This window comes from Euprymna scolopes, chromosome 46 (assembly GCF_053919585.1).
Source record: "Euprymna scolopes isolate OS-2025 chromosome 46, ASM5391958v1, whole genome shotgun sequence".
Classification (NCBI taxonomy): Eukaryota; Metazoa; Mollusca; class Cephalopoda; order Sepiida; family Sepiolidae; genus Euprymna; species Euprymna scolopes.
Window position 1 is genome coordinate 98,304,755 of NC_136527.1, and position 72,089 is coordinate 98,376,843.

At 33.0% G+C, this 72,089-nt stretch overlaps 1 protein-coding gene across 1 annotated transcript; it reads right to left on the reverse strand.

Moving 5' to 3' along the window:
* Positions 1–34,080: 34,080 nt before the first annotated feature.
* On the reverse strand, positions 34,081–59,877 carry LOC145270659 (peroxisomal sarcosine oxidase-like). Its single transcript, XM_080126290.1, has 8 exons — positions 59,611–59,877; positions 55,446–55,594; positions 48,854–49,064; positions 44,582–44,764; positions 43,803–43,943; positions 41,451–41,600; positions 40,022–40,097; positions 34,081–34,456 (listed from the first exon to the last, which is right to left on the reverse strand). Exons 1-8 carry the CDS (start codon positions 59,710–59,712, stop codon positions 34,332–34,334), a joined length of 1,137 nt encoding a protein of 378 aa, XP_079982416.1. The 5' UTR covers positions 59,713–59,877; the 3' UTR covers positions 34,081–34,331.
* Between the last annotated feature and the right edge of the window lie 12,212 nt (positions 59,878–72,089).

The following is a 72,089-nucleotide window of genomic DNA, read 5'->3' on the forward strand; positions in this document are numbered from 1 at the left end:
AAAAACTATACACAATACTACTAAAAACCCGCCGAATATATGTCCACCTATGTCACGGTAACATATATTGATCGAGTTTGTACAGTATTTTATCTGGGTTTTTATTTATAACACCTTTTCCCAAACTTACGGCTGAATAAACATGTTATATTGAATAAAAACACGAAAAATATATCCAGTTGGGTAGAAAAGTAACTTATCTTGCCTTTGATAACATTTATTTGTTATATATTTGTTTTTATTACAACTTTTTCGAATCTATGTGTACAGTAATACAACACCAAAACATTAAATGTTAAATGAAAATAAGATCAATAAAAAATAAATAAATATAAAATACATCAAATCAAATAAAATAAACGATCAATGTGTAGTATCTGTTAACGAAAATATTTTTTTATATACACGTTGACTTGCCTTGGTCTATAGAATCTAACTCTCATTCAGGTATGCTGAAAACGAATATCGCAAGGAAAATTAGCAGAGACAAATAGTTTTGGAGCTAGTTTTATTAATGCGTGTATTTTGAAATGTAAATCACGGCGACCATGTTTGAACAGTTTGAACAGGCGGCGTATGAAAGGGGCCAACTCTCAGTTTGTTCAGGTATGCTGAAAACGAATATCGCAGCAGAACTTAAAACACTTGTTCAAGTACGTAGAAGAGTAACTTATCTTGCCTTTGGTAACATTTATATATTATATATTTGTTTTGTATATCAACTTTTACGCTTGGTTGTCTTAACTCCGAAGGATTAACCTTAGAATTTCCACAGGTCTCATTAGTTAAAACGAATTATTTCGCGGTCCAAATTGGCGTGAAATAAACAAATCTGACTGACACAGGGTTTGCCATTTCCGGTTGTCGCCGCCGACAACGCTCTTATATTTACAATCGAAAGCGTCGCCAAGTCCGTTCGTCGCTGTGTCTGTGTGTGTACCTATTTACTATGCCTCCCCACGGGACAGAGTTAGACACCAGGGTCGTTTTTTTAACGTGGAGAAAAGGTACAAAAATAAAAACTGTCTCAGTCGTGAAGGATTTCTCCTCCACCGAAAGAGAACAAGAAATAGAAGTGCAGCATCTGAAGAACAGATGGTATTTATTTGCTCCCCCACCACCGAGCAAATTAGGCACAAGGCCGATTTTTAATGTGAGGACTGAGGGGGAAATGGGGAACAACTCCCCGGGGAGTAGGGGAGCGGGATGGTGACAATTGGTATGAAGGGTTACCCCTACATTGACCAAGGTCTTATATGTGGGGTCAGCCCCATATACGGTCTTTGCTGGCAGTATCTGCCGGAACAGATGGTATTTATTTGCTCCCCCACCAAGCAAATTAGGCACAAGGCCGATTTTTAATGTGAGGAGTGAAGGGAGGGGGAAGGGAAAAAGGGGACCAGCTCCCGAGAGGTGGGAAATGGGAGCTGGTTAATGGTCAGGCATGTGGGGTTGCCCCCACATCTGGTCTTTGCTAGTCATAGCTAGTCATAGCCTGCAGTATCTGCCGGAACATCTTGTCACGAGGGCCGGCAAAGTCGTAAAATTCAATACATAAAATCAACAGCTTTCATTTCTATGTATCGTCATTCGCGTATCGGTGCGAAGTCGAGTGTCGGCGTTCTTGTCTCATTGAAGGGGAAGTAAGTTTTTTAACACAGTTGCGTTGGAAATGCATTTCTGCACGTGCATGGCTGGACGATAAGAATAACATTACAAATAAAAACAATAATTATTATCTTCAAGTCTCTTCTTAAAGGGGCTTTTCGGCTGGCTACGAAGTTACAACTAGCTAATCGACACTCGACACTGTCAATGAGTTATGCGAAACAGACGGACTGTTCCGCTGTATCACAGTTATTAAGTGTGGTTAGACTGAAACTCATTAAAGCCAGTAATCTAAGTTTCAACTTGCTAATAGACATTCGGCACTTTCAATGAGTTATGCGATCACCGCCACTTGTCCAAAAACGGACTGTTCCGCTGTATCACAGTTATTAAGGGTGGTTAGAGTGTAACTCATCAGAGCCAGTAACCTAACTTACAACTAGCTAGTTGACATTCGACACTGTCATTGAGTTATGCGATACACTGCTAATTGTCCAGAGACGGACTGTTCTACTGTATCACAGTTGTAAAGGGTGGTTAGACTAAAACTCATAAGAGCCAGTAATCTAATTTACAACTAGCTTATCGACAGTAGACATTTTCACTGAGTTTACGTGTGTGTGTGTGTGTGTGTGTGTGTGTGTGTGTGTGTGTGTGTGTGTGCTTCGTTAACATTCGGACTGTCATTTTAAAATCGTTCGGGTATGCTGAAAACGAATATCGCAAGGAAAATTAGCACAGACACGTAGTTTTCGATTTATTAATGCGTGTATTTTGAAATGTAAATCACTGGCGACCATGTTTGAACAGGCGGCATATGAAAGGGACCAACCTTCAGTTTGTTGAGGTATGCTGAAAACGAATATCGCAAGGAAAATTAGCAGAGACAAATAGTTTTGGAGCTAGTTTTATTAATGCGTGTATTTTGAAATGTAAATCACGGCGACCATGTTTGAACAGGCAGCATATGAAAGGGGCCAACCCTCAGTTTGTTCAGGTATGCTGAAAACGAATATCGCAAGGAAAATTAGCACAGACAGACGAATAGTTTTCGAGATAGTAATGCGTGTATTTTGAAATGTAAATCACTGGCGACCATGTTTGAACAGGCGGCATATGAAAGCGGCCAACCATCAAGTTGTTCAGGTATGCTGAAAACGAATATCGCAAGGAAAATTAGCAGAGAATGACCGACTACTAGTTTTGGAGCTTGTTTTATTAATGCGTGTATTTTGAAATGTAAATCACTGGCGACCATGTGTGAACAGTTTTAACAGGCGGCATATGAAAGGGGCCAATCCTCAGTTTGTTCAGGTATGCTGAAAACGAATATCGCAAGGAAAACCAGCACAGACTGACTATAGACTCACCATCAAAGTATTGAAATATTGTTTATTTTATAAAGGAATCACTACTTATCAAGCCCCAGAGGCCACTCGAGGATAAGGGTTAAAGTGTGTACATACAGTAGTCAATGGACAATATCATAGTAATCGTTAGAAGTGTAAATTTGGTAAATTGGATTATTTAAGAGGAACGGCTCATCAAGAACTTGTTTACATTGGACTTGAAGACGACGAAATAAAAATATAAAGTTGAAAGAACTAGCAAAAAATATCATTTTAACGATGCATTTCAAATCGTAAACTGCCTGTTTACATTTTTTTTTACATTTTTCGAAGATAATAAAAAGTGTAAAAAAAAGCAAACATTTAGAATCCTAAAAAGATCTCCCGGGAGCATTTTTGCAACATGAAAAATATACAAACCAAAATAAAGAGAGGAGGCAACCCTGCTCAAAAATATGGCTTATTACATCGCCTAAAAAAAGAAGAAGAATCGGTGGCTCCGTGGGGAAGTAAATTGTATTCTTTTTTCTAACTTAGTTTTAAAAAGTTTTTATTGCTAACATTTATTTTCATGAACTCTAACCACACCTCACAACCCTAATCCGGCCGGTCGGGGAAAAACGTTTTTATTTTTTTAAATTTTCGTGAATACGACAACACACATACGCACGCATGTACACACATACACACACACACACGCACGCACACATAAGCATATCGCTTGTAACCAAGCTAAAGAAGAGAGAGAGAGTGGGGGAAGGAGAGAAAGGATCGTACGTGCCGGGGTCAAACAGAAGTTAAATGAAATCGATTATAAATCGCTCGACAAAGTTGTGTCAGAACTTTTTATTCTATGAAACTTAAGATTAATAAAACGAAATAATCGTGACCCGTGGAAATTTCATGGCGAATATTTCGCATTCAAGAGAACAAAACGAAAAAGTAGTGAACAAATAAATATATAAGAAAATGAATGTTACCAAAGGCAAGGTAAGTTAATCTTCTACCTAGATCACATTTTTGTTGTTTTAACTTATTTTAAAACGTTTATTTAACACAAACAAAAGTAGCGCACGGTTTTAAGTTAGAACAATAAAGAAGTGTCTAACATTTTACAGACATCTTGTGAGACTCGATAATCGCTCCAAACTCGAAAATTAAGCAAAATACTGGTAGGAACACATCCAATAAATGTCAGCAAACGTTCGAACATGTTTTCTTTTTCACATTAGCGAAACACTTATCAGAGAAAAAGCGAAAATGAGAAGCAAACACAAATGAAGAAGTCGGTTTTTATCGTTGAGCACAAAAACAACAAAAAAAAGAGTATCTAATCTAATAGGCCCCGTGCGTGCTATAGGTCAATCTCCAACGTCTGTCCCATCGCCTCCTCGGTGTTGCATCCCTGTTTACAAGTACTTTAATGGGATGTGCTCTGATGAACCAATAGCACTTATACCAGTGCCCGGAAAACTTGTCCAGAGAAAACTCGTCTCCGGAAAAACCGTACCCGGAAAACTCGAACCGTCAGTTTTTTCAGGTATGCTGAAAACGAATATCGCAAGGAAAATTAGCAGAGAAAAATAGTCTTGGAGCTAGTTTTATTAATGCGTGTATTTTGAAATGTAAATCACTGGCGACCATATATATATATATATATATATATATTATATTTTTAACTTTTTATAACTTTTTAAATTACCGGGTGCTAACCCCTCTCTCTCTCTCTCTCTCTCTCTCTCTCTCTCTCTCTCTCTCTCTCTCTCTCTCTCTCTCAACGACGCACACACCCACATACACACACACTTGCATAAACACACACACACACACGCCCACGTTCACTCTTCAAACTAAACAAATTTAACTCAGCACACACACACACACATACACACACTCGCATAAAGACACCAACACACACAAACACAAAGTATTACTCTGTGTGTGCGTGCGTGCGTGCGTGCGCGCATATCACGCCACATTCACTCTTCAACTAAACAAGTTTAAATCAACCAATGAAAAGGCAGCTAGGTAACACAAACTCCATAAAAGGTAAAAAGGTTGCGACATCGACTGCGAACTGTTCGGTTTTTCCCGGAAAAGTTAACGGTTTTCACGGCGATGGTGAAATATAAAAAGAGGCCTAAAACGGGCTGTAAATTCAGTTTGGACCCTGGCAGCGAGATGAGTTCCGGAAGAATAGATGACCAGCCAGTCGACCCAGCTAAGCCGCCGCCCTGCCGCTCCTCTGTCTACTTCTCTGATGTCAAAAAAAAAAGGTATTTCTTGTCGTTTCAAAGTAGATGACGCATTTATTTCAGTTGTGTAAACTGCACAAGTGTTCAAATGAACGTTGTTAGTATGAGCACAGTTCATAAACACGTCGAATTTCTTTTCAAATTTCGACACTTGTGTAGTTTACACGATTTTAACGTTTAACGTCTTTTTATATTTTATTATACTGTTAGAAAGCCAGCCAACAAATATTACCGTGACAATTGTGCAGTTTATAGACCATGCTGTTCTTGGTTAAAATATTTAAATTTAAATCTAAATTAACGTCTTTTTTTTTTAATTTGTTAGATGAAAGCATACATATAATATTATTTAAGGGTGGTCAATAAACTATAGAATTACCGTGACAATTGTGCAATTTATAAACCGTGCTGTTCTGGGAAAAAAATATTAAAATTTAATCTTAATTAACGTCTTTTTTTTTTAATTTGTTAGATGAAAGCATACATATAATATTATTTAAGGGCGGTCGATAAACTATAGAATTACCGTGACAATTGTGCAATTTATAAACCGTGCTGTTCTGGGAAAAAATATTAAAATTTAAATCTAAATTAACGTCTTTTTTTTTAAATTTGTTAGGTGAAAGCATACATATAATATTATTTAAGGGTGGTCGATAAACTATAGAATTACCGTGACAATTGTGCAGTTTATAATCCGTGCTGTTCTGGGGAAAAAATATTAAAATTTAAATCTAAATTAACGCCTTTTTTTTAAATTTGTTAGATGAAAGCATGTATATAATATTATTTAAGGGCGGTCCATAAACTGTAGAATTACCGTGACAATTGTGCAGTTTATAAACCGTTCTTTTATTGGATAAAATACTGGATGTGTATTTTCCCCCCTAAAGTCCAACCCTATCCTCACCGTGGTAGGGGGGTGTAACGTTGTAGTTTAATAGCTACACGGCTAAATGGGCTCTGGCAAAAAAAAAAAAAAATCCAGAAAATGTCGGCATTAGTTTGTTGCGTCCGTCATCTGGTCGTCTTTTTATACGCTTGCATGTGGCGAGCAAAAAGGCGTGATGGGGGCAGGCTGAAAGGAGAACAATACCCGAAAGATGTAAACCGAACGAAAGAGAAAAATGGGCCTCCCTGCAAGGCCCCGTGTTCTCCCCAGCCTGCTCCCAGTTTCCCCGACTTTGCATGCAACTGGTTTTGAGCTTTTGGAAAGCTCTTTTCTCAGTGTCGGGGTGTTGACTCCACTTCCAAGTTAACAAATAGCTGCAAGTCTGGGTACGGTCCGATTGGTTCCGAAGCTCTTCCGCTGTGAGGTGCGCTTTCGAATCTCCCGAAGGGGGCTACCCTCTAAGCAGGCGACACGTGCTCGTGTTACTATATAATGCAGGCTTGCCTCGACTCGACTAAGGACGACTAGAGTTCGACTAGATTGTGTGCTCACAAGCCGCTTTAAGGCCGCTTTTATTATTCCTACTGTCTAGGAACTCCGAAACGGTATGGTAGTGCAATTATATATGACCGTCCTCCAATACGAAATGGTAGTGCAATTATATATGACGGTCCTCCGACATGACAGTAGGAATGCCAGTTTTGTGAGCGATCATCGCCGTCTTATGAACACAAACTATTGGTATCTTTACGAATCCTGTTGGGTAGAGAGAACACCTCTGTTTTCTGCTCCGCCTGTTATTCTGAGTAGAAACCGCTTTTTAGGAGATGTTCGCAGCAAAGCTTGTTTTTATATAGTGCCCCTCCTTTCGGGAGTTCATCACCTCGCTGCCCAGACACGAGCTTTCCCCGGTGGAACCTCTCTTTTTTTCTTTTTTTATTTATTTTACTTTCCAGTTTCATGGCGAACGAACAGTCACGAGCAAGTGGTCTGCACCAACAGGAAGATGAGTATAGTATCACCCTTTCTTCTTTCTATTTCGATTTCAGTCTTTGTGATTTGATAATTTAATTTAACTGTTTCCATTGTTCCAGCTTTCACACAGCAGTAGATTATAAACACTATAAACATCATCTCTTTTTTATAGATTGGAACAAGCAATGAAACCTAGCAGCATCACCGTTCCTGTCTGCCACATGTCTTGTGCAGTTTGAATCAAGTATTTCTTTCTTTGCGTTCAAGCACATCTGGGTACACTTAAACTGCGTATGATGTATGTCTATCTGTTTCTTCCTACATTAGCATCTTGAAGTCTTCGCAGCAATCATTGTCATAGAAGTAGAGTAAGTATTCTTTTTCTTTCCTTCTGTGTGTATATTTCTGTAATTTCAGGTACTCCCCTTGATCATGGTGGAATTCTACTATAAGCTATTGTGAGAATTATGTGGATTGGAAAAAACAACTGAATCCAGCAGCATCACCTATCCTAGCTGCCACATGTTTCCTGTAGTTACAGAAGTCCTCAAGTAAGTGTTTCTTTCTTTGTGTACATGCACATCTGGGTAAAATCAAATTCTAAACTATTAGCTTTATTTAAATGAATGCAGTTCTGCTTGTATTTCTTCTCATCAGCTAACTTATGCAACTACAAAAAAAAAAAAATAAAAAATAAAGTAGTACATTTGATCATAACCAGAAAGTTGAATATATCATTTAAAAAAAATCCATTAGTTATGTTGTCTCTCTTTATTATATAAATCAAAAAAAAGTTTTTAAATTATTAAAAGAAAAAAAATCCTCACATTAAAAAATATATATATGTAACAAAGAACACAAACAAACATGAAATTGCCATGAGTTTCAGCAAGAAGCAGAACAGAGAAAAAGTGGAGATAACACCTGGGAAGTAACAGGTAAGAATTTTCCTTATTTCTTATCTCAACTAGCACATAGATTTTTTTCAAATATACATTACAAAAAATTACCCAAGTAAAACAATTGATGGAAAAACTAAGCATTAAAATTCAATTAAGCATAAAAAAGATAACTTCTAATAATTATGTCATCTATATACAAATTGTCTCCCTTTAATATGTGTATGTATATATATATACATATATATATATATAATCAAGGGAGACAATTTGTATATAGACGACAATTATTAGAAGTTATTTTTTTATTGAAATATATGTATATATATATATATATTTATATATATAATATATATATTCAAGGGAGACAATTTTTATATAGATCATAATTATTTGAAGTTATTTAATTCAAATATATATATATATATATATATATATATTTATTTCAATTAAAAAAATAACTTCTAATAACTGTCTTCTATATTCAAATTGTCTCCCTTGAATATATATATATATATATATATATATATATATATATATATATATATATTCGAGGGAGACAATTTGTATAAAGATCACATAATCATTAGAACTTATTCTTTTTAATTCACATAAATATATATATATATATATATATATATATATATAATATATATATATATATATATATATATATATATATATATATATATATATATATATTCAAGGCAGACAATTTGTATAAAGATCAGATAATTATTAGGAGTTATGTTTTAATTGATATAAATATGCATATATATATATATATATATGAAAATAATGGAAATAGAAGTTATGTTTTAATTGATATATATATGAATATATATATATATATGAATATATATATATTAATATATATATATATATATATATATATATATATATATATATGAATATATATATATATATGAAAATATATATATATATATATATATATATATATTATACTAGCATGAGTTCCTGCCGTAGCCCCGGTGTTTAGCGGTGTATGCTGCCCCCCTCCCCAACCAAAAAAAAAAGCAGAAAAACGGTTAATTTTAAAAAATTTGACCCCTATTATGAACCTTTACAATTTATTGTTTTGGGCTCCAATGGAGATATTAAGTTAGATCCATGTCCAAGGAAACTATATGTAAAATTTCAAGTGTTTAGACCCATAATTGTCGGAGGAAATTAGTAGGGTTCTCAAAGGCCAAATCATTGAACTTTGACCCCTTAATTGCAAAATTTCTGTTCAAATACCAATCACATAGATTTTCTAAAATCTCAGTACCCTTTGTATCAAAATTTGGAATATGTAGACTAAAATTGACAGAGAAATGTACACACAGACAGACATATTCAATTCTATAGATAGATAGATAGATAAATAATGAGAGACAGAAAGATAAATATATACAATGATTAATGAATTAGTAGAGATAGTTGTTAAATTTTTGGAAATATGTATGGCAATTTGATGATAAGACTAAGAGCTAACTGTTAATATTTAAAATATATACACAGAAATTCAAATGATAGGACTTATATGTAGAGTGCTCAATACATCAGTAGAGCAAGGTAATAACTTAAAAAAAAATGTAAACGTCGATTTAGATAACCACAATTTTTTTGGTATTCTTGTGTGAATATGACATAATGTAATATAAATTTTAATAATTTTATTCTAACTGTTATGATTCTCAATGATAAATCTAAAATGTCAATATATATATATATAAATATTTATATATATATATTTCAATAAAAAAACACTTCTAATAATTATGTGATCTATAAAACAATTGTCTCCCTTGTACATATATATATAGATTATATATATATATAATATATATATTATATATATTTATATATATATATACATATATTTACTTAAAAAAAATAACTTCTAATAATTATGTGATCTATATATAAATTGTCTCCCTTGAATATATATATATATATATATATATATATATATATATATATATATATATATATATTTCAATTAAAAAAATCACTTCTAACAATTATGTGATCTATATACAAATTGTCTCCCATTTTTTTTAGCACTATTTAAAGTGTAATTAATAAGTAGAAATCTAAATAAAATATCTTTATTGCTCTATGTCTAATTGAGCACTCTTATATAACTCTAGTTAAATCTTAATGTTTAGTTTTCCTGTAATAAAATAAACGTTTTATAATATCAGCTCTGTCTAGTTTTGAACACTATTTGAAGTGTATTAATTAAGTTCAAATCTAAATAAAATGTCTTTATTGCTCTATGTCTAATTGAGAACTCTTATATGACTAGTTGAATCTTAATGTTTATTTATCCTGTAATAAAATAACATACATATAAAAATTGAATATATATAAATATATATATATATATATATCAATTAAAAAAATAACTCCTAATAATTATGTTACATATATACAAATTGTCTCCCTTGAATATATATATATATATATATATATATATATATATATATATATATATATATATTATATATATATTTATTTCAATAAAAAAAACTTTTAATAATTAGGTAATCTATGTATTACTTGTCTCCCTTGAATATATATATATTATATATATATATATATATAAATATATATTTTATATATATATATATATATGTATTTATATATATATATATTTCAATAAAACAATAACTTCTAATAATTATGTGATCTATATAACAATTGTCTCCCTTGAACATATATATACAGATTATATATATAAAATATACATATATTATATATATATATATATATTTATATATATACATATATATATATATATATATATATTCATTTAGAAAAAAAATAACTTCTAATAATTATGTGATCTATATATAAATTGTCTCCTTTGAATATATATATATATATATATATATATATTTATGTATTTATTTCAATAAAAAAGTAAGTTCTAATAATTATGTGATCTATATACAAATTGGCTCCCTTGAATATATATATATATTTCAATTAAAAAAATAACTTCTAATAATTATATATAAAAATTGAATAAATATATATATATATATATATATATATGTATATATATATTTCAATTAAAAAAATAACTTCTATACATTATGTGATATATATACAAATTGTCTCCCTTGAATATATATATATATATATATATATATATATATATATATATATATAATATAAATTTCTTTCATTAAAAACAAACTTCTAATAATTATGTTATCTATGTATTAATTGTCTCCCTTTAATATATAAATATACATATTATATATATATATATATATATATATATATTTATATATATATATATTTCAATAAAAAAAATAACTTTTATAATTAAGTTATCTATATAACAATTGTCTCCCTTAAATATATATATATATATATATATATATATATATATATATATATATATATATATATATATATATATATTTCAATAAAAAAATAAGTTCTAATAATTATGTGATCTATATACTAATTGTCTCATTGAATATATATATATATATATATATATATATATATATATATATATATTTATATAGATTTCGATAAAAAATTACTTCTAATAATTATGTGATGTATATACAAATTGTCTCCCTTTTTTAGCACTACTTTAAGTGCAATTATAAAGTACAAATCTAAATAAAATGTCTTCATTTCTCTATGACTAATTGAGCACTCTTATATTACTCTAGTTAAATCTTAATGTTTATTTATCCTGGGATAAAATAAATGTTTTATAATATCAGCTCTGTCTAGTTTTTAGCACTATTTAAAGGGTATTTATTAAGTACAAACCTAAATAAAATGTCTTTATTGCTATCTGTCTCATTGAGAACTCTTATATAACCAGTTGAATCTTAATGTTTATTTATCTTGAAATAAAATATAATACATATAAAAATTGAATGACTACATATATATATATTTCAATTAAAAAAAAACTTCTAATAATTATGTGATATATATACAAATTGTCTCCCTTGAATATATATATATATTATATATATATATATATTTTTATTTCAATAAAAAAAAATTCTAATAATTAGGTTATCTATGTATTAATTGTCTCCCTTGTATATATAAATATATATATTATATATATAAATATATATTTATATATATATATATATATATATATATATATATATATATATATACATATATATATATTTCAATAAAAAAAAACTTATAATTATTTGATCTATATAACAATTGTTCCCCTTGAACATATATATATATTATATATATAAAATATATATATATATATATATGTATTTATGTAAAAAAAAATAACTTCTAATAATTATGTGATCTATCTATAAATTGTCTCCCTTTTTTTAGCACTAAAGTGTAATTATTAAGTACAAATCTAAATAAAATGTCTTTATTGCTCTATGTCTAATTGAGCACTCTTATATAACTCTAGTTAAATCTTAATGTTTACTTATCCTGTAATAACATAAACGGTTTATAATATCATCTCTGTCTAGTTTTGAACACTATTTAAAGTGTATTTATTAAGTACAAATCTAAATAAAATGTCTTTATTGCTCTATGTCTCAGTGAGCACTCTTATATGACTCTATATCTTAATGATTATTTATCCTAGAATGAAATATACGTTTTATAATATCAGCTCTCTCTAGTTTTTAGCAATATTTAAAGGGTATTTATTAAGTACAAACCTAAATAAAATGTCTTTATTGCTCTATGTCTCATTGAGCACACTTATATAACTAGTTGAATCTTAATGTTTATTTATCCTGTAATAAAATAAAATACATATAAATATTGAATGAATATATATATATATTTCAATTAAAAAAATAACTTCTAATAATTATGTGATATATATACAAACGACCCCCTTGAATATATATATATATTTATTTCAATACAAAAGACTTCTAATAATTAGGTGATCTATGTATTAATTGTCTCCCTTGATTATATATATATTATATCTATATATAAATATATATTTTATATATATATTTAGTTATATATATATTTCAATAAAACAATAACTTCTAATAATTATGTGATCTATATAACAATTGTCTCCCTTGAACATATATATATAGACTATATATATATATAAAATATATATAGATTATATATATATATAAAATATATATATATTATATATATATGTATAAATATATTTATATATATATATATTTATTAAAAAAATTCCTTCTAATAATTATGTGATCTATATATAAATTGTCTCCCTTGAATATATATATATATATATATATATATATATATATATATATTTCAATAAAAAAAATAAGTTATAATAATTATGTGATCTATATATCAATTGTCTCCCTTGAATATATATATATATATGTATTTCAACAGAAAATTACATCCAATAATTATGTGATCTCTATACAAATTGTCTCCCTTTTTTAGCACTATTTAAAGTGTAATTATAAAGTAGAAATCTAAATAAAATGTCTTTATTGCTCTATGTCTAATTGAGCACTCTTATATAACTCTAGTTAAATCTTAATGTTTACTTATCCTGTAATAAAATAAACGTTTTATAATATCAGCTCTGTCTAGTTTTGATTACTATTTTAAAGTGGATTTATTAAGTACAAATCTAAATAAAATGTCTTTATTGCTCTATGTCTAATCGAGCACTCTTATATAACTCTAGTTAAATCTTAATGTTTATTTTTTCTGTAATAAAATAAACATTTTATAATATCAGCTCTGTCTAGTTTTGAACACTATTTAAAGGGTATTTATTAGTACAAACCTAAATAAAATGTCTTTATTGCTCTATGTCTCATTGAGCACTCTTATATAACTAGTTTAATCTTTATGTTTATTAATCCTGTAATCAAATAAAATACATATAAAAATTGAATGAATATATATATATATATATTTCAATTAAAAAAATAACTTCTAATAATTATGTTATATATATACAAATTGTCTCCCTTGAACATATATATATATATATATATATATATATATATATATATATATATATATATATATTTATGTTTCAATAAAAAAAACTTCTAAGAATTAGGTGATCTATGTATTAATTGTGTCCCTTGAATATATATATATATTGTATATATATATATATATATATATATATTTTATATATATATATTTCAATAACTAAAATACCTTCTAATAATTATGTGATCTATATATAAATTGTCTCCCTTGAATATATATATATATATATTTCAATTAAAAAAATAACTTCTAATATTTATGTGATCTATATACAAATTGTCTCCTTGAATATATATATATATATATATATATATATATATATATATATATATATATATATATATTTCAATTAAAAAAATTACTTCTAATAATTATGTCATCTATATAAAAATTGTCTCCCTTTCTTTAGCACTATTTAAAGTGTAATTATTAAGTACAACTATAAATAAAATGTCTTTATTGCTCTATGTCTAATTGAGCACTCTTATATACTTCTAGTTAAATCTTAATGTTTACTTACCCTGTAATAACATAAACGTTTTATAATATCAGCTCTGTCTAGTTTTGCACACTATTTAAAGTGTATTTATTAAGTACAAATCTAAATAAAATGTCTTTATTGCTCTATGTCCCATTGAGAACTTTTATATAACTAGTTGAATCTTAATGTTTATTTATCCTGTAATAAAATAAAATACGTATAAAAATTGAATGACTTATATATTTCAATAAAAAAAGTCACTTCTAATAATTATGTGATATATATACAAATTGTCTCCATTAAACATATATATATATATATTATATATAATATATATATATATATTTATTTCAATAAAAAAAACTTCTAATAATTAGGTGATCTATGTATTAATTGTCTCCCTTGAATATATAAATACATCCATTATATATATAAATATATATTTATATATATATATATACATATATATATATTTCAATAAAAAAATAACTTATAATTATGTGATCTATATAACAATTGTCTCCCTTGAACATATATATATAGATTATATATATATATATATATATATATATATATATATATATATATATATATATATATTGATATATATATATATATATGTATTTATTTAAAAAAAATAACTTCTAATAATTATGTGATCTATCTATAAATTGTCTCCCTTTTTTTAGCACTAAAGTGTAATTATTAAGTACAAATCTAAATAAAATGTCTTTATTGCTCTATGTCTAATTGAGCACTCTTATATAACTCTAGTTAAATCTTAATGTTTACTTATCCTGTAATAACATAAACGGTTTATAAACTCAGCTCTGTCTAGTTTTGAACACTATTTAAAGTGTATTTATTAAGTACAAATCTAAATAAAATGTCTTTATTGCTCTATGTCTAATCGAGCACTCTTATATCACTCTAGTTAAATCTTAATGTTTATTTATCCTGGAATGAAATGAACGTTTTATAATATCAGCTCTGTCTTGTTTTTAGCACTATTTAAAGGGTATTTATTAAGTACAAACCTAAATAAAATGTCTTTATTGCTCTATGTCTCATTGAGCACACTTATATAACTAGTTGAATCTTTATGTTTATTTATCCTGTAATAAAATAAAATACATATAAAAATTGAATGAATATATATATATATTTAAATTAAAAAAATAACTTCTAATAATTATGTGATATATATACAAACGACCCCCTTGAATATATATATATATTTAATTCAATGAAAAAAACTTCTAATAATAAGGTGATCTATGTATTAATTGTCTCCCTTGATTATATATATATATTATATCTATATATATAAATATATATTTTATATATATATATTTAGTTATATATATATATATATATATATATATATATATATATTTCAATAAAACAATAACTTCTAATACTTATGTGATCTATATAACTATTGTCTCCCTTGAACATATATATATATAGACTATATATATATATAAAATATATATAGATTATATATATATATATTATATATATACATATATATATATATATATATATATATATATTTATATATATATATTTAAAAAAAAAATAACTTCTAATAATTATGTGATCTATATATAAATTGTCTCCCTTGAATATATATATATTATATTTATTTCAATAAAAAAAATAAGTTATAATAATTATGTGATCTATATATAAATTGTCTCCCTTGAATATATATATATTATATTTATTTCAATAAAAAAAATAAGTTATAATAATTATGTGATCTATATATCAATTGTCTCCCTTGAATATATATATATATATATATATATATATATATATATATATATATATATATATATGTATTTCAATAGAAAATTACATCCAATAATTATGTGATGTCTATACAAATTGTCTCCCATTTTTTAGCACTATTTAAAGTGTAATTATAAAGTACAAATCTAAATAAAATGTCTTCATTGCTCTATGTCTAATTGAGCACTCTTATATAACTCTAGTTAAATCTTTATGATTACTTATCCTGTCATAAAATAAACGTTTTATAATATCAGCTCTGTCTAGTTTTGAATATTATTTAAAGGGTATTTATTAAGTACAAACCTAAATAAAATGTCTTTATTGCTCTATGTCTCATTGAGCACTCTTATATAACTAGTTGAATCTTAATGTTTATTTATCCTGTAATAAAAAAAATACATATAAAAATTGAATATATATATATATATATAAATATATATAAAAATATATCAATTAAAAAAATAACTTCTAATAATTATGTGATATATGTACAAATTGTCTCCCTTGAACATATATATATATATTATATATATATATTTATTTCAATAAAAAAATAACTTCTAATAATTATGTGATCTATATATAAATTGTCTCCCTTAAATATATATTTATATATATATATATACATATATATATATTTCAATAAAAAAAATATGTTCTAATAATTATGTGATCTGTATACTAATTGTCTCATTGAATATATACATATATATATATATATATATATTTCAATAAAAAATTACTTCTAATAATTATGTGATGTATATACAAATTGTCTCCCTTTGTTTAGCACTATTTAAAGTGTACTTATTAAATAAAAATCTAAATAAAATGTCCTTATTGCTCTATGTCTTATTGAGCACTCTTATATAAATCTAGTTAAATCTTAATGTTTATTTATCCTGTAATAAAATAAACGTTTTATAATATCAGCTCTGTCTAGTTTTGAGCACTATTTTAAAGGGTTATTATTAAGTCAAAATGTAAATAACATGACTTTATTGCTCTATGTCTCATTGATGGAATTGAAATAATATATATATATATATATATATATATATATATATATAGATATATATATATTTACTTCAATTAAAACAGACTTCCATTAATTGTGTGATATATATATAAATTGTCTCCCTTGTATATATATATATATATATATTTCCTTAAAAAAATCACTTCTGATTATTATGTCATCTATATACAAATTGTCTCCCGTGAATATATATATATATATATATATATATATATATATATTTATTTCAATAAAAAAAAAACTTCTAATAATTATGTGATCTATATACAAATTGTCTCCCTTGAATATATATACAAAATAACTTCTAATCATTATGTGATGTATATATAAATTGTCTCCCTTGAATATATATAGATATAGATTAAATATATATATATATATGTATTTCAATTAAAAAAATAACTTCTAATTATGTCATCTATATACAAATTGTCTCCCTTGAATATATATATATATATATATATGTATTTCAAGTAAAAAAATAACTTCTAATAATTATGTGATCTATATATGTACCAATGATGCTTGCATGTGCTCCATAGTTTTATATAGCTGTGTAGTAAGTTTAAAAATTGCTTTGTTTAATTATACAAGACGATTTTACTTTAAGAGTGCTCAATGCATTTAAAGAGCTTTGTAGTAAGAGTTGGAAACATTTTTGCAATTATTTTAGACAAATCTACTTCCAGAGTGCTCAATATATTAGTAGAGCTAAATAAAACATTTGAGAAACAGATATGGCATTTCAACTGCATAAATTTATTTTGACAGAGTACAATACATTAGTAGAGCTAAATATACACTTTCAAAAACATGTATGGCAATTCAGCTACACAAATATACTTAAGAGTGCTCAATAGATTAGTAGACGAAAGCATAAAATTCAGAAAACATGAGGAGCTCTGCAGTATGTTTTGAAAACCTAAATGTCAATATGTAAGTATAGATATACTGTAAGTTTTTAATATATATATATATATATATATATATGTATATATATATATATATATATATATATATATATATGACAAGTATTTGAAACAAATTTCCTATTTGAGTGCCTAATATATTTGAGAGCTCTATGGTAACTTTATAAAACATATTTCAAAATTATGTTAGATAAATTGTCTTTGAGAGTGCTCATTTAATTAAGTAGAGTTCTGCATTAGTTTTGGGGTATGGTTCTCACTTTATTAGGGCAATAACTTGGACACATTATACTATGGACAAATCCATTGAGGACAATCAAAGGTAACCTGTTTTTTTCGACTCTGCTGAATAAGACTCATCCGTCTTGGTTCACTCTTGGGACATTAAAACAAAAAAGGTGAAGAATTAAAAAAAGAATGCAAAAATGTAAATGTCTTTGCAACTCATTCATTTTCACTTTCATAACACAAAAACATCTGTAAAAACTTGATAAAAGAATGCACAAACAATAAAATACAAATTTGCTGTCTTGGAATCTGAAATCAGTAGAAACATCCCCTACTGAAATTCCTGCACACCTCAAAAAAAAAAAAAAAAAAAAAAGATTCCTTCCCAATGCAATACTTTTCAAGCAATTACAGTGTCAGACTTGGTACTGCAATGACTCTGTAAACTGAAAAAATATACATAAAAAAAATGTTAAGCAAAATTGATTCATGTTAACACCTCTCCCAACACCACAGATTAACTACAAAAATACTTGATAAAACAAGACACAATTACAAATGTGTATGAAAAAAATAAAAATAAAAAAAATAAAAAAAATCAACCAAGCAATTGCTCATGATTTTCTGGTGTTTGATGGAATGTGAGTAGGCATACAGCCTGGATAATTTTCCAAGGTAAGTGATGATATTCATCATTATTGTCTTTTTGGATTAGTTCAGATATATCTCATAACTATAATTGTTTTATGTATATATTTATATGTCTAGATGTTATGTCTGCTATTTGCATGTTCCCTATAGAAAAAAAGCTACATAAAATCTACAAGTGTATTCTGATGTAAAATTAACTAGTAAATACAATGCTTGTGTTCCTGATATACCAACTATTTCTTATTAGCATATAAGTTGAATCATGAAATGTATCTCCCTTGCCTGTCTCTCTTTATACCTCTGTATTTATCTAGATCTGTCTATCTCTCTTTTCTTATTCTATATCCCTATTCCTCGCCTTGCTATCCACTATGTGTGAACTTATAAATTTCAACATGTCTAGATTGATAAGCTTCTCATTTACCGGTACCTAACTCCCGTTTTGAATACACGCTGAGATGCCTTGGTCTAAAAGATTGCACTCTATCAATACCTACATCCCCTCTTGTTTGGACTTAGAAATTTTTCAATTGAATACACTCTGAGATGCTTTGGTCTATAAGATTGTCACCTATCTATACCTACATCCCCTCTTGTTTGGACTTAGAATTTTTTCAATTGAATACACTCTGAGATGCTTTGGTCTACAAGATTGTCACCTATCTATACCTACATCCCCTGTTGTTTGGACTTAGAAATTTTTCAATTGAATACACACTGAGATGCCTTGGTCTATAAGATTGTCACCTATCTATACCTACATCCCCTCTTGTTTGGACTTAGAAATTTTTCAATTGAATACACTCTGAGATGCTTTGGTCTATAAGGTTGTCACCTATCTATACCTACATCCCCTCTTGTTTGGACTTAGAAATTTTTCACTTGAATACACACTGAGATGCCTTGGTCTATAAGATTGTCACCTATCTATACCTACATCCCCTCTTGTTTGGACTTAGAAATTTTTCAATTGAATACACGCTGAGATGCCTTGGTCTATAAGATTGTCACCTATCTATACCTACATCCCCTCTTGTTTGGACTTAGAAATTTTTCAATTAAATACACGCTGAGATGCCTTGGTCTACAAGATTGCCACCTATCTATACCTACATCCCCTCTTGTTTGGACTTAGAAATTTTTCAATTGAATACACTCTGAGATGCCTTGGTCTATAAGATTGTCACCTATCTATACCTACATCCCCTCTTGTTTGGACTTAGAAATTTTTCACTTGAATACACGCTGAGATGCCTTGGTCTACAAGATTGTCACCTATCTATACCTACATCCCCTGTTCTTTGGACTTAGAAATTTTTCACTTGAATACACGCTGAGATGCCTTGGTCTACAAGATTTTCACCTATCTATACCTACATCCCCTGTTGTTTGGACTTAGAAATTTTTCACTTGAATACACACTGAGATGCCTTGGTCTATAAGATTGCCACCTATCTATACCTACATCCCCTCTTGTTTGGACTTAGAAATTTTTCAATTGAATACACTCTGAGATGCTTTGGTCTATAAGATTGTCACCTATCTATACCTACATCCCCTCTTGTTTGGACTTAGAAATTTTTCACTTGAATACACGCTGAGATGCCTTGGTCTATAAGATTGTCACCTATCTATACCTACATCCCCTCTTGTTTGGACTTAGAAATTTTTCACTTGAATACACGCTGAGATGCCTTGGTCTATAAGATTGCACTCTATCAATACCTACATCCCCTCTTGTTTGGACTTAGAAATTTTTCAATTGAATACACGCTGAGATGCCTTGGTCTATAAGATTGTCACCTATCTATACCTACATCCCCTCTTGTTTGGACTTAGAAATTTTTCACTTGAATACACGCTGAGATGCCTTGGTCTATAAGATTGTCACCTATCTATACCTACATCCCCTCTTGTTTGGACTTAGAATTTTTTCAATTGAATACACTCTGAGATGCTTTGGTCTATAAGATTGTCACCTATCTATACCTACATCCCCTCTTGTTTGGACTTAGAATTTTTTCAATTGAATACACTCTGAGATGCTTTGGTCTATAAGATTGTCACCTATCTATACTTACATCCCCTCTTGTTTGGACTTAGAAATTTTTCACTTGAATACACGCTGAGATGCCTTGGTCTATAAGATTGTCACCTATCTATACCTACATCCCCTCTTGTTTGGACTTGGAAATTTTTCAATTGAATACACGCTGAGATGCCTTGGTCTATAAGATTGTCACCTATCTATACCTACATCCCCTCTTGTTTGGACTTGGAAATTTTTCAATTGAATACACTCTGAGATGCTTTGGTCTACAAGATTGTCACCTATCTATACCTACATCCCCTCTTGTTTGGACTTAGAAATTTTTCAATTGAATACACGCTGAGATGCTTTGGTCTATAAGATTGTCACCTATCTATACCTACATCCCCTCTTGTTTGGACTTAGAATTTTTTCAATTGAATACACTCTGAGATGCTTTGGTCTACAAGATTGTCACCTATCTATACCTACATCCCCTCTTGTTTGGACTTAGAATTTTTTCAATTGAATACACTCTGAGATGCTTTGGTCTATAAGATTGCCACCTATCTATACCTACATCCCCTCTTGTTTGGACTTAGAACTTTTTCAATTGAATACACTCTGAGATTCTTTGGTCTATAAGATTGTCACCTATCTATACCTACATCCCCTCTTGTTTGGACTTAGAAATTTTTCACTTGAATACACGCTGAGATGCCTTGGTCTTCAAGATTGCCACCTTTCTATACCTACATCCCCTCTTGTTTGGACTTAGAAATTTTTCACTTGAATACACGCTGAGATGCCTTGGTCTACAAGATTGTCACCTATCTATACCTACATCCCCTGTTCTTTGGACTTAGAAATTTTTCACTTGAATACACGCTGAGATGCCTTGGTCTATAAGATTGCCACCTATCTATACCTACATCCCCTCTTGTTTGGACTTAGAAATTTTTCAATTGAATACACTCTGAGATGCTTTGGTCTATAAGATTGTCACCTATCTATACCTACATCCCCTCTTGTTTGGACTTAGAATTTTTTCAATTGAATACACGCTGAGATGCCTTGGTCTATAAGATTGTCACCTATCTATACCTACATCCCCCCTTGTTTGGACTTAGAATTTTTTCAATTGAATACACGCTGAGATGCCTTGGTCTATAAGAATGTCACCTGTCTATACCTACATCCCCTCTTGTTTGGACTTACAATTTTTTCAATTGAATACACGCTGAGATGCCTTGGTCTATAAGATTGTCACCTATCTATACCTACATCCCCTCTTGTTTGGACTTAGAAATTTTTCAATTGAATACACTCTGAGATGCTTTGGTCTATAAGATTGTCACCTATCTATACCTACATCCCCTCTTGTTTGGACTTAGAATTTTTTCAATTGAATACACTCTGAGATGCTTTGGTCTACAAGATTGTCACCTATCTATACCTACATCCCCTCTTGTTTGGACTTAGAAATTTTTCAATTGAATACACTCTGAGATGCTTTGGTCTATAAGATTGTCACCTATCTATACCTACATCCCCTCTTGTTTGGACTTAGAAATTTTTCAATTGAATACACGCTGAGATGCCTTGGTCTATAAGATTGTCACCTATCTATACCTACATCCCCTCTTGTTTTGACTTAGAATTTTTTCAATTGAATACACTCTGAGATGCTTTGGTCTACAAGATTGTCACCTATCTATACCTACATCCCCTCTTGTTTGGACTTAGAATTTTTTCAATTGAATACACTCTGAGATGCTTTGGTCTACAAGATTGTCACCTATCTATACCTACATCCCCTCTTGTTTGGACTTAGAATTTTTTCAATTGAATACACGCTGAGATGCCTTGGTCTATAAGATTGTCACCTATCTATACCTACATCCCCTCTTGTTTGGACTTAGAAATTTTTCAATTGAATACACGCTGAGATGCCTTGGTCTATAAGATTGTCACCTATCTATACCTACATCCCCTCTTGTTTGGACTTAGAAATTTTTCAATTGAATACACGCTGAGATGCCTTGGTCTATAAGATTGTCACCTATCTATACCTACATCCCCTCTTTTTTGGACTTAGAAATTTTTCAATTGAATACACTCTGAGATGCTTTGGTCTATAAGATTGTCACCTATCTATACCTACATCCCCTCTTGTTTGGACTTAGAAATTTTTCAATTGAATACACTCTGAGATGCTTTGGTCTACAAGATTGTCACCTATCTATACCTACATCCCCTCTTGTTTGGACTTAGAATTTTTTCAATTGAATACACTCTGAGATGCTTTGGTCTACAAGATTGTCACCTATCTATACCTACATCCCCTCTTGTTTGGACTTAGAAATTTTTCAATTGAATACACGCTGAGATGCCTTGGTCTATAAGATTGCACTCTATCAATACCTACATCCCCTCTTGTTTGGACTTAGAAATTTTTCAATTGAATACACTCTGAGATGCTTTGGTCTATAAGATTGTCACCTATCTATACCTACATCCCCTCTTGTTTGGACTTAGAATTTTTTCAATTGAATACACGCTGAGATGCTTTGGTCTACAAGATTGTCACCTATCTATACCTACATCCCCTGTTGTTTGGACTTAGAAATTTTTCAATTGAATACACGCTGAGATGCCTTGGTCTATAAGATTGTCACCTATCTATACCTACATCCCCTCTTGTTTGGACTTAGAAATTTTTCAATTGAATACACTCTTAGATGCTTTGGTCTATAAGATTGTCACCTATCTATACCTACATCCCCTCTTGTTTGGACTTAGAAATTTTTCACTTGAATACACGCTGAGATGCCTTGGTCTACAAGATTGTCACCTATCTATACCTACATCCCCTCTTGTTTGGACTTAGAAATTTTTCACTTGAATACACACTGAGATGCCTTGGTCTATAAGATTGTCACCTATCTATACCTACATCCCCTCTTGTTTGGACTTAGAAATTTTTCACTTGAATACACGCTGAGATGCCTTGGTCTACAAGATTGCAACCTATCTATACCTACATCCCCTCTTGTTTGGACTTAGAAATTTTTCACTTGAATACACGCTGAGATGCCTTGGTCTACAAGATTGTCACCTATCTATACCTACATCCCCTCTTGTTTGGACTTGGAAATTTTTCAATTGAATACACGCTGAGATGCCTTGGTCTACAAGATTGCCACCTATCTATACCTACATCCCCTGTTGTTTGGACTTAGAAATTTTTCAATTGAATACACTCTGAGATGCCTTGGTCTATAAGATTGTCACCTATCTATACCTACATCCCCTCTTGTTTGGACTTAGAAATTTTTCAATTGAATACACTCTGAGATGCTTTGGTCTATAAGATTGCCACCTATCTATACCTACATCCCCTCTTGTTTGGACTTAGAAATTTTTCACTTGAATACACGCTGAGATGCCTTGGTCTACAAGATTGTCACCTATCTATACCTACATCCCCTGTTCTTTGGACTTAGAAATTTTTCACTTGAATACACGCTGAGATGCCTTGGTCTATAAGATTGCCACCTATCTATACCTACATCCCCTCTTGTTTGGACTTAGAAATTTTTCAATTGAATACACTCTGAGATGCTTTGGTCTATAAGATTGTCACCTATCTATACCTACATCCCCTCTTGTTTGGACTTAGAAATTTTTCACTTGAATACACGCTGAGATGCCTTGGTCTATAAGATTGTCACCTATCTATACCTACAACCCCTCTTGTTTGGACTTAGAAATTCTTCACTTGAATACACGCTGAGATGCCTTGGTCTATAAGATTGCACTCTATCAATACCTACATCCCCTCTTGTTTGGACTTAGAAATTTTTCACTTGAATGCACGCTGAGATGCCTTGGTCTATAAGATTGTCACCTATCTATACCTACATCCCCTCTTGTTTGGACTTAGAAATTTTTCAATTGAATACACGCTGAGATGCCTTGGTCTATAAGATTGTCACCTATCTATACCTACATCCCCTCTTGTTTGGACTTAGAAATTTTTCACTTGAATACACGCTGAGATGCCTTGGTCTATATGATTGTCACCTATCTATACCTACATCCCCTCTTGTTTGGACTTAGAAATTTTTCAATTGAATACACGCTGAGATGCCTTGGTCTACAAGATTGTCACCTATCTATACCTACATCCCCTGTTGTTTGGACTTAGAAATTTTTCACTTGAATACACACTGAGATGCCTTGGTCTATAAGATTGCCACCTATCTATACCTACATCCCCTCTTGTTTGGACTTAGAAATTTTTCAATTGAATACACTCTGAGATGCTTTGGTCTATAAGATTGTCACCTATCTATACCTACATCCCCTCTTGTTTGGACTTAGAAATTTTTCACTTGAATACACGCTGAGATGCCTTGGTCTATAAGATTGTCACCTATCTATACCTACATCCCCTCTTGTTTGGACTTAGAAATTTTTCACTTGAATACACGCTGAGATGCCTTGGTCTATAAGATTGCACTCTATCAATACCTACATCCCCTCTTGTTTGGACTTAGAAATTTTTCAATTGAATACACGCTGAGATGCCTTGGTCTATAAGATTGTCACCTATCTATACCTACATCCCCTCTTGTTTGGACTTAGAAATTTTTCACTTGAATACACGCTGAGATGCCTTGGTCTATAAGATTGTCACCTATCTATACCTACATCCCCTCTTGTTTGGACTTAGAATTTTTTCAATTGAATACACTCTGAGATGCTTTGGTCTATAAGATTGTCACCTATCTATACCTACATCCCCTCTTGTTTGGACTTAGAAATTTTTCAATTGAATACAATCTGAGATGCTTTGGTCTATAAGATTGTCACCTATCTATACTTACATCCCCTCTTGTTTGGACTTAGAAATTTTTCACTTGAATACACGCTGAGATGCCTTGGTCTATAAGATTGTCACCTATCTATACCTACATCCCCTCTTGTTTGGACTTAGAATTTTTTCAATTGAATACACTCTGAGATGCTTTGGTCTATAAGATTGTCACCTATCTATACCTACATCCCCTCTTGTTTGGACTTGGAAATTTTTCAATTGAATACACTCTGAGATGCCTTGGTCTATAAGATTGTCACCTATCTATACCTACATCCCCTCTTGTTTGGACTTAGAATTTTTTCAATTGAATACACTCTGAGATGCTTTGGTCTATAAGATTGTCACCTATCTATACTTACATCCCCTCTTGTTTGGACTTAGAAATTTTTCACTTGAATACACGCTGAGATGCCTTGGTCTATAAGATTGTCACCTATCTATACCTACATCCCCTCTTGTTTGGACTTGGAAATTTTTCAATTGAATACACGCTGAGATGCCTTGGTCTATAAGATTGTCACCTATCTATACCTACATCCCCTCTTGTTTGGACTTGGAAATTTTTCAATTGAATACACTCTGAGATGCTTTGGTCTACAAGATTGTCACCTATCTATACCTACATCCCCTCTTGTTTGGACTTAGAAATTTTTCAATTGAATACACGCTGAGATGCTTTGGTCTATAAGATTGTCACCTATCTATACCTACATCCCCTCTTGTTTGGACTTAGAATTTTTTCAATTGAATACACTCTGAGATGCTTTGGTCTACAAGATTGTCACCTATCTATACCTACATCCCCTCTTGTTTGGACTTAGAATTTTTTCAATTGAATACACTCTGAGATGCTTTGGTCTATAAGATTGCCACCTATCTATACCTACATCCCCTCTTGTTTGGACTTAGAACTTTTTCAATTGAATACACTCTGAGATTCTTTGGTCTATAAGATTGTCACCTATCTATACCTACATCCCCTCTTGTTTGGACTTAGAAATTTTTCACTTGAATACACGCTGAGATGCCTTGGTCTACAAGATTGCCACCTTTCTATACCTACATCCCCTCTTGTTTGGACTTAGAAATTTTTCACTTGAATACACGCTGAGATGCCTTGGTCTACAAGATTGTCACCTATCTATACCTACATCCCCTGTTCTTTGGACTTAGAAATTTTTCACTTGAATACACGCTGAGATGCCTTGGTCTATAAGATTGCCACCTATCTATACCTACATCCCCTCTTGTTTGGACTTAGAAATTTTTCAATTGAATACACTCTGAGATGCTTTGGTCTATAAGATTGTCACCTATCTATACCTACATCCCCTCTTGTTTGGACTTAGAATTTTTTCAATTGAATACACGCTGAGATGCCTTGGTCTATAAGATTGTCACCTATCTATACCTACATCCCCCCTTGTTTGGACTTAGAATTTTTTCAATTGAATACACGCTGAGATGCCTTGGTCTATAAGAATGTCACCTGTCTATACCTACATCCCCTCTTGTTTGGACTTACAATTTTTTCAATTGAATACACGCTGAGATGCCTTGGTCTATAAGATTGTCACCTATCTATACCTACATCCCCTCTTGTTTGGACTTAGAAATTTTTCAATTGAATACACTCTGAGATGCTTTGGTCTATAAGATTGTCACCTATCTATACCTACATCCCCTCTTGTTTGGACTTAGAATTTTTTCAATTGAATACACTCTGAGATGCTTTGGTCTACAAGATTGTCACCTATCTATACCTACATCCCCTCTTGTTTGGACTTAGAAATTTTTCAATTGAATACACTCTGAGATGCTTTGGTCTATAAGATTGTCACCTATCTATACCTACATCCCCTCTTGTTTGGACTTAGAAATTTTTCAATTGAATACACGCTGAGATGCCTTGGTCTATAAGATTGTCACCTATCTATACCTACATCCCCTCTTGTTTTGACTTAGAATTTTTTCAATTGAATACACTCTGAGATGCTTTGGTCTACAAGATTGTCACCTATCTATACCTACATCCCCTCTTGTTTGGACTTAGAATTTTTTCAATTGAATACACTCTGAGATGCTTTGGTCTACAAGATTGTCACCTATCTATACCTACATCCCCTCTTGTTTGGACTTAGAATTTTTTCAATTGAATACACGCTGAGATGCCTTGGTCTATAAGATTGTCACCTATCTATACCTACATCCCCTCTTGTTTGGACTTAGAAATTTTTCAATTGAATACACGCTGAGATGCCTTGGTCTATAAGATTGTCACCTATCTATACCTACATCCCCTCTTGTTTGGACTTAGAAATTTTTCAATTGAATACACTCTGAGATGCTTTGGTCTACAAGATTGTCACCTATCTATACCTACATCCCCTCTTGTTTGGACTTAGAATTTTTTCAATTGAATACACTCTGAGATGCTTTGGTCTACAAGATTGTCACCTATCTATACCTACATCCCCTCTTGTTTGGACTTAGAAATTTTTCAATTGAATACACGCTGAGATGCCTTGGTCTATAAGATTGCACTCTATCAATACCTACATCCCCTCTTGTTTGGACTTAGAAATTTTTCAATTGAATACACTCTGAGATGCTTTGGTCTATAAGATTGTCACCTATCTATACCTACATCCCCTCTTGTTTGGACTTAGAATTTTTTCAATTGAATACACGCTGAGATGCTTTGGTCTACAAGATTGTCACCTATCTATACCTACATCCCCTGTTGTTTGGACTTAGAAATTTTTCAATTGAATACACGCTGAGATGCCTTGGTCTATAAGATTGTCACCTATCTATACCTACATCCCCTCTTGTTTGGACTTAGAAATTTTTCAATTGAATACACTCTTAGATGCTTTGGTCTATAAGATTGTCACCTATCTATACCTACATCCCCTCTTGTTTGGACTTAGAAATTTTTCACTTGAATACACGCTGAGATGCCTTGGTCTACAAGATTGTCACCTATCTATACCTACATCCCCTCTTGTTTGGACTTAGAAATTTTTCACTTGAATACACACTGAGATGCCTTGGTCTATAAGATTGTCACCTATCTATACCTACATCCCCTCTTGTTTGGACTTAGAAATTTTTCACTTGAATACACGCTGAGATGCCTTGGTCTACAAGATTGCAACCTATCTATACCTACATCCCCTCTTGTTTGGACTTAGAAATTTTTCACTTGAATACACGCTGAGATGCCTTGGTCTACAAGATTGTCACCTATCTATACCTACATCCCCTCTTGTTTGGACTTGGAAATTTTTCAATTGAATACACGCTGAGATGCCTTGGTCTACAAGATTGCCACCTATCTATACCTACATCCCCTGTTGTTTGGACTTAGAAATTTTTCAATTGAATACACTCTGAGATGCCTTGGTCTATAAGATTGCCACCTATCTATACCTACATCCCCTCTTGTTTGGACTTAGAAATTTTTCAATTGAATACACTCTGAGATGCCTTGGTCTATAAGATTGTCACCTATCTATACCTACATCCCCTCTTGTTTGGACTTAGAAATTTTTCAATTGAATACACTCTGAGATGCTTTGGTCTATAAGATTGCCACCTATCTATACCTACATCCCCTCTTGTTTGGACTTAGAAATTTTTCACTTGAATACACGCTGAGATGCCTTGGTCTACAAGATTGCAACCTATCTATACCTACATCCCCTCTTGTTTGGACTTAGAAATTTTTCACTTGAATACACGCTGAGATGCCTTGGTCTACAAGATTGTCACCTATCTATACCTACATCCCCTCTTGTTTGGACTTGGAAATTTTTCAATTGAATACACGCTGAGATGCCTTGGTCTACAAGATTGCCACCTATCTATACCTACATCCCCTGTTGTTTGGACTTAGAAATTTTTCAATTGAATACACTCTGAGATACCTTGGTCTATAAGATTGCCACCTATCTATACCTACATCCCCTGTTGTTTGGACTTAGAAATTTTTCAATTGAATACACTCTGAGATGCCTTGGTCTATAAGATTGTCACCTATCTATACCTACATCCCCTCTTGTTTGGACTTAGAAATTTTTCAATTGAATACACTCTGAGATGCTTTGGTCTATAAGATTGCCACCTATCTATACCTACATCCCCTCTTGTTTGGACTTAGAAATTTTTCACTTGAATACACGCTGAGATGCCTTGGTCTACAAGATTGTCACCTATCTATACCTACATCCCCTGTTCTTTGGACTTAGAAATTTTTCACTTGAATACACGCTGAGATGCCTTGGTCTATAAGATTGCCACCTATCTATACCTACATCCCCTCTTGTTTGGACTTAGAAATTTTTCAATTGAATACACTCTGAGATGCTTTGGTCTATAAGATTGTCACCTATCTATACCTACATCCCCTCTTGTTTGGACTTAGAAATTTTTCACTTGAATACACGCTGAGATGCCTTGGTCTATAAGATTGTCACCTATCTATACCTACAACCCCTCTTGTTTGGACTTAGAAATTCTTCACTTGAATACACGCTGAGATGCCTTGGTCTATAAGATTGCACTCTATCAATACCTACATCCCCTCTTGTTTGGACTTAGAAATTTTTCAATTGAATACACGCTGAGATGCCTTGGTCTATAAGATTGTCACCTATCTATACCTACATCCCCTCTTGTTTGGACTTAGAAATTTTTCACTTGAATGCACGCTGAGATGCCTTGGTCTATAAGATTGTCACCTATCTATACCTACATCCCCTCTTGTTTGGACTTAGAAATTTTTCAATTGAATACACGCTGAGATGCCTTGGTCTATAAGATTGTCACCTATCTATACCTACATCCCCTCTTGTTTGGACTTAGAAATTTTTCACTTGAATACACGCTGAGATGCCTTGGTCTATATGATTGTCACCTATCTATACCTACATCCCCTCTTGTTTGGACTTAGAAATTTTTCAATTGAATACACGCTGAGATGCCTTGGTCTATAAGATTGTCACCTATCTATACCTACATCCCCTCTTGTTTGGACTTAGAAATTCTTCACTTGAATACACGCTGAGATGCCTTGGTCTATAAGATTGTCACTTATATATACCTACATCCCCTGTTGTTTGGACTTAGAAATTTTTCACTTGAATACACGCTGAGATGCCTTGGTCTATAAGATTGTCACCTATCTATACCTACATCCCCTCTTGTTTGGACTTAGAAATTTTTCACTTGAATACACGCTGAGATGCCTTGGTCTATAAGATTGTCACCTATCTATACCTACATCCCCTGTTGTTTGGACTTAGAAATTTTTCAATTAAATACACGCTGAGATGCCTTGGTCTATAAGATTGTCACCTATCTATACCTACATCCCCTCTTGTTTGGACTTAGAAATTTTTCAATTAAATACACGCTGAGATGCCTTGGTCTATAAGATTGTCACCTATCTATACCTACATCCCCTGTTGTTTGGACTTAGAAATTTTTCACTTGAATACACGCTGAGATGCCTTGGTCTATAAGATTGTCACTTATATATACCTACAGCCCCTGTTGTTTGGACTTAGAAATTTTTCACTTGAATACACGCTGAGATGCCTTGGTCTATAAGATTGTCACCTATCTATACCTACATCCCCTCTTGTTTGGACTTAGAAATTTTTCACTTGAATACACGCTGAGATGCCTTGGTCTATAAGATTGTCACTTATATATACCTACAGCCCCTGTTGTTTGGACTTAGAAATATTTCACTTGAATACACGCTGAGATGCCTTGGTCTATAAGATTGTCACCTATCTATACCTACATCCCCTCTTGTATGGACTTAGAAATTTTTCAATTAAATACACGCTGAGATGCCTTGGTCTATAAGATTGTCACCTATCTATACCTACATCCCCTCTTGTTTGGACTTAGAAATTTTTCACTTGAATACACGCTGAGATGCCTTGGTCTATAAGATTGTCACTTATATATACCTACAGCCCCTGTTGTTTGGACTTAGAAATTTTTCACTTGAATACACGCTGAGATGCCTTGGTCTATAAGATTGTCACCTATCTATACCTACATCCCCTCTTGTTTGGACTTAGAAATTTTTCACAATGAACCGAATATAATATTTTAGACAAACGTTTTTTTTTATATTCACGCCCCCCCCATTTGTGTAAGTGTCACACATTTTCAAGTTTCTCTTAAAAAGTAAATAATTAATTTATGTTTAATAGTTTTATATATCACAAATTGAAGAGAAAAGGTCAATAAATAACATATTCAAATTTAAAACAAAAAATCCCTTTTTTTAGAAATTTACCTGTAAAGTCCGAAGTTTAAAACCTTTTTTTAAAAAAAAAAAAAAACACATTGTTTTTTTTTTGTTTTTTTTTTTTAATGAAACCTTGGTCCTTGCTCCTTTAATTGAAAGAAAAATTAGGGCTTGAATTACATTTTTCGAGGCGTTATAAGCTTGGAAAGACAGGGGGTCGAATAATTCACGCCTCTCATTTTGAAATGTCTATTAAAAAGTAAATAATTAATTTATAAATTATTAATCTTATAAGCTTGGAAAGATGGGGTGGAATTATTCACTATTTTCACGAAATTTCTGACACTGCCCACAGACAGACCGTTCCGTTGTATCACAGTTCTTAAGTGTTGCTAGACTAAAACTCATCAGGGCCAGTATACTTCTTCAGTGGTCCTAAACAAGGAAGGGAGATAATTCCAAACAGTCAGAGTTGTCTTCCTTCAAGAATCTACGAAATTTTTGTTTTTACTTATTTTAAAGCGTTTATTTACTTCAGAACAAAACTAGTGTTGAGACTTAAGTTATAACAAGACCGAAATGACTGTCATGAGACCGACGTCTCGGTGTATATGAGAAGAAAGCACCACCAACCTCTATACGTAGTTAATTTTCATGTCGAAAATAGTAATATATCCAAAAATGACGAAAATTCAGCAAGTAGAAAGTTGATTTATAAAGTAGAATTATAATGAATCAATGTAAATTAATATTCTATTCACAAAGAAATCAGTCTTAATTAAGTTTATATATATATATATATATGTGTGTGTGTGTGTGTGTGTGTGTGTGTGTGTGTGTGTGTACGGCGCACGTGCTCTGTAAATCGATTACAGCTCGTTACATTTCAAACATCGCAGACCCACACGTTGTTTGGTACCATCGCAAACGAACAAAAAAAAATAAAATAAAATGAAATAAATAAAAATCCGACCCAGCAATTTTTTAAGTGCAAATTAGTGATAGGATAATTCCTATATTTTCCCGATTCCAGTGCAATTACTGATTCCGATTATTTATAAATCTCTAAAGACTAGCATGTTAAATGTGCAGATATTTTCTTAAACGTAATGAAAAAACATGATATGGGAATAAACTATAGTTTAAAATCAATAAATATTGATTATTTTATCAGTATTACCAGCAGCGGAAGATATCAAATAAAAACATAATTAAAAGAATCGTTTTGGCATCAGAAAAGTGGCACATATTATTAATCGTCCCAACACTAACGCAAATGAAATGCATTATTCGTGGTTTTGTCCAACACATTTCATTATCTTTCAAAAGTCTTTTCGTACACATATGTACTTAGCAAAGCTGTGCCACATTAGATGTGCTTTTTCAAAGTCTCTGTCTCTGCCACCTGACGCTGACCCTGTCGTTTTGAAATTCAGAGGGAACTCTTTCTCTCTCTCTCTCTTTCTCTCTCTCTCTTTCTCTCTCTCTCTCTCTGTCTCTCTCTCTCTTTCTCACACACACACACACACGTGCCGAGACAAAACTTTGTTTTATATAATAGTATCCTCTCTTTCATAAGTAAAACAAAACAAAAACAAAAAAACATACACTCAATAGAGTTGGTATGTATGGAAAATATAAACGACATTTTGGTTGCAACACTCACGCACAAATGTAATTAAAACCAACAAAACATGCAATGAAAAGAAATGAATTCGAATTACATTTTCTTTCAAAAAAACAACGAACGATAATACAATAAAATGGCTACTCAGAATCAAATATTGATTTTTTTAAGACGAATGTTTTAATTTGAGAAAAGATGCGGGAATAAAAATGATGTATGGAATATACTGTCGCTTCTTTATTAATATTAATCGATGTGGTTCCTCATATGCAAATTATTCAATCACTTGTTTTTTGTTTTTTTTTTGTTTTTTTTTTAAATATTTATTTCATGTTTCCAGGCGACACGCATCCCCGGGATTTCCAGCATCTTTAGCACCCTTTCTGTGTTTTCCTTCGTTGTTCTCAAAGAGAGGCTTTCCGCTGAAACCGGTCGATTCTGAATTGAGAAAGGTCGTATGTGGATGCTTTCCCCATCGCCAAATTTCCAAGGATCTTTCCAACAATGGGCGCAAGCTTAAAACCATGACCTGCAAGAGAGAATAAAAATATCGAGAAAGGCACTATTAGAGAACTTCTTTCCAAACTTTAAAAACGTGAATGTAGTACGCCAGTGTTAACTTTGAAATTCTTCTAAGACCTGGTCGAGAAAATCAGTTTAGGAGAACCTTCAACAGTCGGTCGAATTCAAATCACATTTTTCTTCACTCTATAATTCCCTCTTGTCAAACTTTCACAAGAAAAAGAAACACTCGACTACCTACAACCACGATAAACGATTTCCCCCACTCTATATCTGTGCCTAAATTTAAATGCAGTCGTACATCTAAACAATATGATATAAATGCGGAAGTACCTCAGGGGTCTATCCTTGGACCTTTATTATTCCTGATATTCATAAATGACCTCCCTGATTAAATTGTTTCGGAGATGGGTATATTTGCTTATGACACCACTCTCTATAACAGGCACAAAGGGAAAACAAATGAACACACATCTAAGGAAATAACAGAAACACTAGAGAATGACTTCCAATCTCTAGTGGAATGGGAACAAAAATGGATGGTCACATTCAATGCTGCCAAGACTAAACTTGTTTCCTTCAATAGTTACAAGAAACCTTCTCTACCACCAATAGCAATGGCCAAGAACACATTACCTGAAAGTACTTTCATAAACTCCTAAGCCTAACGTTTACAGGGAACATGAGCTGGAATAGATACATTGAGAGCATTGCCAAGGCTGTTGCAAAAAAGGTGGGCTCTCTCTACCGTGCTGGAAAAAGACTTACGCCTGAAATTATCCTGTACCTCTATAAGGCCACCATTCGCCCATGTATGGAGTATTGTTGTCACATTTGGGCTGGTGCATCTGCTGGTTTTCTCTCGCTCCTGGACAGGGTTCAAAAGAGAGTCGCCAACCTGATAGGTCCTGAACTTTCATCTAGGCTTCAGCCTCTGTCCAATCGACGAAATGTTTCATCCCTCTGCCTGTTCTACAAATACTTTAATGGTGAATGCTCTGACGAACTACAAGCACTTGTACCTCCTCGACGTGACTACCTCCGACAAACCTGACAAACAACTAAGTCCCACCCCTTTACAGTAGAGATCCCTAGGTGTAAGAAAGCCTTTTACTCCAATAGTTTCTTCCCCAGAACTGCAAGACTTTGGAACTCCCTTCCGGATTCTGCTTTCCCAACTGTACTGATATGCAGAAGTTCAAGTGTAATGTGAACAAACATCTTGCTACTCATCTCTCTTCATAATTCCCTTACAACTTATGCCTCGGATAGTGGCCCTCTACTTCAAAGTGGCACTGTGCTTTGTTTGGGGTGAAAATTGATTCATAAAAAAGATAAAAAGAGAGAACGAAAAAAGAGGAAAAGAAAGAGAGAAAAGTGGGAGTTTTTTGGGCCAGTATCAAAGTGCAGTAATATCTTCTGTTTTCCGTCAGAGGGGAAATCCTTCTCAACCGAGGCATTTTCTTTTGTCCCATTCAGAGTATCATTTTTGCAAAACCGACGTTGTGTCTGACTTTACTCTCAAATGAATGTCAGTAATTTTTTTTTAATGAACCAAACCACAGTAAATTGTAATCATCAATCATAGATGTGTGTGTGTGTGTGTGTGTGTGTGTGTGTGTGTGTGTGTGTGTGTGTGTGTGTGTGTGTGTGTGTGTTACCAGCGAATGGTAAAAACTAGACACAAGGTAGAGATTAACTAATAGACATATGTAGATTAAAATTCGTAATAATAGAAACATGTAGCCAAGGGAGATAACTCTAGCGAAAATAGTTCTAAGAAAGAAAACTCTCATTAAAAATCTATAAATACTAAAAATACAACGTAAATAAATACATAAATATTAGCCTGGCAAAAAAAAAAAAAAAAAAAAAAAAAAAAAAAGTTCAGTCTGAATTTGATAAAACAAAAAAAGTAATTTTCACCAACAACTAGGCTTCGGACGATGTGATCTCTGAATTTCTTGCCGCTCTTCTAAAATACGCCATGGACTGAGGGAGATAACCCTATTTAATTTAGAAATTCGTTCATCTTTTTTTTATTCTTTCATATGACAGTTTGGCGCTTCTACACTATTGGGGCGAAGTTTCGGAAATCGTATTACTGAATTTCATATGAAAAGAATCGTATCTACGTATTCCTCGTATTTTTTAAGATGATGATATAAAAAAATTACGAAAATCGATAAGGTAGAAAATTATTTATTAAAGAAAATAAAAAATACAACTTGATGGAAACGATCGTAAGACACAGGTTAGTTCAAAAGGGAGGTAATTTTCCGTTTCTATTTAAACTAGATGACCGCAATTATTCCTACTACTACGACGATTAAAGTCATTCAGTCGGACATATATTCGGTGAATTTCTAACAGCATTTTGTGTAATTATTTAGTTTGAACTCATTTTCCCAAACTTACCGTATTCAACAGCAAGCACACACTGCCATTCTCCTTTTTCAAATATATCGATAAACATTGTATGATTTTCGAACCGATTACACATTTTAAAGTGAGTAAAACCACTAAAAACCCTTTTTTCCAGTTAGGTAGAAAAGTAACTTATCTTGCCTTTGGTAACATTTATTTGTTATATAGTTGTTTTTTTACCACTTTTTTGAATCTATGTGTACAGTAATACAAACCCGGAAGATCCAACAAATATGTGTATAATTTTATAAAAAAAAAATCAGTTCCGTTAAAAAAGAAAAAAGTAAATAAATAAATAAATAAATAAATAAATAAATAAATAATAATAATAATAATAATAATAATAATAATAATAATAATAATAATAATAAAAACAAATAAGGTCTGCAATGCAAGGGGAGTAACTCTAAAGTTTTAATTTAATTTCATAAAAGTTAGAGTTATCTCCCCTTTGCTCTATGTTGGAATTTGCAATTGATATTGAAACACTTTATTTGTTTTTGCGTCATTGATACAAACCCTTCGGCAGATGTGCCTTCCGACCTTCTCCGAATGTATCGTCCATGTTTTTACATCATCGTATCATTATATAAAAATAACAACAATATGTCTCCATACATGCAGTGATAGCAGTGTCAGAAACCGATTTTAAGAATGCGTAAAAAAAACTTGAATAATTCGACCTCCTATTTTTACAAGCTTATAACTACTTGAAAAATGTAATTCAAACCCTAATTTTTTTTTTCGATTAAAGGAGCAAAGAGCACCTTTTAAAAAAAAAACATAACAGGTTTAATAGCAAATTATGCAATTTTTTTTAATCGGCTTTCTTTAAAAAAGATTTGAAGAAAATCAACGAAATTTTTCTTCCTTCAAGTATAAAAAATCGATATAAATTCCAGAAAATACCTTATCTAAAAAAAAAAAAAAAAAAAAAACTCAATGTGTAGTTCCATTCTTTATTGTTAAAAATTTTTCCATATTTATATTTTAAATTCCAATTTTTTTTAAATAAAATAATTTTTTAAACAACTATTTGAAAAACGTGCGATCATGGAAGCATTTTTCGAAAAACCAGAAGTAATCTTTCTCCTTGTGTTGAACTACGGATGAACAAAAGGACATAAAAACCACACATTCACGTTAGGTGTGTAGCCTTGTACCTGGATGAACGTGTGTTACCATAGTTGAAAAATAGTCAAATTTTACTCATAGGATTATTCCTTAAAAAAAACGTGCCATCACGTGGCATTACTAAACGGAACTTTTATATACCAAACTGAAATTTTTCGTTTAAGATGACAGTTTCATATCTATCTATCTATATATATATATATATATATATATATATATATATATATATATATATATATATATATATATATATAAATTTAACTCTTGGTTCGTTCGTAATTAATAGTCTAAATAACCACTGGAATATATATATATATATATATATATATATATATATATATATATATGTTAATTACCCCTAACCTTTTTTCCTTAAGAAAGAAGTTGTGTCACTCGATAACACACTACAGAAGATGACAGTTTCATATATATATGTGTATATATATATATATATATATATATATATATATATATATATATATATATATATATATAAATTTAACTCTTGGTTCGTTCGTAATTAATAGTCTAAATAACCACTGGAATGACTGCTTCGACATTTTAGTATAATATGTTTACTGTACCCATGTGTGTTTTTACATATCTCTTTTTAATTATAACATCAGACTGAATTTTGCTATAATAAATAGGTGTTTTTCCTTGTACGGATGGGGCATTTTTTTTATTTGGGGACAATTATTTCACGCCGCGTGCCATCACGTGACATTACTAAACGGAACTTTTATATACCAAACTGACATTTTTCTTTTAAAAATGGAATCATTTCTCTTTCGTTAATATATATATATATATATATATATATATATATATATATATATATATATATATATAATATTTCGTGTTTTATATATAAAGTACAATTGTTGAATGTTATTCTTTTGACTATATTTGTTTTAGGAGAAGCACAATTAAAAAAAAGATTAAAACGGAGCGAAATTTAAATTTCCATTCCATTTTTACAACAATCGTAAACAAGTGCATACTTCGTAAGTTTTATCGTAAGTTAACGAGCAACCCATAAAAATCTGCTTAAAATATTGTAAATGTATATATATATATATATATATATATATATATATATATATAACCTCTCCCTAACATACTGACAATAATTTGGTTCCGTCCTTCCCTATAAGAGGGATTGATTTACTAGGATTTGTATTAGAAGCTGAGCAAAATTATTCAATTGTTGAATTTTTTGCATTTTGGTTAAATTTGTTAGTTTGCAATCGCTAAAAGCCCACACAAAAAATTGAACAAAAGACAAAATTAAAAAGAATGGTACTCATGCAGAATTTAACCCCCTCCCTTGGATTCCAATTAGTTTAGGGTTCGACCGGCAATCACTGGATTCAGCCGAGCGTTGTTCAAATGTTGAAACACTAAATCAACCTTTTATTTATTTTTTTTCATAGTTAATTAATGATGGGAGCATTTTTTCTGTTTATTTTCTTAACATCTATTGACAAAAAAAATTGTACATTCTTTGAAAAATAAATTTAACTTTTCTCTACTTTCACCTAACTATTTACGGTGTTCATATAAAGCATTCATTTTTTCTTTTCATGATAAAAATTCTGTTTTCAAAAAGAAATGTTTACTGCCAACTTTCTTTTAAAAAAAAAGTGCAAGTTTTTCTGAAAAACAAAAAACTTTCACCTAACAATTTATGGTAAATAATTCACCTTTTCTTGGGGAAAAAACAACTTTTATTGATAAAAAAAATTGCAAAAATAATAAAATAAATAAACAATACAAAATGCAATTTTTTATGGGGAATGTGTTCCATTTTAACAAACTGAGCCACAGCAACGCGTGGCCGGGTGCAGCTTTGTGTGTGAATAAAAAATATATATGTATGAACACGTGATCGCTAAAAACAATGGACTTAGATATAACATTCATTAGCTTACCAGTAATAGCAGGAGCACATTTTCAAAAGTAGGTTAATCTTTTTTTTTTAATAGAAACATGTAATGATAATAATTACCTGAAAATCCAGCTCCTATGATCAAATTTGGATGAAGAGGGTGTTTGTCTAATACAAAATGCTCATCGGGAGTTTTCTGTTGGAGATAGTGAAAAGAGGGAGTTGTTGGAAAAAAATCAAAGATACATAGTCAAGAGATACACACGAATTATATATGTGTGTGTGTGTATGTGTGTGTGTATGTGTACGTGTATGTGTGTGTATGTGTGTATGTGTATATGTGTATGTGTGTGTGTGTAAGTGTGTGTATGTGTGTATGTGTATGTGTGTATGTGTGTGTATGTGTGTATGTGTGTATGCGTGTGTGTGTATGTGTGTGCGTGTGTGTATGTGTGTGTATGTGTATGTGTGTGCATGTGTATGTGTGTGGGTGTATGTGTATGTGTATGTGTGCGTGTGTGTGTATGTGTGCGTGTGTGTGTGCGTGTGTGTATGTGTGTGTGTGTACTAGTCTTCCCGTTGGTCCTTGAAGGGTATGTGTGTGTATGTATGCGTGTGTGTGTGTATGTGTATGTGTGTGTACTAGTCTTCCCGTTGGTCCTTGAAGGGTATGTGTGTGTATGTGTGCGTGTGTGTGTATGTGTGTGTGTGTACTAGTCTTCCCGTTGGTCCTTGAAGGGTATGTGTGTGTATGTGTGCGTGTGTGTGTATGTGTGTGTGTGTGTGTACTAGTCTTCCCGTTGGTCCTTGAAGGGTATGTGTGTGTATGTGTGCGTGTGTGTCTATGTGTGTGTGTGTGTGTACTAGTCTTCCCGTTGGTCCTTGAAGGGTATGTGTGTGTATGTATGCGTGTGTGTATGTGTGTGTGTGTGTGTGTGTGTGTGTGTGTGTGTGTGTGTACTAGTCTTCCCGTTGGTCCTTGAAGGGTAAGATGAAACAATTTTCAAAATAAAAAGTGATTTTGCAATTTTATTGTCTTTTATTGTCTTGAGAAAACATTTTTTTTAAGTAATAAGTGAAAGAAATAAAAACTCAGGAAGCCTCCAGAGCACTACTGCATACACTAATTAAAATTAAGGAGATCCTACTAGGTGCGTGTCTAATACAAAATACTCGTCCGGGGTTTTCTGTTGGAGATGGTAAAAGGAGGAACTTATTGAAAAAATCAAAGATACATTGTGAGGAGAATTATATATATATATATATACACACACACATATATATATATATATATATATATATATATATATATATATATACTAGCAGGGTGACCCAACGTTGCTCGGGATTGAATGATGATCAACAAATTTTTCACACTCCTATATTCTTATTGTCATCTAAATCAGTAAAATCAATCATTTCTAACTTGAACTTAACGGCATCGTCGACCTCTAGAAAAGATAAAACCCTGTATGGTAGCCTTAACTATCCACTCACCTTCCATTAATTTACTTATACTAAACATGGTTAAATAATTGCACTCACTCACCGTATATATACAATGCTCAACAATACAAGGGTCTGGCTCTAATCCAGGAAAGACATCTTTCACAAATTCACTGCATGTTTTGATGGCCCAATCATTTTCAACTTGGTCTCGTCTGTCGGGATCAATAACAGGTCCATCGTGTAGCGCCACCTGTTGAGTTTAGAAGAAAAAGAATAGATAAAAGTCTATTACGATGAACAAAGGGTCATAAATCGATTTGATATGGGGCGCATATTGAATGTAACTTTCATTTTTCCCATATTGCAGGCGTAATCAAAGTCAGGTCAATCCAGTGAAATGACAACGGCTGAATAAAACGCACTCAGAGTTAGTGTTTGGGTTAATAGATGGCATAGCTTTTCATATGTAATCGGTGGGCATATTTATCTATCTATCTATATATATATATATATATATATATATATAGATATATATATATATATATAGTAAGTTATAAAATATACATGGCGATTAAGCTACACTGAATATTCCGCGCTTCATCCACTCTAGGATTATTCAGGCTTATGCAAGAATTTTGTGGTTGCCGCGTGTTTTTATATACGCACCTTCTATTGAGTTTTTAGTTAGCGTTGTTTTCATACGGTGTTTTTTATTTTTGAATGTACTTTTGTGGTCATAATATAGAGTATTGAAATCTAAGGAAGTCATACCTACGTAATATTTCTTGTTAATCGGGTTTTCTTTCGCAAATATTGTTGCCTGGTAAACTATGCTTTTGGTTAGACATTTATTTTGAAGTGGGCAAAATGTGCGGTACCTACATTTGCATTTATCTTGTTTGTTATTAGTATTTTTATTTTTATTTCTAGTATGGTTGTTCGTGTCCAGGGTTGGTTTATTATTATTATTATTATTATTATTATTATTATTATTATTATTATTATTATTATTATTATTTCTGCTAGTTACATATGCGTTTTTTGTGTTAGTTCTATTTTTGTCATGGTGTCCACTTTTTTATTCTTGTTTTGTTATTTTCATAGCTTTTATTTAATATTTTGTTATTATGTGGTTTAATTATCGTCTCTAAATTTTCGCAACAGCTGTAGGATAATTTTAGGGTATTTTTATTGAAAATTTTGTGTAAGGGGTTGGTTGCAGGGAAGTGCTTTTCGATAAGATCTACAAATTTCTTGCCAAGTTTTGTTTTTAACATTTGATTGTATGGTGCCGTATACCAGATTATATTTCTTTTTCTTCTATTTTTAATTTTATTATAGTTATTGGTGCTTTGTTGCTTATATTTGCTATCAATATTTTTGCATCCACTATTTCTTAGGGCTGTTTCATAAATATTAGTTGACCTGTTAAATACATTTTCATCGCTTGAGTTATTGCTGAGTCTACTTACGATCGAGTTAGGAATCTGTTTTATAATTGATGGTGGGTGATTGGACTTAGGGTTTACGTATATTGGATTAGCGTTATCTTTTAAATAGGGTTCATATGTGTTTTTATCTAAATTTAACGTGACGTCCAGGAAGTTTGTTATTTTTATGTTAGCTAATACGTCTACATTTAGGCCTAGTTTTTTTCATTTCCTTGTGTATGATTTTCTTAAAATTATCAACCTATATATATATATATATATATATATATATATATATATATATATATATATATATATATATATTTACTATAATAATTAAATACCTACAGACACTAGTGTTTCATCCTTTTGGAAATCTAAAGTGCAGGGTGTCACGATTAACACCAGTCGAACGATTTTGAACCCCACAACACGAGACATCTCTGACTCGAGTTGCGGGGTATATATTAAGGGGATTAGAACAAGTCTGAAGAGCAGAGTATATTTTAATGTATTAGTAAATTCATTAATACAATTGAAAAGAAGAAAAGCAAACAGTGCTGATGATTGATAATTTGTAATTAAAATTAAAAATCGGTTTCATAAGGAAGAACAAACAAAATCAATAAATTGTACGATCGTTTCGGAAACGATGTTTTTATTGAGATAGACAATGGGTCTTGGACAATAATTTTAACATATAGTTTTTTGAAATAAAGTCTCCTCATCATCAAAAATATTGGGTGGGGGTTTTACAAACGTTACAAAAATATATAAAACGTTACAAAAATATATAAAACGTTACAAAAATATATAAAACGTTACAAAAATATATAAAACGTTACAAAAATTACAATAAAATATAAAATGTTGCAAAAAAATAAAAAATGTTACAAAATTACAAAAATATAGAAAACGTTGCAAAAATATATAAAATGTTACAAAATTACAAAAATATAGAAAACGTTGCAAAAATTTACAAAGCGTTACAAAAATATATAAAACGTTACAAATTTACAAACCTTCACTAATCCAGGGTATTCGTATGAAGGGATCCCATAAAAGTGGGCTGAATCCGTGTCATAGATGAAAGGAAGGAATTTGCCTACTTCGTATTGGTCAGGAATCTTTGCTTTAAAATAACCAACACTAATCCGGACGGCCTGAAAGAAAATAAAAAGTTCCGCAGTGAATGTTGTATTTATTTGCTTCTCCACTGAGCAAATTAGGCACAAGGCCGTTTTTTAATGTGGAGAGACAGGGGGAGGGGGAAGGGAAAAGGGGACCAGCTCCCGAGAGGTGGGAAATGGGAGCTGGATAGTGATTTGCATACTGGTAGTCAGCGGCCCTCTTTCTCAAGGGAACCAAGACAATTCCTTCATGGACACCAGACAATTGGTAAACGAAGGCAACTTACGACGATGATAATAAGATGATGAAGATGATGACGGTGATGATGATGATGATGATGATGATGATGAGTATGGTTATGATGATGGTGAGGATGATGATGATGATGATGATGATGATGATGATGATGACAATGATGAAGATGATGAAGATGAAAATGATGATGACGACTATGATGATGATGATGATGATAATGCTGATGATGGTGGTGAACTGATGATATGATGATGACAATGATGATGACAATTATGATGATGATGATGATGTTGACCATGATGATGACGATGATGACAATGATAATGACAACGTACGAATATGAATATTCCTTAACGTATCATTATATAAAATAATGAGGGGAATGTATGTTTGGTCTCTTTTGTTTTTGTCTTACTTTCAAAGGGAACTGGACACCCAATTTGTTGAGGAAACGTCCAGCCCAAGGTCCAAGGCATAAGATGACGCTCCGTGCCACGTAAGCTCCTCTGTTTGTATGCAGCGTGATTATCTCGCCTGGTTCAAGTGAAAAAAGTTCCGTCTTATCCAGAATAACTCCGCCATGTTTTATAAACTGATTCTGTGAATAGAAAAAATAAATTAATAAATAGAAAAATAAAATTTGTTGATAAATTTTTTATAAACTGATTCTGTGAATAGAAAACATAAATTAATGAATTAATGAATAGAAAAATAAAATTTGTTGATAATTTTTCTATAAACTGATTCTGTGAATGGAAAAAATTAATTAATTTATAAATAGAAAAATAAAATTTGTTGATAAATTTTTTATAAACTGATTCTGTGAATAGAAAACATAAATTAATGAATTAATGAATAGAAAAATAAAATTTGTTGATAAAGTATTGATTTCTGATGAGAAAAATACCATTCAAGCAAAGCAATGGCTTGGTAAGTGTTATTCAGATTCTGCTCTGTCGAAAACAAATGGTAAAGGTCATATGCTAACTCACTCAATAATTTATAAATAGAAAAATAAAATTTGTTGATAATCTTTTTTTATAAACTGATTCTGTGAATAGAAAAAATAAATTAATAAATAAAAAAATAAAATTTGTTGATGAATTTTTTATAAACTGATTCTTTGGATGGAAACAATAAAATTTGTTGATGAATTTTTTATAAACTGATTCTGGGAATGGAAAAAATTAATTAATTAATTAATTAATAAAAAAATAAAATTTGTTGATAATTTTTTTATAAACTGATTGTGTGAATTGAAAATATAAATAAATTAAGAAAAGAAATGTTTTTTATATAAATATATTATATATTTTATATAAAGATATTATATATTTTATATAAAGATATTATTTTTTGACAATAACTAGTCCAGAAAACAAAGCAGAATAACAAACAATGCTTTTCAACATTAACTCACACACAGAAAAGGGGTTGATATGCCGTAAAACTTGTCAAAAAAACTAAGCAAAATAAACTCCTGTCCCTTCCCCGCAATGTTACATCTTTGTGCCTGTTTAAAAAATATTTTAATGGATTGTGCTCTGATGAACTCATCACACTTGTTCTCCCTTCGACTTTAATACGCCTGACAAAACCGCTTAGTAACAAAATCACACCCGTTCACTGTAAAGGTCGCTAGATGCCAGAAAGCCTTCTACTTTAGTAGTTTCTTCCCTTGAGTAGCTAGACTTTGGAATTCCTTTTCCTGCTACTTGCTTCCCTGACTGAATTGACATGCAGAGGTTTAAATGTAATGTAAACGAACATCTTGCTCATCTCCCCTAAGCATGCTCCCAAATAGTAGTCCATTACGTCCAAGTGGCGATGTGTCTTGTTTGGGTTGAACGTGAGTAAAAAAAACATTGTCGTCGTCATCATCATCATTATTATCATAATCATCATCAGTATAATCATCGTCATCATCATCATCATCATCAGCAGCAGCAGCAGCATCACCATCATCATCATCATCATTAGTCATTGTTGTTTTACGACATTTTGACGAACTAATCCTCTGGCCTGCTTTGCAGTAAAGTAAACCCGACAACAGAAGCAAAATAATAAGTGATGCTTTTCAAAAAAAGTAAGGTTGATATGCCGTAAAGCAAACTTATTTATGCAGTTACAAGGTGATATTGATTTACCTGGTAGGATATAGTCATATTTTTGGTATTAAATGACTGCATAAAAGGTTGATATGCCGTAAAGCAAACTTATTTATGCAGTTACAAGGTGATATTGATTTACCTGGTAGTATATAGTCATATTTTTGGTATTAAATGACTGCATAAAAGGTTGATATGCCGTAAAGCAAAGTTATTTATACAGTTACAAGGTGATATTGATTTACCTGGTAGGATATAGTCATATTTTTGGTATTAAATGACTGCATAAAAGGTTGATATGCCGTAAAGCAAACTTATTTATGCAGTTACAAGGTGATATTGATTTACCTGGTAGTATATAGTCATATTTTTGGTATTAAATGACTGCATAAAAGGTTGATATGCCGTAAAGCAAACTTATTTATACAGTTACAAGGTGATATTGATTTACCTGGTAGTATATAGTCATATTTTTGGTATTAAATGACTGCATAAAAGGTTGATATGCCGTAAAGCAAACTTATTTATACAGTTACAAGGTGATATTGATTTACCTGGTAGTATATAGTCATATTTTTGGTATTAAATGACTGCATAAAAGGTTGATATGCCGTAAAGTAAACTTATTCATACAGTTACAAGGTGATATTGATTTACCTGATAGTATATAGTCATATAGATATATTTTTGAAAGCGCAACTTTGTAATATATAAAAATCGATAGAACATTAACTCTATCATAATATCTATGAAATCTGCAAGAATTAAAATATCATATTTAAGCGTATTTTATGACCTGGCTTCACCGGGCGTCCCTGCTTAGCTGGGATGAATACTTTTGAAGTTTTAACAAAATAGCTACTATATCAGAGTGTCCCCATTTATACTGAACATCTACAGAATGTCAACATCAATATATTACATATGAATGAGTCCCTGTGGAATTTCCACAGGTCCTGATTTTTTGGTATTAAATAAAGGTTGATATGCCGTAAAATAAACCAGACAAAAGAAGCAAAATAATAAGTGATACAAAAAAAAGTAAGGTTGATATGCCGTAAAGCAAACTTATTTATGCAGTTACAAGGTGATATTGATTTACCTGGTAGTATATAGTCATATTTTTGGTATTAAATTACTGCATAAAAGGTAGATATGCCGTAAAGCAAACTTATTTATACAGTTACAAGGTGATATTGATTTACCTGGTAGGATATAGTCATATTTTTGGTATTAAATGATTACATAAAAGGTTGATATGCCGTAAAGCAAACTTATTTATACAGTTACAAGGTGATATTGATTTACCTGGTAGGATATAGTCATATTTTTGGTATTAAATGATTGCATAAAAGGTTGATATGCCGTAAAGCAAACTTATTTATACAGTTACAAGGTGATATTGATTTACCTGGTAGTATATAGTCATATTTTTGGTATTAAACGACTGCATAAAAGGTTGATATGCCGTAAAGCAAACTTATTTATACAGTTACAAGGTGATATTGATTTACCTGGTAGGATATAGTCATATTTTTGGTATTAAATGACTGCATAAAAGGTTGATATGCCGTAAAGCAAACTTATTTATACAGTTACAAGGTGATATTGATTTACCTGGTAGGATATAGTCATATTTTTGGTATTAAATGACTGCATAAAAGGTTGATATGCCGTAAAGCAAACTTATTTATACAGTTACAAGGTGATATTGATTTACCTGGTAGGATATAGTCATATTTTTGGTATTAAATGACTGCATAAAAGGTAGATATGCCGTAAAGCAAACTTATTTATACAGTTACAAGGTGATATTGATTTACCTGGTAGGATATAGTCATATTTTTGGTATTAAATGACTGCATAAAAGGTTGATATGGCGTAAAGCAAACTTATTTATACAGTTACAAGGTGATATTGATTTACCTAGTAGTATTTAGTCATATTTTTGGTATTAAATGACTGCATAAAAGGTTGATATGCTGTAAAGCTAACTTATTTATACAGTTACAAGGTGATATTGATTTACCTGGTAATATATAGTCATATTTTTGGTATTAAATGGCTGCATAAAAGGTTGATGTGCCGTAAAGTAAACTTATTCATACAGTTACAAGGTGATATTGATTTACCTGATAGTATATAGTCATATAGATATATTTTTGAAAGCGCAACTTTGTAATATATAAAAATCGATAGAACATTAACTCTATCATAATATCTATGAAATCTGCAAGAATTAAAATATCATATTTAAGCGTATTTTATGACCTGGCTTCACTGGGCGTCCCTGCTTAGCTGGGATGAATACTTTTGCAGTTTTAACAAAATAACTACTATGTCAGAGTGTCCCCATTTATACTGAACATCTACAGAATGTCAACATCAATATATTACATATGAATCAGTCCCTGTGGAATTTCCACAGGTCCTGCTTTTTTGGTATTAAATAAAGGTTGATATGCCGTAAAATAAACCAGACAAAAGAAGCAAAATAATAAGTGATACAAAAAAAGTAAGGTTGATATGCCGTAAATCAAACTTTTTTTTTATACGGTTACAAGGTGATATTGATTTACCTGGTAAGTCTGTAAGGCTGTATCGGATTTCAGGATTCCTCCTTCTGGATCCATAATGGCTGACGAATCCGGATACATGGAAATGTCATAAAGATTGTGGAGATCTTTGCTGTTAAGCTCCGTGTACTTCAGTCCAGTGCTGGTCAAGGCATTTTTGACCTCGGCCACATATCCCTTTTTGTTTACGCCCATAGCGAGAATACCTGTTGTTCTTCGAATCCGACATGTGAATAAAAAATATCAAAACAAGTTTAATATTATTCCAAAGCAAAGATATTTTGTAGTGTAACCCCATGTGTGGCTCCCTCGTCAGATCGCCGACCCCCAACTTTTGTGTATCGTGGATTTTTCATTCGACTATTCTTCTTATGGCCGGATCGTCCTTTTCCCATTGACGAGTGTCGATGAGAACACATGTGGTTCACAAAATAGAAATATGAACAAAGAAAGGAAAAACACAAACGCCAATGTTAACATATAAATTGACTGCTGGACTTGTGAGTGAGTGTGTGTCTTCCCCTATTCGATTGATGTTACATTTGTCTATCTCTGTTTCAAATGTCAAACTGTAGTCGCTATCAACCAAGGCATCTCAGCGTGTATTCAATTGAAAATTTCTAAGTCCAAACAAGAGGGGACGTAGGTATAGGTAGATGATAATCTTATAGACAAGGCAAGTCAACGTGTATTCAATTGAAAATTTCTAAGTCCAAACAAGAGGGAACGTAGGTATAGGTAGATGAGATTCCTATAGAACAAGACATGTCAGCGTGTATTCAATTGAAAATTTCTAAGTCCAAACAAGAGGGGATGTAGGTATAGTTAGATCTATCTCTGTTTCAAATGTCAAACTGTAGTCGCTATTACCTCCCATCCGACATCTAGCACATCTAGATGTCAACTGTCACTGTCCAACTTCCATCTGCCACGACGGGCATCTAGATGTCAACTGTCTAACTGTTCAACTTCCATCCGCTGCGATGGGCATCTAGATGTCAACTGACTGTCTCCTCTGTCTTGGTATCTCAGGTCGCCCACCCCACCCTGGCTACCGGAAGCTGCCCTTCCCTGTTTTATCAGTAGGTTTCTATTGTTATTGTTTGCTATTTCCTATCTATTGTTGATTGTAGGATATTTCCGATTTCTTTGTTTATTCTAAGCTATTTCCTATCTATTGTTGATTGTAGGATATTTCCGATTTCTTTGTTTATTCTAAGCCATTTCCTATCTATTGTTGATTGTAGGATATTTCCGATTTCTTTGTTTATGCTAAGCTATTTCCTATCTATTGTTGATTGTATGATATTTCCGATTTCTTTGTTTATTCTAAGCTATTTCCTATCTGTTGTTGATTGTAGGATATTTCCGATTTCTTTGTTTATTCTAAGCTATTTCCTCTTCCTTTGTCTATTCCCCCCCTCTCAACACTTAGTGGCTCAAATCCACCACAGGGCCACTTTATAGCATCACAGTAGTAGAAATAATAATTTTTTGGACGTTGAAGTGTAAATGCGGGTTTCCAAATGTGTATGGTTGTCTATTAAGAGGGTACTTCAAAAAGTAAAGCCTCCTATTTTTTTAACTCAAAAATTGAAGAATTATGAAAACTGGAGTGATACCATCAAAACGTTCTTCTTGAAGATAGCAGCTCAGGAAAGTCAGCTTCTCGGTGTCTTCATGACACTTCAAGTCCAGCATTTCCAAGCCTCCCTCACACGGACATTATACATAGACTTGTCTGTGCCCCCAGTGTTTTTTCTCATCTAAAAGAAGCGAGAACAAGAGTTCGACAAGAGCATTTAGGTGTTGTGCAGGCAGGGAAAGCATGGCCAGTCGATAAAGGTTCAGAGGGAAGATGTATGTGGCACACGCCTCGGCTCTACCCTTTAAGGAAAGTTTCCTAGTAAGCCACGAGTTGACTGCAGCCTCCACCTTTGACGGTACCTCCAACCAATATAAAGTTAAACTGCAGACCAGCTTACTGCGGGTACTGGTCTCCCGCTTTATGTTTTTTTTAATCAGAGATTTGCTTCTGCTAGAAAGGTTTCCTTTACCACGGCTACCGGGAGCCCTCACCACCCCAACACACACATACATACACACAATCACACACGATGCTAGTTGGCCGTTGACCCCGAAAAAGGGTTCATTCGTTCTTTGGAAGGTCTTGTTTTTAATCCTTCAGGGAGACTAGCCACCCTCCTCACCAAACAAGTACATATAAATACATACATACATACATATAAATATATAAACAAACATGCACACACATACACACGCACACGCACATCCACATTATATATATACACACATACGCACACATACTCCTACACATACATATATACATGTACATATACAGTAAATTATGGATGTATATATCCATACATATATGCATACACACATGCACCTACATACACCAATACAAATATATACATACAGACATACATACTGACATATATATTATATATATATATGCACATGCATAAATAGAAATACAGATACATACATAAACATATAAATATATATATATAAACATAATTCATTTATAAATATATAAACATAATTTATTCATTAATAAAGGTTTTTAAGAAATTAAAGTGAATATATATGTAAACATATATACACACACACACACATATATTCATATGCATACCCATACATACATACATACATACATATATAGACATACATACACACATATGCTAACATACATGCACATACACACACAAATATATATACACACATAGGCACATATACCCATATATACATACATATATACATATAGATATACAGTAAATTATGGATATATATATCCATACATATATACACACACATGCACCCACATACACCAATACACATATATGTACACACATACATACACACACACATATATATATACATATACAGACATACACATACATATATAAACATATAGATATCTATAATCAGTAACTAAAATAAAGTTAGCTAGGATATATAAATAGGTATAATTAATTAGGCGAGTATATGCATGGTAGGATATATTCCAAAACGTGCAGTTGGTTTAATATTTGGGAGTCTGTATGTTGCCTGGATATAGGTGTTCCTTAGGTAGGGATTGTTGTAATGGCTTGTGGGTCCTTATGTTTGGGTAGGTTTAGATGCAGAAAGAGATAAATGATGGGGGGGGTCAGAATAATGTGTTGGGGGTGATTACATGGTTTAATATACTAGTTCGGGGTGTCTGATATTAGGTGTCAGATGCAACAGGGTTACCAAGGTTGGGTATTGGTCTAGGCGTGCATATAGACATATACGCATACAGAGCACAAGCAATGCAAATATAGAATTGTATGTATTGGTGTATGTAGGTGCATGTGTGTATGCATATATGTATGAATATATACATCCATAATTTACTGTATATCTATATGTATATATGTATGTATACGTGTATGTGTGTGTATGTGTGTATATATATAATGTGGACGTGTGTGTGTGCATGTGTGCGTGTGTGTGTGCATGTTTGTTTACATATATATATATATATATATATATATATATATATATATATATATATATATATATGTATGTATGTATGTATGTATATATATATACGAGCAAACAGTTAATAAAACATGTTATAAACACTTTGGAAAACATTTAATCTGAAAAGGAAACAATAAGTGGATAGTCCTTAATCCGCAGAGTTTCGAAGAAATACTTTCCTTCTCATCAGAGGGTAGGAATTAGCAAAATGCGGGATCGGATTTTGCATACAAAAGTATTTGGTGAAACAACAAGTAAGTCAAAGATCTTATTTGATAACAAAAAAAGTGAAGCAGAGGGAATATGGTGAAGAAAAAGGTGATTGCACGTGAATGGATAGTCTGGTGAAAGATAAATAATCCAATGACGGTAAAATTTCAAGAAAGTTAATTGAATTTCCATTTGCACAAGTAAAATCCAAGGAAATCCCGTAATTGGAAGATGGCCCAAAATAATCCAAAGGCTTAAATCCATGGAATAATTCACAAATATGTACAAGGGAAAAGGGGAAAAATTCCAATAATATTAATAAAAGAAAAATAAGATATGCTTTTCACACTGCTGGCGAGACATAAATATAAATAAGAAAGATCAGGGAAGAAGAAGAGGAAAAAAGTAAATGATGATAGAATTAAATATAAAATAGAACAACAAATGTCAAAATGACCCAGACAGGAAAAGGCGCGAAAAAATATATAGGGCGAAATAATATAGGTCAACTGAAATGTACAGGTTATTACTTAAGAAAATGTCAGCAAGAGTTGTTAAAAGACACTAAATGGAAAATAAATAAATTAATTAATTAATAAATAGAAAATAAATAATAAATAAACAATAAATAAACAAATAAAAAATAAAATAAAAAAATAAAAATTATTTTAAATAATTTTAAATTAAAATTATTTTTTTATTTATTTATTTTTCATTTAGTGTCTTTTAACAACTCTGTACATTTCAGTTGACCTATATTATTTTGCTCTATATATTTTTTCGCGCCTTTTAACATTTCCTGTCTGGGTCATTTTGACATTTGTTTTTCTATTTTATATTTAATTCTATCACCATTTAATTTTTTCCTCTTCTTCTTCCCTGATCTTTCTTATTTATATTTATGTCTTGGCAGCAGTGTGAAAAGCATATCTTATTTTTCTTTTATTAATATTATTGGAATTTTTCCTCTTTTCCATTGTACATACTTGTGAATTATTCTATGGATTTCGGCTTTTGGATTATTTTGGACCATCTTCTAATTACGGGATTTCCTTGGATTTTATGTGTGCAAATGGAAATTCAATTAACTTTCTTGAAATTTTATTTTTGGATTTTACTGTCATTGGATTAATTATCTTTCACCAGACTATCCATTCACGTGTAATCACCTTTTTGTTCACCATATACCCTCTGCTTCACTTTTTTTGTTATTAAGTAAGATCTTTGACTTACTTGTTGTTTCATCAAATACTTTTGTATGCAAAATCCGATCCCGCATTTTGCTAATTGCTACCCTCTGATGAGAAGGAAAGTATTTCTTTGAAACTCCGCGGATTAAGGACTATCCACTTATCTAGTGTTTATCTTTTCAGATTAAATATGTTTTAACTCTTTTTCACGGTGTTTTTTAACATGCTTTATTAACTGTTAGCTCGTATTATAAGCTCTATCTCCTATTTGGTTTTATCGAGCTTTTACATCTGGTTGGGATAACTTTATAAATATTAATTCTTTTACCATGTTGGATTGGATCAATTTGGTAAATTTAATTGTAGTTTTTTATTTTATTCTATATATATATATATATATATATATATATATATATATATATATATATATATATATATATATATACTAACAAAAGTATCCGTCGTTGAATGGGTTCAAAAACAGACTACAGAAAATGGACTCTGATTTATGAAAGTATGATAGGTTATGAAAAGGAAGGGTTGTAAATTTGGGTTGAATTTGGGGGTATCAAAACCAAAGCAAAATATGATGAAAGTAAAAATAAAATAGATAAACCCCATAATTTATTATACCATACCTGTTCACACTAAAACACTTATCACAATATTCTGTGGATTTATATTAAAAAACCTTGTTAAACTTTGTGGCATATTTCCATTCTATAGAGGTCAGGTGCGATTTTATTATACCATCCCTATTTAAGTTAAAACATACTTATCAAAGTATAATTATGTACATCTATATCAAAAACACTTGTAAACGTTTTTTTTTTCATTTTTAAATTTTAATTTTTTTTTATTTCCATACTTTGCGGACCAGGCACGAACACAGACCCCACAATTTTAATGAACCACCGTTCTGCAAGATCAAACATACCTATTCCTGTGTCTCAATACATCTTCTATCATCATATGTAATCAGTTTTTTAAAATAGTCAACCATATAGGAGCCTATTCATGACTACACACACACACACACACACACACACACACACACACAGACGTTCAGTTTTATATTATAGAAGATATATGAATTTGAATTTAGTGCAAAAGAGTTTACAAAAGGAAAGAGAAAAATAAAATTATTTTCCTTTGTATGAGTGGATTGATATCACAGATTAAAAAGTACTCTGTAGGCCTTGTGGCTTAGCTGTGATCCATAAATACACCTTTTTATCGAAAGCATTCACGAGTGTCAAAATCAATGATATAATAGTGCCCCCCGGGCACCGTTATATCATTGATTTTGACACCCGTGTGTGCTTTCGATAAAAAGGTGTGTTTCTTTTTCCTTTTTTGTTTTACACAGTGATGACCACTTATCAAGGCCCGGAAGCCACTCAGGGATAAGGGTTATTGCAAGTACATTACGTTAGTGTGGAGATTTGATGAAGTGTTTACTTAAGGGGGCGGTTCAATAGGAATTTGTTAACATTGGACTTGAAGACATCCAAGTTGTAGTTCGGTGGGAAGCAGGCAGACGGAACAGAGTTCCACAGGCGTGCAGTTCTAAGAAAGAAGATCAGGAGTAAAGGTCAAACCCAGAGGCTTGTCAAAACACGGGGTCATAACGCCATAACTGGAATGATACGTATCATTCTTACCTTTGAAGCAGTGTTCCTGTTTCTGTTTCAAGTTTGCTCCACATCGGGTAGGCTTCCCCCATCATGTGTGCAAAGATGGTCTGCGTGTATGCTTTTCGAATGATACGTGTTTGTCCATGGGAACTCCCTCTGCTATGAGGCAGCGGAAACTGAAAATATTACAAAAAAAATATATATATATATGCAAATTGAAATTAATTAAAATTATAAATAAAAAACGATCGAACATCTAAACAGTGTGATATAAATGCGGGAGTGCCTCAGGGGTCTATTCTTGGACCTCTATTGTTCCTGATATTTATTAATGACCTCCCTGACAAAACTGCCTCTGAGATGGGTATATATGCTGATGACACTACAATCTTTAACAGGCATGACAGGAAAACAAATGAACACATATCTAAAGAAATGGCAAAAACACTAGAGGATGACCTCCAATCTGTAGTGGAATGGGGACATAAATGGATGGTCACATTCAATGCTGCCAAAACCAAACTGGTTTCCTTCAATAATTACAAGAAACCTTCTCTGCCACCAATAGCAATGGCCAGTGACTCCCTGTCTGAGAGTACATCTTTCAAACTGCTTGGCCTAACGTTCACAGGAAACATGAGCTGGAACAATTATATTGAAAACATTGCCAGGGCCGCTGCGAAAAAGATAGGCTCTCTCTACCGTGCTAGAAAACTACTGACACCTGAATGAATCCTGTACATCTATAAGGCCACCATTCGCCCATGTATGGAGTATTGTTGTCACATTTGGGCTGGTGCATCGGCTACTAGTCTCTCGCTCCTAGACAAGGTTAAAAAAAGAGTCACCAATCCGATAGGCCCTGAACTGGCATCTAAGCTTCAGCCTCTGTATCCCATCGACGAAACGTTGCATCCCTCTGCTTGTTCTACAAGTATTTTAATGGTGAATGCTCTGACGAACTGCAGACACTTGTGCCCCCACGACATAGACACTCTCGACAAACCCGACAAGCAGCTAAATCCCACCCCCGCACAGTAGAGATCCCTAGATGTAAAAGATCTTTCTACTCCAGTAGTTTCTTCCCCAGAATCGCTAGACTCTGGAATTCCATTCCAGGTTCCTGCTTCTCTAACTGTACTGACATGCAGAAGTTCAAGTGCAATGTGAACCGACATCTTGCTGCCCAAATCCCTACATAGTGCCCCAGTAGTTGCTGCCCCTGATAGTAGCCCCCTACACCAAAGTGGCAATGTGCCTTGTTTGGGGTGAAAATGTAAAAAAAAAATTTTTTTTTAAGTGGTCTCATTTGCGCACTGTTCATCAGGAAGTTCAGAATTTATTCATATTTATATTTTAAATTCCATTTATTTAAAAAAAAATTTTTTGAAAAAAGCGCCACGACGCAAGCATTTTTATGTTCTTATCAAAAAAACGGAAGTACCGATTTGTTCTTGTTTAGAACTATGGATGGACAGAAGGCAGTAAAAACCACATCTTTGCGTTAGCCATCTAGCCTTGTGCGTGAAGAAATATGTGTTCCCATAGGTTAAAAATAGTCAAACTTTACTTAGAAGTTTTGCCTTAAAAAAAAACATGCAAGGAATGTTTTTTCTTTTCTCAAAGAAATACATCAATTTTTGATTTATTATATTTTAATAATTCTTTATCGAGTGAATCTTTTTTTAAATATCTAATAAAAGAAAACATTGAATGGAATAGAAAAATCGTCGTCAGCGTCCAATACTCACTGAACAATATAAGCAGAACATAGGCTTCCAATTTAAAAAAAAAATCAACATGGTTTTAAAAATAAAAGTTTTACACTTTGGACTTCAATTTCCAAAAAACATTTAATTTTTTTCTTGTTTTAATTTACAATATATTATTTATTGATCTTTTATCTTCGATTTGTGATATATAAAACTTTGGTACATTAATTAATTATTTAAATTTTAATTGATATTTCAAAATGGGGGGAGGTGAATTTAAAAAAAACGTTTGTCTAAAATTTTTTTTTTACATGGGGTTCACCACTTATCAAGGCCCGAAGGCCACTCAGGGATAAGTGTTATTGCGTATACAGTAATCAATGAGATAGTATTGTAGTAATCATTAGTGTTGGGGGTTTTGATAGAGTGTCTTACTTAAGGGGGCGGTTTGTCAGGAGTTTGTTTATGTTGGACTTGAAGACGTCCAAGTTATAGTCAGGTCGGAAACAGGCAAACAGAAGAGAGTTCCACAATCGTGCACTTCTGAGAAAGAAGCTCTGCTCATGGAATCTACGTTTTGATTTAGGCACAGATAGAGAGTGGGGAAAATTATTGACAGTAGTTTTAGCCAGACGGGTGTTTCTTGTGAAAGATTGGCGAGGGGGGATGAGAGATTGGAGCCCAGACAAGCACTTGCCATGGAAATAACGATAAAACAAAGACAGGCTCGCAATGTCTCTTCTGTGGGAGAGAGGTTGCAGGGAAGAGAAAAGGGCAACCCCCCACCAAACTACGAAGTCGATTTTGTACTCTGTCAAGGCAGGATAGGCTGTTTTTAGCAGCTCCTGCCCACATGTGGCAGCGGTACTCCATCCTTGGACGTACTTGGCTTTTATATAGATAGAGAATTGCATCAGTAGTGAGATATCTCTGGAGCGGTAGAAGGATCCCACCATTTTCCCAGCGTCCCTAGCAACAGACTTGATGTACGTGTTCCATTTCAAATCAGGAGTAAAGGTCAAACCCAGAAGCTTGTCAAAACATGGAGCCTCTCCAAGACGAGAGCCATCCATTTCAATTGTTGCCAGATGGGGATCAGAGCGTTGATGATGTAAAGATAGAAGCTTGGTTTTGGATGCATTAAAAATGACCAGCCACCACTTCCCCCATTGTACCATGCACTCAAGATCAGAGGAGAGAGAATTAGAGAGAACTTGGTCATTTACAGCCTTTGATGTGTTGCCATAGATGGTCGTGTCATCAGCATAGATGTCAACGAATGATTTAAGTATGTGTTTTGGGAGATCATTGATGTAGATCAGGAAGAGAGTTGGGCCCAGGATGGACCCCTGGGAGACTCCAGCATTAATACTGTGGGCCTCTGATTTCTGCACATCAACTACTACTCTTATGAACCTATCAGAGAGAAATGATTTAATGATTGAGAAAACATTTCTAGCAATATCGTAGCTGGAAATCTTGTGAAGTAGGCCCTTATGCCATACCTTATCGAAGGCCTTCGATATGTCAAGAACAATTGCCCTGGAAAGGAAATATTATATTTGGTTTATTGGAAAGAGCATAACATTTCACATTAACCCTTAAAATATCGTAAAAATTGAACCAAAAGAAAAGTTTTGATAGATTTTTAAAGTTTAAAAATTGAAAAAAATTTACTTAACTCGTAAACTTGATTGAGATTGTCGGACTGACTTCCTCATCGAAACGTTGTGACAATAACAACCAAGATGAGGAAGTCAGTCCGACAATCTCAATCAATGAAAACACCTCATCTCAAAAATACAGACAATTATTATTAACTCGTAAAATTCAATTGATTTCATTATGTAAAAGAAATGGCTGCACTTTGTAAACACTGTTTTTTTAAAAAATAAAAACATAATATTTCTATTATGTTTTAAACAACTTTAATAGTTTATTTTGGAAGTATAATCCATAAAGAAAATAAACAACCCACTTTTAAAAGAGAAATTACGAGATTTTTTTTTATATCTTATTCGCAGTTTCGTGGTAGGGGTGTCAAAAATCTCCCCCCCCCCAAATTCTGATACACCTGGTGCAGCAGAACTCAAATGTACATATGTGTGCCTATTTACAATGCCTCCCCACGAGACAGAGTTAGACACCAGGGTCCTTTTTTTTTAATGTGGAGAAAAGGAACAAAAATAAAAATTGTCTCAGTCGTGAAGGAGGATTTCTCCTCCACTGACAGAGAACAAGAAATTAAAGTGCAGTATCTGAAAAACAGATACTACATTTTGATCTTGTCCCGATGTTAAGGCCTAAAACTACACCGTTTGTTCATTTTCATCAGGATTTGACGTCCCCTTGGGATTTGGGGGCTAAATGGGCGGGGGGGGGATGCTGAACTTAGGCATTTTTTATGCCTCGTTCACATTTTTTTTTTTTTTGTGCGCACACCAGCCATCTAAAATAAGGAATAAACACGCTCAGCTTACTTGTTCCAATAATAATGTCCGATGTCCATTTGTTGCCAGGTAATGAGCGCTCGCAGATCCCTCGATTCCGGCCCCAACGACAATACAATCATACACCGACATGGTGACTCCTATCTAAACCTCGTTGCTCGCTCTGGACCAATTAACAATTGTTTTCTGTGTTTCTAATCCGTTTTACATCACTGTATCGGCATTTTGTTTTTAAATTGCCTCATTTAATATAAAAAAAGAATGCAACCGCATGTCTACGGAATAAAAAAAGTATATGTAAAAACTGCCCGATTTAATTTGTTTGTTTTTCTTTTGTTTGTTTTTTGGTTTTTTAGTTTTCTTTTTTGTTTTTGTTTTTTGGTGTTTTTTTTTTTTTAGTTTTTGTTCGTTTTGATTATTGTTTGTTTTATCTGTCTCACCCAGATTTAAAAAAAAAAAAAAGGTTAAGTAGAGTTTTAATTCCAAAGTTCAAGGTCGTCACAAGTAAAAAAAAAAATAAAAGAAAATAATACGTTCATATCACAGCCTTCTTATATAAGGCTAGCCTGGGTGCCCGGGGCGTTGCTCTGCTGTTTGGGTGGTGCGTGTTCAGCAAAAAAAAAAAAAAAAGTGGTAGCAGGCAGGCAGGCTCGAACCCGTACTGCGAAGGAAGGAAAGAACTTGAAAAAAAAAAGAAACGTGACGTCTTTGCTATTGCGCCCATCGCCAAACCGGAAATGACGTAGGTTTAAATTAAGACTAGTCACTCGAAAAGAGGGAATGACTTTAAAAAATATCAGTGAAAAAAGCGACCCCTCCCTGTACAAAAGTGGCCAGTTGAGGGTGAAGGAATTAATGTTTTTGGGCAATTTTTCGATATTTGTTGTCCAAAGGGCCAGGCTTCAAAACGATACCGAGTTCGTGAAAATCCGTCGCATTTATCGAAAGTTTTAGGCATACATACATACATACATACATACATACATGATGATGATTGCAACGTCTTGTCAGACGAGCGCCACTCCCTCAGACACTTAAACTCCATGAGCTCAAAAATGACTTCCATCGCCACAGGACCATTTTTATAGACAAATGCCTGAGGGAGTATCTATACACAGGTGGTGTTACAGAGTCTTTCCTTTTCACCTCCGCATCAAAGGTTCGGGGTTGGTCATTGTCGTCGTTGTAACGCTCGACGACTTCCGTGCACACACCTGTCAATTTGGTTCTTACATAAATAAATTCAAAAATCTTTCAGTAACTATCAGTAATTCTGGCTGGTTGATTTTATTTTCAAACTTCGCCTCAGGGCTTCGGGTTCGATCCTACCCCCCCCCAATTTCTTTTTTATTTAACACCACACACACCTCCAAATACCCGGGCAACGCCAGGTACCCCCACTAGTCTATAAATATAAAAGCGAAAATGTGTGTGTATGTATGTATGTATGTGTGTTTGTATAACTCGCAAAAACTTTCGACAGAGGTGACGGATTTTCACGAGATTGGTATCATTTTGAAGCCCGACATCTTGGATGACAAATATCGAAAAATTGGCCAAAAACATTAATTCCTTCACCCTAACCTGGACCCTTTTCTACAAGGAGGGGGTGGCAAAAAAAATCGTTCCTTCATTTTCTCTCCTCCTGCTACTACGACAATGACGTCATGTTTGACCTAGAAAACATTGACGTGACCTGCAAGTGTTTTTAAAGGTTTAATTTTATCCGTTATCACTTGTATGTCACTTTGACGTAGGGGTAACGTGTCAGACTATTTTTCCACCTTAGCCTCGATGCTTCGGGTTCGAGCCTACCTTCCTACCTAAACTTTTTTTCCTCTTTTACACCTTTTTTTTTTTTTGCTTTGTTTTGGTTTTTCCAATTTTTTTAACATCGTGTTTTTTTATCATATTAAAAACAGGGTCACCCTCTCCTACATACACACCTCTAAACACCCGGGCAACGCCGGGTACCCCCGCTAGTTCAAAATAAGTTCGGATTATGTTTTCGACAAGATGAGGCAACGGCACATACGGTGAGAGACGCCATGAAGCTTCTCAGGCAATGCTTTGGCGACAACATTATCTCTCGCTATGGCAATGTCAAATGGCTACCACGTTCACCAGACTGAACTAGCTCCGACTTTTTCTTGTGGGAATATCTTAAAGAAAAAATCTATGTTAACAAACCCCAAACTCTTTTTTTTTACATAGGCATCACTACTTATCAAGGCCCAGGGGCCACTCGAGGATAAGGGTTAAAGAGTGTACAGTAGTCAATTGGACAATATAGTAATTGTCAGTAATGGAAATTCAGTAAATTTGTTAACTTAAGGGGAACGGCTTATCAAGAACTTGTTTACATTAGACTTGAAGACAACCATATTGTAGTCAGCTGGAAAGCAGGAAAACGGAAGACAGTTCCACAGGCGTGCAGTTCTAAGAAAGAAGCTTTGTTCATGGAATCTGCAAGAATTGAAGGAAAACATCAGGAACAGAAATAAGGGAGTTAAATTGCAATCCAGAGATTCTGCAATCTGTCATGAATAATGTTTTGGAAAAAGCACAATTATGCGAAGCTGAAAATGGGCAACATTTAAAAGACATTATTGTTTCATAAATAAAAATTGTTTGAATTTTGCTTGTGTTTTTTGCTTGTGTTTTTTTTGGGAGATCAGAACGTTGATGATGCGAAGATAGAAGCTTGGTTTTAGATGCATTAAAAGTAACCAGCCACTCCTTTCCCCATTGTACCACGTGCTCAAGATCAGACAAGCGAGAATTGGAGAGAACTTGGTCATTTACGATCTTAAACGTGCTACCATAGATGGTAGTGTCATCAGCATAAATGTCTACGAATGATGTAAGGATGTGATTTGGAAGATCATTAATGTAGATCAGGAAAAGAGTTGGACCCAGGATGGACCACTGAGGGACTCCAGCATTAATACTGTGAGCTTCTGATTTTTGCCCATCAACTACTACTCTTCAGAGAGAAACGATTTAATAATTGAGAAGACATTTCCAGCTATACCGTAGCTGAAGATCTTATGAAGTAAACCTTTATGCCATACCCTATCAAAAGCCTTTGATATGTCAAGAGCAATTGCCCTAGAAAGGTTGCCTCAGTCGAGAGATTCGCTAATCCTATGAGATATAACTGTAAGCACATCTGCAGTAGATCTAGCAGAACGCAAAGCATATTGTGTGTCACTAAGAAGGTTATTTTTGCTGAGATGGTTAATTACTTCTCTATTTAACACAGATTCCAGAAACTTACTCATGACGCACAGAAGACTTATTGGCCTGTCATGAGAGAGGGATGAGCGATCACCTGAATTCTTAAATACAGGGCATACTGATGAGATTATAGCGATTACCATAGATTTTAAGGACGTTTGAAAAAGGGTCACCATTTCGGTCGGTCCCCTTTTTGGGGCACCTCCGAACTTAGAGAACAAGAGTGCGGTTGTGGAAAAGAAAACATCGGTTATAATTAAATGCGACGAGACTTTAGGATTGATGATGTTTTATAAAGATTTAGATTTAGGGGTACAAAGAGGATGGTACATTTCTTTGATAAAAGTCTTTACTCAGGGAAATTGGTCCGTCGCGTGTTGATGCTTCTATCGTTTCCGCATGTCTGAGACAGATTTCTTCTTTGTATTGCCCTCCAGGACAGTCCTCTATTCCGATTGGCTGAAACCTCTGATGACGTTGAGAGAAGAAAGGGAGGGAAAAGTAGAAGAGTAGGGAGAAAGAGAGAAATAAGGGAAGCATACCGTAGCAGCATCATAGTAATAGTTCACTACACGAGTCCCTCTCCAAATAACGAAGTTAAGTACCCTCCACAGAATTATTAAATATGTGTATTGCCTAAATTTGTTTAAAAATAAAAGTATTAATTTTTCTTTTTCCATGTTACTTTCCTACCAGATCTAGACTTATATGTGTCAGCAATTTTATCTTCAACTTTGTCGGTATCATCTGTCTTAATAAGTTTATCATTAGTAGTACCGTCATTTGTCTGTGCCTTCTCAGTCGGTCTAATTTTATTAGTACTAGTTGGTTCTATGTACGGCTTTAATCTATCTCTTGATACGCGTGTATGAATACCGTTGTTCGTATCGATCTGATAATGCTTATCTGATCGAGTCAAAACTTTATAAGGATCTGAGTACGGTGCTTCTAAAGTAGAAGAGTAGGGAGAAAGAGAGAAATAAGGGAAGCATACCGTAGCAGCATCATAGTAGTAGTTCACTACAAGATTTTTTAGGGTGATGGGAAGCAATTCTCCTTAAGACAACGTTTAGATGGGCGTTAGTTCTGGTTGAAGCATATAGAATTACATGAGTTTTTGATTTAAAATATTTTATTTCTTCTTCATGCAATGGATTTTTTTCAGAAATCTAAAAGGACAACATTGAATGAAATAGAAAAAATTAATGTAGGTGTCCAATTTTACAGAACAATATTTTCAAAATGTGCGGTTTAACTAAAAAAAAAAAATCAACGTGTTTTTTTTTAAAAAAAGGTTTTAAACTTTTGACTTTACAGGTAAATTTGCACATAACTATTCTTTTGTTTTCATTTTAAATTAGATTATTTTATTTATTGATCTTTTATCTTCAATTTGTGATATTTAAATCTTCGGTGAGAAAATGTATTATTTACTTTTTAATAGACATTTCAAAATGAGAGGGTGAATTTAAAAAAAAACCGTTTGTCTAGAATATTATATTCGGTTTATTGGAAAGAGCATAAAAATTCACATTAAACCTAAAAATATCATAAAAATTGAACGAATGGAAAAATTTTGATAGATTTTTAAATTGAAAAAATTGAAAAAAAATTTCACTCATAAAATTTAATTCATTTCATTAAGTAGAAAAAATGGCGTATGCACTTTGTTTTTTTTTTAATAAAAAATAATATTTCTATTATTTTTCCAAAAACTTTAATAGTTTATTTTGGAAGTATATTCCATAAAGAAATTAAACAACCCTCTTTAAAAAAAAGAAATTACGAGTTTTGTATATTTTATTCGCAGTTTTGTGTTAAGGCTGTCAAAATTTTCCAAAAAAATTCTGACACACCTAGTGTCTAACTGTGTCGGATATATACTCGAGAGTCAAAACAATGAAAAGAATATGCTGTTGTCATAGTCCTGATAATTAGTGTATACTGAAAATACACGTTTATATAAGTAATACAATCTAATGTCCAAGCAAGATAACTATTGAGAATTTTATTATTGAAATTAGAAATACTTCCCCTTGACACGTATGCGTCCATATACTCATACATCCATACAGTACACACGCACATTCATCCACATATGCATATATATATATATATATATATATATATATATATATATATATATATATATATATATATATATATTTTAAAGCCAAATATATATATATATATTTCTTTACCAACAATGCTTCCAGCAAACTACTACCTACTCTTATATATATATATATATATATATATATATATATATATATATATATAATAAAAAATAAAAGTTACAATAAGTTTACTAAGGTAATCAAAATGGTAAACTTATATATGCTAACAACAACAACCAACGTAATCGACAAATTCAATAGTCTGTTGCGGACCAGGATATAAAATATCCTAACTCGCTACAAGAAAAAATAATGAAACGAATTGAATGAAGGAAACAAAGAACTCAAATGCTGGAATAAAATAAACATGTCGTTTATTTTCTGTTGAGAAGTGAAAGCCTTGGGTGTACACGTGTTCATTCGGCCGTTGACGACTACGCGCGTGGAAGGAAAGGGGAATGCAATAGAGAAACGTGAAGTGGCAAGCCAGCCTGTAGAAAGAGAGGGTTAAGCTCAGTAGAGAGTCATGCACATGTCTGTGTTGATGGACCAAAGCCGAAGGGGAGATAGAGTGAGAAAGTCAATCCAGGTTATGGAGATAGGAAGCGTATAAAGTGTACGTACTGTTTGTTAGCTTTTTTGCTCCACATAGTAGCAAGTGGCGTGCGCGCGCATGCCGAAAAGGCACGCTGTCGGTCCGTAGACCGTCCAGCTAGGAAGCTGGTCTGAAAAGGCTGGAAACAGCTTGTCTCTTGCTTTTATAGTCGTTTCCAGTGGATTTCCTTTGAAAGGGGAAATGACGTTGCCCTTGTGTGCGTACGTGTGGTGTGTGCGTGTGTGAGTATACACGTGAATGTGAGTGTATGTACGCGAACGTGAATATATGTACGTGTGTGGACGTGCGCATGTATATTTGTGTGTGCGTATGTATATGACAAGTAATATAGCTTGAGATGTGAACGCATGTTTTTGTGTGAGACTAGAAAAGGCTCGTGCAAGTCTAAATAACCTTTGATAGTATTATTTGTACGAATGTATATGATGTCATTTTCTAGGTGTGTCAGAAATTTTGTGAAAATAGTGAATAATTCCACCCCCTGTCTTTCCAAGCTTATAACTCCTCGAAAAATGTAATTCAAGCCCTAATTTATGTTTCAATTAAAGGAGCAAGGACCAAGGTTTCATTAAAAAAAAAAAAAAAAAAAACGTGTTTTTTTTTTTAAGGTTTTAAACTTCGCACTTTACAGGTAAATTTCTAAAAAAAACAGTTCTTTTTTTGTTGTTTTAAATTTGAATATATTATTTATTGACCTTTTCTCTTCAATTTGTGAGTAAATTAATTATTTACTTTTCGGTGAGTAAATTAATTATTTACTTTTTAATAAAAACTTGAAAATGGGGGGGGGCGTGAATTAAAAAAAAAACGTTTGTCTAAAATATTATATTCGGTTTATTGGAAAGAACATAAAATTTCACATTGACCCTGAAAATATCGTAAAAATAGAATCAATAGAAAAATTTTGATAGATTTTTAAAGTTTAAAAATTGAAAAATATTGAGTTCGGAAAATTCATTACTGTTTTTAAAAAAAAAATATTTCAATTACTTTTAAAACAACTTTAATAGTTTATTTTGAAAGTATAATCCATAAAGAAAATAAATAACCCACTTTTAACTGAGAAATTACGAGTTTTTTATATTTTATTCGCAGTTTCGTGTTAGGGGTGTCAAAAATTCCTACAAAAATTCCGATACACCTAGTCATTTTCTACATTGTTTTCTTTGAAATCTAAACTCTAACAAATATACAACTTCAAATATTTTTATATATAGTCGTTTGATTAAGAAAAAAATACAGCACATACGATGTCTACACTTGTCCAAGAAAAATAATTAGTTCTTATCGACATAGCGGAATACTGAAAATACACGTTATACAAGCCAATATTCAAGGGAGGTAACTCTAAATTTTTATTACTGAAATTAGAGTTATTTCCCCTTGACTCTAATTTCAGTACACTAAACGCATATGGGTGTATATGAGTTCACACGCACAAAAAAAAAATAAAATAAATGATAAATAATTGGGGTTTGTATTACTGTACACATAGATTCGAAAAAAGTTATCAAAAAACAAATATATAACAAATAAATGTTATCAAAGGCAAGATAAGTTACTTTTCTACTAAACTGGATACATTTTTTTGTGTTTTTATTCAATGTAACAGTAACACGTTTATTCAGCTCGAAAAACATGCAGTGTTTACCGATGTATTGGAAAATTCAAAATTGCGCCCGACTCTCTCTTTAACACGGTAAGTTTGGGAAAAGGTGTTATAAATAATGAACTAGATAAAATACTATTAAAAAACGAATATATGTCAACTTATGTCACGGTAACATATATTGAGCGAGTTTCTAACAGTATCATCGAAGACCATCAACTCCCCGTATTTCCTCCTATAACACAACACGCTATTTAAGGCTTATAAGAGTTGTGGTTGATAAGCAGAAATCAAAGGCTCAGAGTATTAATGCTGAAGTCACTCCTCAGGGATCCATCCTGGGCCCAACTCTCTTCCTGATCTACATTAATGATCTCCCAAAACACATACTTAAATCATTCGTTGACATCTATGCTGATAACACAACAATCTATGGCAACACATCAAAGGCCGTAAATTACAAAGTTCTCTCTGATTCTCTCTCCTCCGATCTTGAGTGCATGGTACAGTGGGGGAAAAGGTGGCTGGTCACTTTTAATGCATCTAAAACCAAGCTCTTATCTTTACACCATCAACGCTCTGATCCCAATCTGGCCTCAATTGAAATGGATGGCTCTCGTCTAGGGGAGGCCCTATGTTTTGATAAGCTTCTGGGTTTGACCTTTACTCCTGATCTTAAATGGAACACATACATCAAGTCTGTGACAAGGTCGCTGGGAAAATGGTGGGATCCTTCTACCGCTCCAGAAGATATCTCACTACTGATGCAATTCTCTATCTATATAAAAGCCAAGTACGTCCAAGGATGGAGTACTGCTGCCACATCTGGGCAGGAGCTGCTAAAAACAGCCTATCCTGCCTTGACAGAGTACAAAATAGACTTCGAGGCTTAGTGGGGGATGCTCTTTTCTCTTCCCTGCAACCTCTGTCCCACAGGAGAGATGTTGCGAGCCTGTCTTAGTTTTATTGTTATTTCCATGGCAAGTGCTCGTCTGAGCTCCAATCTCTGGTCCCCCTCGCCAATTTTTCATGAAAAACACCCGTCTAGCTGAAACTACTGTCAATAATTTTCCCTACTCTTTATTTGTGCCTAAATCAAAACGTAGATTCCATGAACAAAGCTTCTTTCTTAGAACTGCACGCCTGTGGAACTCTTTGCTGCTTGCCTGTTTCCCTCCCAACTTCAACTTGGATGTCTTCAAGTCCAACATAAACAAATTCTTGATGAACTACCCCCTTAAGTAAAACACTTTATCAAATCTCCAATACTAACAACTAAAAAAAGGCTGACTGGGAAGCTATCAGAGATCTTATCAGAGACGCCCCATGAGGAAATATTTTTTCTCTTCCTGCTGAACAGTGTGCAACTGAGACCACTGAATGGTTCAAAACTGCAATCGAAGCGCATGTTCCCATGCGGAAATTCTATAGCAAGCCTCACTCTCCCCAATGGTTTACTTCGACTTGCGCAACTGCCATTGCTCAAAGGCAGCATGCATTCCGCAGGTTTAACCGACATAAGTCCAGTTCAAACAGACAAAAGTACATAGAAGCTAGAAGTAACGTTAAGAAAGAAATAGCGACAGCTAAGAGGGAATTTACGGAAACCACTAAAAAACGCATCGAAGCACAAAAATTAGGAACTCGTGACTTCTGGAAAATCTACAACAGTGTAGTAAATAATGGGCAATCAACAATTCCCCCACTAACCAACAATCACGAGGTTCTTTGCTCAGCAACCGAGAAGGCTAACATGCTTGCCAGTCGGTTTGCCTCCAACTCTACACTGGACCCTCTAAACCACCCCCTACCTGACTTTCCTATGCGGCAGACGCCACACTAGACGATCTGGAAATCACCCCTGCTCAGGTGCATGCTATCATAAAAAACCTTGACACTTCCAAAGCATGTGGACCTGACCTCATCCCAGCTGTGCTATTAAAAAAGTGCTCAGCCGAAGTAGCTCCAGTTCTCTCCAAACTCTACAACAAATGCCTTAATGAAGCTTGCTTTCCAAGCTGTTGGAAAACTGCTTCTGTGGTACCAGTATTCAAGAATTCTGGCGAAAGAACTGACCCATTAAATTATCGCCCTATTAGCCTCCTCCCACTTTTTGCCAAAATATTTGAGACCTTAATTAACCATGCTCTAGTCCAGCACCTTACAGATGCTAAACTTCTGACCGACCATCAATATGGATTTAGACAAGCCCGTTCCACGGCAGACATCCTCACTGTAATCTCTGAACGCATATACCATTCACTGGACAAAGCGGGAGAGGGCAGAGCGGTAGCTCTAGATATATCTAAGGCTTTTGACAGGGTATTGCATGAGGGTCTCCTCAGGAAGATTAGATCTTACGGTATCACTGGTAGAATACTTAACATAATTAAATCCTTCTTAGATAAGAGAAAAATCCAGGTTGTCCTCGACGGTCGTACGTCTAAACAATATGATATAAATGCGGGAGTGCCCCAGGGATCTATCCTTGGTCCTCTGCTGTTCCTGATATTCATAAATGACCTCCCCGACAAAATTGCCTCTGAGATGGGTATATATGCTGATCACACCACACTCTATAGCAGGCACGACAGGAAAACAAATGAACATATATCTAAAGTAATGGCAGAAACACTAGAGGTTGACCTCAAATCAGTAGTGGAATGGGGACAAAAATGGATGGTAACGTTCAATGCCACCAAGACAAAACTGGTTTCATTCAATAATTACAAGAAACCTTCTCTACCACCTATAGCAATGGCCAACAACTCTTTAGCTGAGAGTACGTCTTTCAAGCTCCTTGGCCTAACGTTCACAGGAAACATGAGCTGGAACAATTACATCGAGGGCATTGCCAGGGCCGCTGCGAGGAAGGTGGGCTCTCTCTACCGTGATAGAAAACTTCTAACACCCGAAAGTATCCTGTACCTCTATAAGGCCACTATTCGCCCATGTATGGAGTATTGCTGTCATATTTGGGCCGGTGCATCGGCTACTAGTCTCTCGCTCCTTGACAGGGTTCAAAAGAGAGTCGCAAATTTGATAGGCCCTAAACTGGCATCAAAACTTCAGCCTCTGTCCCATCGTTGAAACGTTGCATCCCTCTGCCTGTTCTACAAGTATTATAATGGTGAATGCTCTGAAGAACTGCAAGCACTTGTGCCCCCACGACGTGAACACCCTCGACAGACCCGACAAGCTACAAAATCCCACCCCCACACTGTAGAGATCCCTAGATGTAAAAGATCTTTCTACTCCAGTAGTTTCTTCCCCAGAACTGCTAGACTTTGGAATTCCATTCCAGGTCACTGCTTCCCCAACTGTACTGACATGCATAAGTTCAAGTGCAACGTGAACCAACATCTCGCTGCCCTAATCCCTACATAGTACCCCAGTAGATGTTTCCCCTGATAGTAGCCCCCTACATTAAAGTGGCAATGTGCCTTGTTTGGGGTGAAAATGTAATAAAAAAAAAAATAAATAAATAAAAAACTAACGATTACTACGATACCATCCCATTGATTACTGCACTTACAATAACCCTTATCCCCAAGTGGCTTCTGGGCCTTGATAAGTAGTGATCTTCATGTAAAAAAGAAACAAAAAACAGTGTCTTGCCTGTAGAACACACTGCCATGAGTTTGCTTCCCTGCTGATTATAACTTGTCCATCTTCAAATCAGCAAATTGTCACGGACCGCAGCATAAGTAATCCAATGTGGTTAAGGGTTAATGTGGTTCAAATCATTTGTTAAAAAGGCAAAAAGATGTTTTCATTATTAATCAATGTTAAATACTCCCATAGTGTTCCTCATCTTTCGATGATAATCATTCAGTCTCATTAACACTTATCTTCGAGTGGCTCTTGGCCTTAATAAGTGGTGACCCAACATAAAAAAAGAATCTGTTTCTGCTATATCCGGGGACAATGGTCCGACAAGCAATGTAACATCAGCAAATGATTCCGCTAATAATTCTTAACACGATCGGATTAATTATTTAAATATATAAAAATAAATGTGCAGTTTAATGATGAGTCTTGCGGAACACCTGAGGACAATTTGTGAGATCCAGACCAATAATTACCAACACCATCATCATCATCATCATCGCCATCGTCATCTTCATCATCCTCATCATTACCATCATACTAAAATCATCCTGATCTTCATCCTCAGCAGCATTACCATCATCATCACCAATTTTTAAATCATCATCATCATCACCATCAACATCATCATCACTATCATCACCACCATCACCCCACCGTCACCATCATCATCCTCACCGTCAACATCATCCTCACCATCATCATCATCACTATCATCACCATCACCATCATCTTCACCATCATCATCATCCTCACCATCATCATCGCTATCATCATCATCATCATCAACCTCATCACAATCATCACCATCATCATCATCCTCACCAACATCATCGCTATCATCGTCGTCGTCGTTATCATCATTATCATCACCATCACCCTCACCGTCAGCATCATCACATTCATCATCATCATCATCATTCCTCATATTAAGTTTAATGTCTAGACACTTAGAAAATATACGTTAAATGACTTTCACAAATTGACTTCTAAACTAACCTATCTCTGGCCAGGTTTTGCTTTATCCCTCTTTCTCTCAAGTCCAATGTGGCATCAATTGAAATGAACGGCTCTTGTCTTGGCGATACTTCATGTTTTGGCAAGCTTTTGGGCTTGACCTTTACTCCCGACCTGAAATGGAACACGTATATCAAATCCATTGCCAAGGTGACAATGGAAAAATAGTGGGATCCTTCTATTGCTCCAGTAGATATCTCACTGCTGATGCAATTCTCTACCAATATAAGAGCCAGGTACTTCCTAGGATGGAGTACTCTTTGTCACATATGGGCAGGAGTTGCTAGAAGCTGCTTAACCT

Coding starts and splice junctions, on each gene's coding strand:
- LOC145270659 (XM_080126290.1), bottom strand. CDS start 59,712: ATGTCGGTGTATGATTGTATTGTCGTTGGGGCCGGAATCGAGGGATCT. Junction 44,765..48,853: donor CAGCCTTACAGACTTACCAG/GTAAATCAATAT, acceptor TTCTATTCACAG/AATCAGTTTATAAAACATGG. Junction 34,457..40,021: donor CATAGGAGCTGGATTTTCAG/GTAATTATTATC, acceptor TCTCTCTTGCAG/GTCATGGTTTTAAGCTTGCG.